Below are 72,089 nucleotides of genomic sequence, written 5' to 3' on the forward strand. Positions count from 1 at the left end.
ATAGTAATGGCATTTCCTTTTTGAGAATCGTTTTCTGTTGTTTCAAACTCAACACTTTAGCTTGGCCTCTTCCTCCGCCTCATGCTAACTGTGAAGCCTCTCGATTGTCGTTTATTTCATATTGTTACTTCGTATTTCCTGAAAATATTTCTTGGATATTAAGTCATTTTTAGGTGTAAATACATTCCTACATTCTACCAAAAAAAAAAAAACTAAAAATTTAGAATGAGAGTTCACCAAAATGCAAAAAATGACTTCTTCCGATGTAATTCATTTTACTTGGCAACTATTTTTAACTTTTAACTTTAGGCATTAATACCAACAAAAGGGTTGTAGTGAAGTGGTAAGTACTCCTTCATCTTTAAGCCCCAGGTATGACCTCGCCTTGTTAGTGAGAGCTTATCCAAGCTCGAATCCTTAGTCGAGCCCCAACGTGAGTATCAAACACAGGGTGAGAAACCAAAAAATAAAATTATGTTATTAACGGTAATATGAGAAATTTAAATTTAAATTATTTTAAATATGAAAATGTTATTTTTCTTGAACAAATTAAGAAGAATATAGTGTTAGGGAATACCAATTTAATACTAAAAAATTCACCAAAAAGACTACTTTTTTTAATCTTTATTACTCATCAATTATCAACATATGTTTTACACTCTTCAACAAAATCAGAAATTCTTTTTCTTTTAAAATTATCATTTTTTAGAATATAAATTAAAGAAAATATTTTTGTCATTATCAAATACGAGGAGTGAAATGATGTTGAATCTTATCTTTTCTAGTGCCTCCAAGTCAGTCTTAATTGTTTCGGCCGCATCAAGGATGTTGGTTCCTTGTACAGATTTTGTGATAGAAGGTACTACCACCTTTAGGAGTACATATGCAGCCCCACGTGGCCAAGCCTTTAGATTATTTAAGTACATTAACCAGGACGACAAAAGTGGAGCAGAGGACAACACAGTTTATTTCATGGATAAGCCATAGTTCCTTTTAGTTTTTGGTTAAGTTTGTCCCTTATATATGGATAAAGCATCTTTAATCCCTTAACTTTGTTAAAATAGAGCACACTTGGTCTCCCTTACATAATTATGTTAAAAATTAAGGGGTCGCTTGCTTGGAAAACAAGTTATCCCAGGATTAATTGTCCCGAAATTGTTATTCCGCTCTCCCGTAAGGATAAAAATAACACTAAAATCCCACTACTAATCTCAGGATTAATTATATCGCGATTTTATCCCAACCAAATGGGGGATAAACTCATCTCAAATTTAAAATTTCAGAATTAATTATCCATTATTCTTCGTATCAAATGTGCCCTAACGGTGCTATCCCTTGAAGCTTCTCAAATGATGATCCCCTCTAGGTTCTGTAAGATAGTGACTAGTGACTACCTTACCTGAAAACCAAGGAATAATTAATGCAGGAAACATCTCTTTTAAAATTAGCTATCATGTGTGAAAATTTCAACTGATAGTACTGTTATTTTTCTTGACTACTGCACATTTCATAGAAAACAGAGTATTCATTTGAATGTGTTATTGTGTTTAGAATCCCTTAACTAAAACTCACAAAACTTATTTGGTTATACTGGTTTTCATTTTTAAAAAGAATTGATTTCAACAGTTGTACTGTTATTCCTTTAATTTCAGTGCATTCACGTAACCTAACTTCGACAGTTCCACAACAAATCCAAGTAGTTCCAGAATAACTATTACTAGAGGAGACAAACATACAAAAGAGAAAATGAAGTTAAAATAGCACGGTATAGCCAGTTTTCGAACTGGTCATTCAAAAATAGCCACCGTTTACGAAGTCAATGAAAAATAGTCACTATTTTGCTGCAACAGAGACCGGTCCCGCATAATATACGGGAGTTCGGTGCATATGTGTACGAACTCCAGCATATTATGCTGGACCGGTATACTTTGCTGATTCCTATATAATACACGGGAGACTGGAGCACCGATGCTCCAAACTCCAGTATATTATACTGGACATTTATACTTGCTGGAACTCCAGTATATTATGCTGGCGTTCTAGTGTACTTATGCTGGAACTCCAACATATTATGCTGGAGTTCCAGCATAGTTATCTTGGAACTCCCGTATAATATACGAGCGTATTTTCCGGGGTTTGAACAGTATTTTCGCTCAGATTTATCTTTACATGAAAAGTGGCTAAATTTCGATTACTTTTGAAACTGGGCTATTTTTGAATGACCAGTTGTAAATCTGGCTATTTTTAAATTTCTCTCGAAAATGAATTACCATCGTATACCTTTAAACTATGGAAACATTATTGATTGAATAATCTAGTCCATACATTAAACTAAAACTTCACAGCACATAAATAGAAAAAAGAAATTAAGAATTACATATGAAGGGATTAATTAAGTCGACCCCTACTAACTTAAAGAGAAAAACTTCATAGGTTCTGTCATCTCCACTTGCTTAATATAGCAAAGGCAAAAGCAAAACCAAAATACAGAACCACTTTAAGAAAGTTAAGGGACTAAAAAGGCTCAGGATTATATTTAAAGGATAAAAATAGACCTATTCCCATAGATTTAGTCAGAAATTCATTCCTTTTAACCTAACCTTTTAAACGTGCTACTGCTTTGTAACAGAGCAGCCCGCAAGTGATATTGTCCGCTCTGGGCCTAGGCCCTCACGGATTTAAAACGCGTTACTATGGTCTAAGGCTTGTTAACTTATATACCCAGCATCCCTCTTGTGTTTTGCCGATGTGAGACTCTGTCTAAAATCTGAGGTATTATATGCTCCAATAACAAGATCCTCATTCCTTAGCTTCTACACTAAGAATGAATACTGCAACGGCACGAATGAAAGAGCAACTTTCCCAAAGAATAAACGGTAATATTTCTTAGAATGAATATGTCAAAGACAGAAGCTGTTCCTATTTTCCCCAGAATGGTACTGTAACATTCAGAATAAAAATGTTTAGGAGAGGATACACAGATACATAAATAAACAAAAATCACCAACAAACGAAATTAAAGACATGATTAAGACATTACAGAATCCATACACATTTGAAAAGGAAAAAAGAGCTCATCATAGTTGGTCTTACAGATGAACAATTAAATATTATTTTATAAATATTACACCAATATCTTTTACTGTTGATTTTGGACATACCGAATTTGCAGTGTTTCAGGTGCATCATAATCCTTCAAATAAATGGGAATGACAAAGTAGAGGTGCCAAGTTAGAAGCACCAGATAACCTTGGCAAATTGTTCCGGTTGAGCCTCTACAAGATACTTGACATATACAACGATAACTAGAGGAAATTCAGGGTCGCTCTCTGCTGTCCACGAATCATGGGGACTGGTGCAAGGTTAGTGAAATTCGAAGCCATACCATTAACTTCTCTGTTTTTCTTGATCACAGCTATCTGTAGGTGCATATGCACATTTATTTTGTCATTTAGAAAACCATGGAAGATATATCTATACAGACAACACCTAATTTGTGCTAGCAAAAGAGAAGATCTATCATATAAGATTTACCCTGTCTTCCAGAAGTTTGTTTTCTTCCTTCAGCAGTTTTTCCTGCAGAGAAGAGTCTAAGGTCATACCTTCTGTCACACAATGTAATGGCAACTTAACATCATATTAATTCTCCCTCAAATAATAATGAATTCTGGTCACAGAGTAGAAATTCCAGGAGAATTCATTTGACTTATTTAGTAGCCCCAGAAGTTTAACAGAACTATGTAGAGCTGTAAACAAGAACAGCGACTTAAAGGAACAAAAACTATTCTATCAGTTATACAAATATAATTTAAACTTTATCTTATGCCGTGGCAGATAAAATATGATCTTAGGCTCAGGTATTCAAGATCACAAGCTGTTCTATCCTCCACCACAATGCTGTGGCTCCAAGGGGCACTTAATTCGGGAAGATGACAAGTCTAGATTTGCTTGAAATCATCTATGCTTAAGAATTTGAATTAAGATGGCATGCAAGTTCTAGGTGGTCGCATGAAACTAATCCATGCAAATATAGCATAATATGAGTCAGTATCCGGGGAGCCAAAGACAAAGGGGTAACATGGCTATGATAGAGCAACTTCACAGGAAATGAAAGTGCAAATGACAGACCAAACTCTTGAGCTCACATGAAGTGCTGAAATGCGGTGGACGAACTGAAGGATTTTTTCGGAGAATAAGTCATTTTCTGGTGTTTTATTAGAAAATATTTTTCACCGAATGCGGGACGATGAGCTTCCTTACTTTCAGCCCAAAGTCCTTTTCTTCACAACTATCACAACTCTTTAACTTCATGCACAACTATCCAACACTTGATTATCAAAACATTGTCATGTTCGCTAATGTCATTATAAAGATTTAGTTAATGTTTTTGGAGATAAATATTTCCATTCTTCCATTTTCCAACCAAACAATGGAATCGTTTTCCACAAAATATTTTTCAGAAAAAAGTGATTTTTCAGAGACATTTTCCAAGAAATGTTTTCCGTCATATACCAACTCACATTTGTGAGAGTAACAGCCGAGACTTACCTTCTCTTGAAGAGACTTGATATATTCAACCATCAAATGTGTCTGCATAAAACAAAACAAGTTAAATTCGCTTCCAAGGAGAAACAGATGTTAAAAACACTTAAAAAGACATGGAAATACTTGTAAAAAGACAAACTGAGGTAAATGGAAGTAAAAGGTGTAGCTGGTGAAATCATGAAAAATTTGAGGCCCCTTGGCATTTAGACTAGAAAGTGAATCAAGACAAACTAACAAATCACTAGCTGGTATAAGATTACAAGAGAGATAAAGAATGAGAACGCTGAACTACACTAACTAGGGGTTGTAGCGCCTAAAAAACATGATGTAGTGATATCAACACTGCCCTGGCTTCAGGTGGTAGCTAGTAAGCTTGAGGCAATAAGAAAGGTAGCTGGAGCTTTTCTGCACAGTTCAACACCAGAGTCCAAATGATGCAACTTTAAATATGGAAGAAAAAAGATACAGAGGAATCCGCTATGACCTTCTGAGATCTGGCTTGCATCAGAGCAGATTGCAGTTGGTTTTCCAAATGGACAAGGTCAGTCACACTGAGACCATCAACATCAGGCTCCTCGAGTTGCCTTCAAATTGAGACAGAGCATCAGTACTATACCTTTCAAGAAATGAAAGAGAAGCATGAAGGTTAGTACCTTTCTACTGTTTGTAACAGTTCTCCCACTGTCATGAAGCTTGCATATTTAGAGTGCTATTTCCACCTCACAAGGATAGGTAACTTTCAGTACTTGGACTGTAATATGATTACCAGAGAAACATTGAATAACACACAATTAACTGATAATAAGTTATTCCATATATGAATGAATAACTTCAGAGGTCCTCTTTTTGGTCCAATAAAATACTTATAGTGTCTAGCATGAGTCGTTTTAGCTGAAGAGCGAGATACTTGATAGACTATGATGACAAGTTACTATCATAATCACTACATAATAGGTTGGACCTTCAAGTCAGGTGGCACACCAACCGGACATATATGTTAGTGTCTATAGACCTACTCAGAATGCAGGAAGTTGTACTCAGATGCTACAGTGCAATTTTTCTTCGGGATGGGGGGGATTTGTGGGTTTTTTTTTTTGGGTTTGGGGGGGGGGGGGGGCGGCTGTGTCTAACGAGTTGCTTGAAGCTGTACATAGAGTTATTACTGTTGACGTATTTCAAGTATCCGGAGAGAATTATAATTTGCCCCATTAGGGACATCCAATAAAAAGAGAGCTAATTAATCAAGACAAACTACACAAATACCTCTGTGTCAGAAACATCTGCAGAGATCTCTTTTTCTGCTTCCACATGGTTGTGATATCGCCGAACGATCTCTACTAGACTGAAACATACAATATTGTGAGATATGATTATTGATGGGGTAAGTACACAAAGTTGTAGCATACGCTTATTGATGGTTACGTACAAGGGCGATAATTTTAGGGATCAGATTTATTTTTTAATTTCTTTTTTTCTTTGGGGTGGGGTGGGTGGGGGTGGGGGGGATGCTTCAGAAGATTCTGAACAAAATTTATGGTTTTCAATCTCAGTGAACATGCACTATAATGCTTGCTTACTAGTCAATCATACACACAAGACGTGAAATAAATTAGTCAGGCAACCACAAAATCTGTAAAACTGCAACAATAGTTAGTCAGTACTCTCGAATTCAGTAACTAGGAGTGCATTTAGCAGTTTTATTGGAAACAAAAGCAGACAAGGTAAGCAAATGGGAAATTACTTGGGATGCCATGATTCCCAAAATCAGGTTTTTGGTCTCTGAATATGTGAACTTTGTCAAATCGGTGCTACGATTTGTTGGTTGTACAGGCATTTGATCTTATTGAAGAGTCCAGCTAGAGCCTAAATAGAACTCACATTTTAGTCAAGGAAGGAACTTTCAGCTCTTCTATTGCTTCATTTTTTTTTTCCTCTGGAGCAAGTTCCATTATATTAACTAAGCCTCTCTTAAAGCCAATGCTGTGTTTTGGTATCTGTCTCAACAATCCCATTAATGCCTTTTTTTTTTTTTGAAGATTTCCTGTCTCATCCACTGGAAAGAAGGAAAACTACGAAAAATTGCAACCCTCACTTGACAACAGCAAAAGGGGATGATACGGACCCCAGCTCTAGCTTTTTATTGATATGAGATACATTACCGAGAGAATCTCCTAGAGCATATCAGTCTATATGAACATTCTGTCTAGTAATTTCAGTCCCTCGCTACTAACTAATGTGCCGGAATGACAAGTAAAATCACAAGCAGCTTGCACAAGTCCAGGCCTAAACTAATTATGTCTCTAATTCTTTCCTATTACTAGTTCTGTTCGGACTGGTTACAAGTACGTGACCTTGCTAAGGATAAAGATGCTGAACAGTGCGAAGATAAAAAGAAAAGGCCATAGGATTACTAGTAGGAATACTCTATATGATGAGATAACTGAACCAGTGAGACACTGGTTTATAAGGAATCTAAAACATACATTGGATTTTGCCGATGGTCTTTACAAGAACTTGCATTAGACCAATCTCTGGGATGACACAACTAAATTGGCTAAGGGAATGGTACCAAGAGGGCTCTAAATGGTTGATTCGGATTGGATCAAATAGTAGAAAGTGAGACCAAATTACCAGTCTGGCCATACAATGATAAGTGTTTCCTCAACTTATAGAATGTGAAAATCAGTGGCGAAGCTACAGTGTGTTAAGGCTGATCACTGGACACCCTTCACCAGAAAGAAAACTATACTGTGTATATGGGTGAAATATTAGTTTATACTGATATATATTAAACCTTGAACACCTTTCACACAACCAAGAAAAGTAGCCCAGCAGTAAAGAGTGTTCAAATAGGCTTCACGGTGGTCATTTTGATTCTCACTTCCGACGTTTTTGCTTCATTGCCCTATTTTAAACGACAAGAAACCTTCTAATCGTATCCATTGCTCTCCGTCAGCCCCATGCCCCGCTCCACACTCGCCTCTCTCGTCTCCAACAATTCTCTTCTCTCTTTCTATTTGATTTTTCTTTCTTTTTTTGGTTGCTTCCAACAAAATTGATTTGTATTAACTTCCGTTTTCATCTACACTCTCAAATGCATGCTTTGACTTTTCCAAGAATACAATATCCATAGAAACTACAAAATATGATTATTAGGAAAGAAGAAAATTCATATTTTTCTTGTTGGTTGGGTTATAATTTTGTGTTGTGTGATTAATCTTGTAACTACAATACTTAAATTTACTTTGAAGTTTCAATAAACTTGGAGAAATATTTTTGTAAAAGTACAAAAACAAGTTCGAAGCCCTAAAATTAACCTAACCGCAAGAAAATGTCGACCATCAGATTTTCCAGCGCATTAAACTGAAAGAACTTCATCTAAAGGCTGATTTAGCTGAAAGAACTTCATCTAAAGGCTGATTCTAGTTTTGATTAATACAATTGTTAGTTCTATTATAAGAGTTTTTATACAACAACAACAACAACTTACCTAGTGAAATTCCACAGGTAAGGTCTGGGGAGGATAGTGTGTACGTAAACTTTAGCCACTGATTCTGATAGATTCTCGGTTCAAGGAAAGCGTAATCTCAGCAGTCATGAAAAATAAATACGACAGTGAAGAAGTGGCGGAAAAAGAAGCAGTAATAACGACAAGAAAAATAAGATAACTGAAGCAAAAAATAGCATGCAGTAATAAAAACTAAGAGTAAGAAAATAGGGGAGTTACTAATACCACTGGTATGAAGAAGAAAAATACCCACTACCTTAATTCTCGACCTCCACATCCTCCTATCAAGGGTCAGGTCCTTAGTAAACTGAAGATGTGTCATGTCCTGCCTAATCACCTCTCCCCAATTTTGGCCTACCTCTGCCTTTCCTTAGATTCATCATTGTCAACCTCTCATACCTCCTCACTGGGGCATCCGTGCATCTCTTCTTCACACTTATGATTTAGCTAAATATTTATGTAGAGATTGAGACTTATAGCCTGTTTGTCCAAGCTTTTAAAATCAGCTTATTTTGATATAAGTGTTTTTCTCAAAAGTACTTTTGGTGATAAAACAATTTGTGTTTGGCCAATTAATTTCAAAAGTACTTCTAAGCAACAATTAGTGTTTGGTCAAACTTTTAAAAAGTACTTCTAAATATATTTTTCTCAAAAGTACTTTTGGGGAGAAACTATTTTTTTTACTTCTCCAAAACTGCTTTTGCTTCTACTCAAAAACACTTCTTTTTCTTCTAAAAGTTTTGCCAAACACTTCAACTTTGAAATTTTTTTAAAAAAAAAATAAGAAGAAGTGCTTTTGGTCTTGGAGAAACTTGGCCAAACAGGCTATTAGGCAAAAAGCTTGACTATTCCCTCAAGCTTGGTTGGGGATTTATTGCTATTACAAAGTGTACATATATGGTAAGTGTATAATACATAATAAAATCCTAATCAAATCATGATGATTCTATGTCAATCACATAATATCTCCTAATCAAATCATCATGGTTTTATGCAAATCACATAATATCTCAACACTCACCCTCAAGCTGGAGCGTATATATCATACTCCAAGCTTGTTACAAATGTATTTAATTCGAGGACGTCTCAATGATTTAGCAAGAACATCTGCTAACTGATCATCCGAGCTAACAAAACTGGTGGTTATACATCGTGACTCAATCTTTTGTCTAATGAAATGACAATCCACTTTTATATGTTTTGTCCTCATGAAAAACAAGATTTAAGGCAATGTGAAGAGCATCTTGATTATCGCATATTAAATTCATCTGGTTGACGTCTACACACATTAATACTTGAAGAAGTTGTTTCAACCATATAAGCTCACAAGTGGCAAGAGTCATAGTACTAGATCTAGTGACAACGTCTTGCTTTTTGCTCTTCCAAGAATTTAAGTTCCTTCCAAGCATGACACATTATTCAAAAGTAGAACGTCTGTCTGATGGAGAACTTGCCCAATATGCATCAGAATATCCAACAAGATCGAGGTGACCCTTAACTTCATATATCAATCCTTGTCCTGGAGCTCTTTTTATGTATCTGGGGATAGGGATGACTACATCCCAACCTTTACACGGGGCTTGGAGAAACTGGCTACCTACATTCGCTGCGAACGAAATATATGGTCGTTTAATCGTGAGATAATTCAATTTCCCAACTAGTCTTCGATATTTGCCCGGGTCATCTAGGAACCCCCCCCCCCCCCGGAACAAGTTTTACATTCGGATCTATAGAAGTATCAACAGGTTTACAATTTGTCATACATGTCTCCTCTAATATATCCAAAGCGTACTTCCTTTGTAAGATTGCAATGCATGTCTTGGATTGTGCTACCTCAATCCCCAAAAAGTACTTTAACTTTCCCAAATTTGTGGTTTGAAAGTTGTTGGATAGATGTTGCTTTAGCTGAAGAATTCCTTCCTGGTCATTACCTGCTATGACGATGTCATCCACATAGGCTAACAGGTAGATACATTCATCTGGACCATCATGCCGATAAAAAACAGAATGATCTGTTGCACTTCCTAACCATGCTCTTGGAGATTGTTTTGAACCAATTCTTGAAAACCCCAATTCCTTACCATCTTTTCACCCACACTCCCACTCCATTCTCCAATTTAAGTTCCTTCCAAGCATGACACATTATTCAAAATTGGAGAATAGAGTGGGAGTGTGGGTGAAAAGATGGTAAGGAATTGAGGTTTTCAAGAATTTAAGTTCCATTCTTCAAATTGGGCAAGTTCTCCAATTTAGATGTAGATCTAGTGACAACGTCTTGCTTTTTGCTCTTCCAAGAATTTAAGTTCCTTCCAAGCATGACACATTATTCAAAAGTAGAACGTCTGTCTGATGGAGAACTTGCCCAATATGCATCAGAATATCCAACAAGATCGAGGTGACCCTTAACTTCATATATCAATCCTTGTCCTGGAGCTCTTTTTATGTATCTGGGGATAGGGATGACTACATCCCAACCTTTACACGGGGCTTGGAGAAACTGGCTACCTACATTCGCTGCGAACGAAATATATGGTCGTTTAATCGTGAGATAATTCAATTTCCCAACTAGTCTTCGATATTTGCCCGGGTCATCTAGCCCCCCCCCCCCCCCCGGAACAAGTTTTACATTCGGATCTATAGAAGTATCAACAGGTTTACAATTTGTCATACATGTCTCCTCTAATATATCCAAAGCGTACTTCCTTTGTAAGATTGCAATGCATGTCTTGGATTGTGCTACCTCAATCCCCAAAAAGTACTTTAACTTTCCCAAATTTGTGGTTTGAAAGTTGTTGGATAGATGTTGCTTTAGCTGAAGAATTCCTTCCTGGTCATTACCTGCTATGACGATGTCATCCACATAGGCTAACAGGTAGATACATTCATCTGGACCATCATGCCGATAAAAAACAGAATGATCTGTTGCACTTCCTAACCATGCTCTTGGAGATTGTTTTGAACCAATTCTTGAAAACCCCAATTCCTTACCATCTTTTCACCCACACTCCCACTCCATTCTCCAATTTCTAACTCAAAACCATCCAACATCAACCCTTATCGCTATCCTTATTATCAAAAACAAAAAAATTGAAAAATAAGTGTTTGAATTACCCCGGAAGGATGCAAGGGACGATTGCAATGGTGCCGAGGTAGGCTGATGGTACAGACTTTTTGGGTTGAACAGAGAGTTGGGGAGTGAAGAAAAATTGTTGCAGAACAGGGCGTTTCTGCGGTCCATTATGCGACCGCAGAACTGATTTGCGGACCGCAGATCCACCGCAGAGTGAAGCAGAGAAATGGGCCAATTTTGGAGGTTGTTTTGCTGTCAATTATGCGACCGCATAATCGTTTCGTGGGCCGCACATCCGTAGCAGAACCAGCATGAGGAATTTCGGAGGGAGGTTCTGCGGTCCATTATGCAACCGCAGAATTGGTCTGCAGACCACAGACCTGTCGCATACCTGCACAGAAGTGCCCAGTTCCATAGGACCATTATGCGGTCCACTTTGCGGACCGCAGAAGTGTTATGTGGTCGCATATGCGACTACAGATCTGCATCGGGCTTCATTTTTCTAATTTTATAACCCGATCCCATTTCGTTTTAATTAGCCATAGAGGTCATTTTTTAGGGGTTAGCTGATATTTTAGAGAGAGGAGAAAGCTATTTTAGAGAGAAAAAGGAGGATTCAAGGATTTCACTACTCAACTTGGATCAAGCCTTGGAATTTCATCAAAAGGAACTTGCTAGGGTTTCTAAAAGGTAAGAATTTCTTCCCCCAGTTCTCCAATTTCGAATTTTGGGTTGGTTATGAGTGATGAGAGTAGACACATCACATGCATGAGCTAATAGGGATTGTAGGGAAGTTGTTGGACAACCTTGGGTGGTTTTGTTGTTGAATTGGTTGAGGAAAGGTTGGGTTGTCATTGTAGCAGCTCTTGCCATACGAATTCCTCTAATCGTGCTTGTTATTCTCCTCTCTTCTATAGATTGGCATCGTTAGGAGTGTCGAGACGTTGTTGTTACACCATGGAAGGCTCTTTCGAGGTATGAATGCTTAACTCTTCTTCTAGTATCGGAATCCAGGAATTCTTACAAAACTCCATCGCGTGTAGTTCGAACTTGAAACACTATTGAGGTGGGATATTCAAGCTAGTAAATTGACTCTCAAATAGCATAACGTGTCAGAAACCTCATGTGTTAATGATTCCCTCTTTGACTTAATTATGTTATACCCATTTGGGGAAGAAAGCTTTGTACGGAATCAATGTGATCAAATTCTTATTTCACATATAATGAAATCTTATGAACGTATACTTGTTAAGGCCAAAGGTGCCAAATGGTTGATTCAAAAAGAAATCTTTTGTACAAACTATTATCGTTTTGGGAATCCGAAGTGTGGCATTGTGAATACACCTCCACCCGCACACATTGGGATGAGGTGGCGGGGCCGCTTTGTGTAGAGATTGTGATTGTGAATACATCCCCACCCGCACACATTGGGGTGAGGCGACGGGGCCGCTTTGTGTAGAGGTTGTGTTTGTGAATACACCCCTACCTGCACACATTGAGGTGAGCCGGCGGGGCCGCTTTGTGTAGAGATTATGATTGTGATTACACCTCCACCCGCACACATTGGGGTGAGGCGGCAGGGCCGCTTTGTGTAGAGATTGTGGCATTGTCGTAGAGGTCATATAGAGTATTCCCAACTTGAAATTTATAAATGTTATTGAGAGTTTTAAATTAAATTGGCTATGGTTTTTAATGGCTATTTAAGATCTTTTATTGCTTCCATGATTCGTCACATTCATGTTGCACTTCCAATCCTTGAAGGGGGTGTTTGGTTTTCATACTAGTACTATTCGACATGTACTAATGTCTCTTTTGCCGGGTGCGCTGCATCTTTAATGGATGCAGGTGGTTCCACAACAGGTGGCTAGATCAGTGATAGCAGCACACCCTCTTCCCAACTGTCTTGGTGAGCCCACTTCATTTTGGGACCGTATATCTTTTGCTCCTTATACATTTAGTTTTGAGGTATAGCCGGAGCCTTGTTGCCGGCACTATCATTGTACTCCTTGGTATATATTAGAGGCTCCGTAGACATAGTATGGGTAGTATGTTGGTGTTGGGAAGGTCAAACTAGTAATGTTATATTTGTACCACATGTACCACTTCGAACTATGAAAGTGTATGTGTTTTGAGACTTAAAATGATGTAACTAATGATAATGAATTGATGTTGTTCACATGATCCTCCTCATTGTCTAACTAATGAAATAGATCTTCTCCTTGATCATGAGGGAGTTCGGGTAGGAGGTATTGTACATGCTTGCTCGGCCGGGTTACCTTGGTGGAGCGCCGGTCACGCTCCCCGAGGTTGGGGCGTGACAAGCTTGGTGCAGAGACTTTATGCCTCAATGAAATAGCTTGGTGCAGAGACTTTATGCCTCAATGAAATAGATCATGAGAGAGTTCGGGTAGGAGGTACTGTACATGCTTGCTCGGCCGGGTTACCTTGGTAGAGCGCCGGTCACACTCCCCGAGGTTGGGACGTGACAAGCTTGGTGCAGAGACTTTATGCCTCAATGAAATAGATCTTCTCCTTGATCATGAGGAAGTTCGGGTAGGAGGTATTGTACATGCTTGCTCGGCCGGGTTACCTTGGTGGAGCGCCGGTCATGCTCCCCGAGGTTGGGGCGTGACAAGCTTGGTGCAGAGACTTTATGCCTCCATGAGTGATACAAAATATGTTCAACATTAAGAAGCGAAATATTCCTCGGACTAAGGAGAACCGCTTTGACATGGATCAACAAGCCACATCGAAGAAGGAATAGATAGTGTGTCCTTAAATAAAGTCGGATAATAGCTAAAAACTCATTCCAAAGAGGCATTTATACTACTATCCTATTTGAGCGATAGCTGCAAATTCATACTAACATCTTGATTCTTGCATGCATGTCCAAATTAGATGTAATATGGTTCAAGATGTTATATCTACCCCTTTCGAGTAACAACAACAAAAAAAAAAATCAGTGAGTTCCCACAAGTGGGATCTAGGGAGGGTAATTTGTATGCCGACTCTACCCCTACCCTAGTTTTCGATAGACCCTGGGCTAGAGAGTAGATGAAAAGAAGCATTGGCCACAAATAGTAACAACAACAAAATATTAAGAGACCAAAGTGAAAGATATCAATAAAACAGTAGGTAAAGATATCAATTTACGAGTAAAAGGAACACCAAACTAACACTAATGCTACCGATCTGAGAAAGAAACCAAAGCGAAAGGTACCTACTAACCTTCTAATCTAATTTTCGACCTCCACACCCTCATATCAAGGGACATGTCCTCGATAAGCTTCAGCAGCGCCATGTCCTATCTAATCACCTCTCCCCAATACTTCTTTGGCCTACCTCTACCCCTCTTACTACCCAATATGGCCAACCTCTCAAACCTCCTAACTAGGCATCAGTGCTTCTCCTCTTTAAATCTGAGTCTCGCCTCCCGTAGCTTATCCTCCACGAGAGCCACCCCACCTTCTCGTGAAAAAAATCATTCCTAATCTTATCAAATAGTATGTCCGCACATCCATCTCAACATTTTCATTTCAACTACTTTTATCTTCTGGACAGGAGAGTTCTTGACTGGCCAACACTCTGCCCCATACAACATAGTCGGTCTAACCACCACTTTATAGAACATATCTTTAAGTAGTGGCACATTCTTATCACACAAGACACTAGAAGCTAGCCTTCATTTCATCCATCCTACTCCGCTACAATGTGTGACATCCTCATCAGTCTCCTGAAACTTCCTCTCTTTGGAATGACTTGTGTTTGAAGCCTCACCTTCATGCCCACTTCTTGGGTAACGTCGTTGAACTTGCGCTCCAAGTATTCCATCTTGGTCCTGCTCAACTTGAAACCTTTAGACTCTAGGGTCTGCCTCCAATCCAGCCTCTCGTTAACACCACCCCGCATCTCATCAATCAGAACTATATCATCAACAAATAACATACACCCAATGTTACACATATCTAAAAGAAATGGCAAGGCCAACTTGGAAGTGAAACCTTGGGGTCTTCATCAACACGTATTTCTCACATAACAAGACAAGAATGACAAAGTGGGATGACTTCATAACGTAGGTATAATGGATGTATTAAGATGAACAGAATGGAAATATGTCTCATCTAGAAGGTATGACTTCCTAGGACAAAAGCTTACTAGCTTTACGTATAGAATAATGTTATTAATAGTAGTTACGTAGTCACTTAAAGCAATGAAGCGATACGAAACAAGAGGTTCACGGGTGAAGCCATTCGCTTCAAGAGAAATGTGTGCTTAATATGTATTTGGTATTTTTCAAATTTAATAACTTGTACGCTTCATCACTTCAAAGAAAAATGCACTCACTTCTCATTTTTCGCTTCAAGCGCATGGAACCTCTTATTTTTTTGCTTTTCACTTTTAAAAACACTGGCATAGAAACATTGTTTCAGCTAGCACTGTGCAATGTTCCACTACACCAGTCTGAGGTAAGGTGCTTGTTCCCAGCGAATCCGCTCCACTCTAGCAGAGGCCAAAGCTTGCCAATCAGGATATTGCACCACAATGGAAGGGTAAATTGACTTAAGAACAAGACTGAATGATCGAGTCATTACACCCTGCTGAATATACATTGATGAACCGGTTCATCGATCTCTTCTCATCCATTTCAGGTCAAGAGTTCCCGATGTTCAAACCGTTTATAATTGACATGCAAAGCATGGCAACACATCTTCCATGCTCCGTAAATACACACTAATTTTCTTCTGCAAATGTTTTTGTATCTCTAATAACTTATTTTTGCACATGCTCGTCATGTAACAATACGTAGGATCACCTGTCATGACTATTTCTCAATACGATTTAGGAGATTGATGAACAAGCTACCTCTCTATAGCAATACATAACTCCACGAATTGTATATGGTCGAGGAACTTTTGGTACAAATATTTTTAGTGAAGATAGAAACTTTATTGATAGACTGATAGAACCATCACATTACTAACTATACCACGACATTTGTCTTCTCCACCAAAAAGTTGTTCTTTCTATGGAGACTCCATGACATTTGTCTTCTCCACATTTTCAACACACCTTTATTCATTAGCTTATTGAATTAAATCTCTTTAGGAGTACCCTATTAGACCACAACACCTTTCCAAGTTGTTTCCTCAGTGTAGTTCAATCTTTTTATGGTTAAAATAACCATCATTCCTCCGTGTCCTTAATCTCATGAAAAAAAATTCTATCAAAAAGCCAAATTCCTTATTAAAAAGACATAATAGGACCTCTTTAAAGAAACAACCGGTATCATCGTTCTTTATGTACTTGAGCTTGTGAAAGAAATGTCTAAAAGCCAAATTCCTTATTAAAAAGGTGCAACAGGACCTCTTTTGGAAGACTATATTAAGAAACAATTGTTATCATCTACTAAAACGTTGCAGAGGAGACAATAGATAGGACTGCAGGCGCAACAACTACGCCCTCATAATAACAACAAATTCACCAAGAACAATTATATACTACCAACTACAACAAAAGCAAGAGCTTGACACCAACTTAAGAGATCAAAGAAAAAGAAAGTTTCCCTTGCACCAACTCAAGAAATCAAAGAAAAAGAAGTTCGATATCTTCTAGAAAACCATGCCCTACGAACACGAGTTATGCGATATGATCAGAGAAGGCCAAGAATACGTTGCCCTTGCACCAACTCAAGAAATCAAAGAAAAAGAAGTTCGATATCTTCTAGAAAACCATGCCCTACGAACACGAGTTATGCGATATGATCAGAGAAGGCCAAGAATACAACCTTTACTTCGTTAGTGATTTCCTAAAGATGAAATCATGACAAAGATCCCCCATGGGGAAATATAATGAAAGTACCAAGGCGTTAAAGCAACTAATGATGTGATTAAGGCTACCCGAAGCATGCACGGACCTTCACATGAGGTAAGTAAGATATAATTTATTTGTGCGGTATGAGTTAGAAGTGGTTTATAATGGGTAAAATAGTCCAAAGAGATCAAAATGAAATTGAAAATCAAGTTCTTACAAGGCAACCTCGAGCGATTGCCTAGGGTGTTCCAACCAAGAACGTGATGCAATAAACCCTTTCCATCGCAAGGTGCATCACAATAGCTCAAACATGGCAAGTCCAACCTTTTCTATTTGTGAGGTTACCGCAAGGTAAGTTGCTCGGACTCGGGTGCGGGTGTCCGATACGGGTGCGAATCTAGAGGTCGGATCCTTCATAATCTAAATTTTAAGATTCAGGAGTATTGATCCAAGTACGGGTACTTGTGTTGGGACTCGACTATAAATAATTCAAATATCTAAAAATAGAGTATAAAAATGTCTAAATTATGAGACATTATGTGAAAAATTTACGAGGCAACAATTTCACTCTAACTTTTGTTTAGATTTCAGAATTCATAGTATCTGTCCTGAATTTTTTCTGTCGATTTTGATCAAAGTACCCAAAATCGGTTGACCAAATCTCCCCCCCCCCCCCCCACACGTCGTGTCGACACGGGTGCGGCACCGAAAGTAAAGAGTTCGAGCAACCTAGGCCGCAAGTAAGGCACGAGGGACCAAAAGTTGGATCATAGCACTTTTTTTGATAAGGTAAATTGTATTAATCAAAAGGGAGAAAATTCCCATATACAAGAAGTATACCAAAAAGTAGAGAATTTACATCAAAACATGATTCTCTACAAATGACACCCAATCTTCTATACAAGTAGGGGCTATATGAGTGCACCAAAAAGCGATCAAAGATAAAAGACTATTCTTAAGATGTGAAAAAGAAGACTCAATCCCCTCAAAAGCTCTGCTATTTCTCTCCCCCCAAACTATCCACATGAGAGCCAACGAGGCGAACTTCCACGCCTTTTGCTTTCTTTTTCTACGGCAACCGGCCCAGCTATATAACATATCCTTTACAGTGCTTGGCATCACCCATCGAATACCAAAAAGATTCAGGATTGCCCTCCACAAACCTGATGACACAAGGCAATGCAACAAAAGACGGTCAACTTCTTCCCCTGAGCTTTTACATATGTAGCACCAACTAACAAGTGCAATTCCTCTCTTTCGCAGATTTTCAGTCAAGATCACTCCCCTTGCCGCTAGCCATGCAAAAAAGCACACCTTCGTGGGCGCCTTAGGAATCCAGATTAAGGAGTATGGAAAAGTGGTCTCCTCTCTCACTAACATACTCTGGTAAAAGGACTTTACGGTGAACAAACCATCGCCACACAACCCCATCTCCAAGAATCACAAGATGGCTGGGCCTGTCTTGCCCATATAGCAGTGCCAACAAATCTTGGAGCTCCGCAATCTCCCAAGCTTGCATGTTCCTTCTAAATGAGAGGTCCCATACTACCTCTTCATGCTCCTTGTGAATCTGTTGAACCATCAATTCCTTTTGGTTTGAAACTCTGAAGACGTGGGGAAAAGAGACCCTCAGAGTATCCTCTCCACACCACCTATGATTCCAAAAACTAATTCTCCTTCCTTCTACCCCACTTTAAGTGATGTTGTCATTGAAGGCTTCCCAATTCTTCATGATGCTCCTCCACATGCCACACCCAAAAGGTGTTGTGATCGCCTTGGTCCTCCAACCCCCTCCTGTGGAATCGTACTTTTCTACTATGACCTCCCTCCATAGAGCAAGCTCTTCTACCCCGAATCTCCATAGCCACTTCCCCAACAAAGCTCTGTTGAATACCCTAAGATCTTTTACTCCAAGTCCACCCCACTTCTTTGGGGAAGTGACTGTCTGCCAATTCACTAGATGAAACTTTCTAGTTCCATCAGCCGCATCCCAAGGAAAATTCCTTTGAAGTCGCTCCAGTTTTTCTTTGGATCATAGCACATTACGAAAAAATAAGTCCAATGAGAGGCTCAACGCGAGAAAGCTGGGGTTTGGGGAAATAAAGGGTCTTGCATCGCGAGGCTATCGCTCTAGGGCTCTCGTAAGCCAAAAAAGGATTGGGAATTTTAGAGAAATCATAGAGAGCTATTAAAGAGGGTGGTTTTGGAGTATATTTTACTAATGCTTGTAATTACATCCTGAAGTCGTGGATGCCACAAATTTTGAAGAAATCTTAAAGAGCACCAAAACTTTGGAAGCTAGGGTTTGAGGCAAAAAAAAAGGTAATTCTGCAATTGATTATGATGTTTAGATAAGTTTGTTGAGTATGTTTGTGGGTAAAATTTCTTTTGAGCATGATATTGAAGTAACCCAAAAATGAGTCTTGTGAAGGAGATGATGAATAATAAAATGGGGTTAAAGATTGAGCGGAATGATCACTCTAATAACTCTAATAGCTTAATATGGTATTGGATTTATGGCATGATTTATAGTATAAATCAAAGGATGAGATTTGGATGGCTCGTCTCCAATGTACGAACCTTAAATGGGTGTTATTAGAATCATATGAACGAAATTTGATAGAGTGTGAATATTTATGTAGATTGATTTGTTGTTGGATATATTGAGCGTGGTTTTTGACAATTTGGAAGACAAGGTCAAGGTAAGTTGAGATTTAGCTTCCCTTGAGGCACTTTCCTCAATATTCATGTCTAAATGCTTTAAAAAAATGTTAGAATATAAATGTGAGTTCGTACAAGCGAGCGAGCATACTCTCCCTACTTTATGAAACTTTACTTTGCGCTATCACATGAATTACATGTATGTGTTTTTTCTTTGTTTTGGAAAGATTTTTGCCTTGAGATTTAAAAATAGAACTATGAATGTATTAGACTTAAATACATATTTGGCACCCTCCCCAAAGTTGTAACGAAATACCTTTTGACATTTCCAGAATATTTCCCCAATCGTGTTTGAAAGACACCACCTTGGAGACGGGGAGTGCGTGAGAAGAAGAAGAATAAAGGAGAAGAAGAGAAACATACGTGATGAAGAAGCTTGAAGAAGAAAGAAGAATCGTTGATCTATTATGGCTGGGTCGACTTGAAGAAGAAAGAAGAAGAAATTGTTGAAAGCCCTAAGAAAGACACCACCTAGGAGACGTGGAGTGCGTGAGAGGAAGAAGAATAAAGGAGAAGAAGAGAAACATACCTGATGAAGAAGAAAGAAGAATCGTTGATCTATTATGGCTGGGTCGACTAGAAGAAGAAATTGCTGAAAGCCCTAATCGCTGGTCTTTTTCTTTTTTTCTTCCAAAAGCGACGCTACAGACGCCTCTCTCGACACAGGCAGAGGCGCTCGCCTTTTTGAAATCGCAACGCAATAGAGATAAATAGCACTAGAGGCTCGCATCGCATCACACTATTAGCTTTAAGGGGAGCGCTATTTACATCCCTGATATATATTAAAGAATAATTCATGAGTCAATGAGTGCAAAATTTCAAAATGGTCATAAGGACCAAAAAACATCACATATTTAAACTTAAATGTTTTGGGAGAACTTCAGTAACTGAGAGGATACTCGTTCCCAAGAGGAATTAACGCTTACCTAGAATCCACATATGCAGGTTAAGGATCATAGTCGTCCACTTTTGAATAAAAATGAGACACCCAAACTAGTCGAGACAAGTGTTTGAACGTCATGATGTACGCATGATAACTCTGATTTTATGTCGGTGAAACTCCTCAATAAAGTAAATTTATGTTATTACACGATAAAAGCCTATTGATGCAGTTTCAAATTATGAAATACTTATCAAAATAGTACATGGTTTTCGTTAATATTTATGTGAATTATTCTTGATGATTTGCTAATTATGCATGCATAGTTTTTCTAAAGTCTTGTCCCATGCATAATTTTTCTAGAGCCTTGACCCATCCTCATCGTATGGAGTCAATAACACTGAGTAAGTATAACAAGTTATAGTCACGTTGTTACAGGGCACTATGTTTCATACAAAGGTGGTGAGAATAGTTATATCGTGACTCTTCTCTAGTTTATTTTTTGTGAGAGCTACCACTATTATCAGCGGGTGCTAGCCGTGTTTGTCTATTCTTTTGCATACGTGAGTCATGTCTTGTGCAAATTGTATTTCATTCGTTCATTCATAGAAGTTCCATGATATACCCGCGGGATGTTTAGCTACATACATGAGTCCTTTATGATATTTTTTATAGTTTCATCATAATTTTCATACCATGTATGAGGCTTATATGTCATATTTATGATTAGGCCATTGAGTCTAATGTATTCTCATTTAAAAACATGCATAGTTATGTTTCATTATAATCAAAGTCCTAGGACCAATCTGAAAACATATTATTTCCTAAAAGCATAACCGGTATGCAAGACCACTAAATATGAACTACAAATAACAAAATTTGGGTTGTAGCAACGTATTATAAGACAGCCTGTCCTATCAGATTAGCCGGTACAAAGAGGAAAAACGCTCGACTACCCCCCTACCCTACAACCCTAATGCTCGACCTTCACACCTTCATATCAAGAGCCATGTCCTCGAAAATCTGAAGTCGCGTCATGTCCTGCCTGATCACCTCGCCCCAATACTTCTTGGGCCTCCCCAAAGAGGAAAAGACGAGAAAGAGAAAATGAAAAGGTAAGCCAGAGCAAGCAAATGATCACTTACAAAGCTCAACAATACACAAACGCAATGAAAAAAATCCCCCCCCCCGGTTTATCGTACGAAGATAGCATAAACTAAAACATGATCCGTTGTCATAGAAGCACTAAGCACTACGGGCTTTTTCAAAACATATCTTGTTCTTTAAATTATGTTTTTCTTTCCTTTCTTTGTTTATAATATCTTATATGATATTGCTCTTTTCTTTTGTTCTTTGTTTTGCTAGATACGAAGCAAAAACAAAGGAACCCTGTCCGGGGAAGCTCCAGCAATCTCACTGGGACGCCCAAACTTCTCAATTGTGGACCAAAGCAAAATTATTTGTTAATAAACAAACGATTGACTTTGTATTTTGTATAAAACCCAAAAATTCTGATTAAATCATGATGTTGGAAATACGTTATAGTACATATAACATGAGGCCCTCCAGAGAGAAAGAATTCTTTTTTCAAGGCTGCCAGTGGGTTGGGACCGAGCTCGTATGATTGTGACTAATCCAAAATATTGCGAAAAGCAATACTGAAATAGTGAATAAAGGCTGGAAAGGCACTGCTTTTGCCAGAAAACATTGTTTCGGTGACCGATGCCTCAAGAAATTTGTATGGGTCCGATCGGAAAAGATAGGCGACCAACACACAAGAAAAATCAAACTTGAAAGATGTCGAAAGAAGATCTCACGCGTGGCCGTTGATGTGTCACTCTCGTCGAAACCGTAACCGCCAACGGCGCATGTTGGGTATTCTACCTAACACCTTGTTGGGGTTTGATTGCAGGTGATACGGGAACCTTGTGGTGATGTTGGATTTTGCGTCACAGAAACTGACTGGTAAATTGCACAATGAGGCTGTTTTATTCTCGGATGTCAGTAGAATAATGCACAACGGCCTTTTTCTCACTACTACTCCGATATCATGTGAGAAATAGCACCAAAAAAATATATCATTGATATGTATTCACTACTATAATACATGAGCCCTAATTATCTATACTCTATACAATGCATATACAACTACTTCAAAGTGGGACACAAAACATAAGCTATCTAACAATACATGCACTAAAGTGAACTTAAAAGATGCATTAGCATCGATATTTTCATTTTAATTGAGTAAAGCCAATACTTTATCGTCTTTTTACCTGATAAAACTTTGACTTGCAGCTCGAGAACCAGTTAACTAACCACCTTAATCCGTGCTATTATGCATGTTCCATACAACTATGAACTCATCTTTGTTGAAAAAGTATCGATGTTAAGACTTGACACCTTAATCCTAACCGCATCATTTTACAAGAGCATTATACTCTATTTGCTTTATTTTTGTGACACTCTTTCCTTTTCAATCTATTCTAAAAAGAAGAATTTTTATATAAAGCAATTCAACTATAAAATTTCATTTTTCCTTTATGACATAATTGTATAGCTACAGAGATATTATGACATGTTTAAGATCACAAGTTTTAAAAGTATTCCTTTCTTTTTTTTGGAGAGCTATCAATAGAGTATTGCCAGATATTGTTAGATCGAAAGACCTTACACCATATTAGAGCTTAGATGTTGTTCAAGATATTTTAACTAGAGGTATTTTAAAATATTTTTTTAAGAAAAACTAGGAAATCTAATATGTTGTTCTACACATTTTACTAAGGCTATACTTGATATGATATCCCAAATTGTATATGTTATGCATTTTTTCATAAATCTTGCCCTTTCTTCTTGAAGGGGGTCGCTTATTCTTACTAAGAACATTGTCATACTCACATTTCTCCGTTGTAAATTTTTCATTACTTACATATGCAAGTGCTATTTGTGACGGCGATGTGAGCTAGACTTCTCTCCACCCCACTTTGCTTTGGTGACCCCCACTACATCATTAGGTAGAAGCATTGATTTAATTGATTCTTTTGCATAACTGGATTGCTTCCGGAGCATTTCTACTCTTTTGCACATCCTTAGAGGCTTTAAAGACAATATGTGAAGTGTATAAATAATATTTGGGCAGTAATATGATGTATATTCCTTGTTAGGCAACATTTTAATTTGCTTAATTTGAGGCGTGTGAGCCACTTTATGGTTTCATGATTTCATTTTTATGTATTTTGTTGTATGATAATATTGGGACGCCCGGTTCCCCATAATTCTTATAAAAGGAATATGTCAACATAATGGGTAGGGTTTCTCTATACGTACTTAGATTCCCCACTTAGAGTTCGGGCGTCGATCACGTGACTCTGCGGGATTGAGGCGTGACAAGCAATTAACATAACAACAACAACAACAACAACTACGCCTCAGTCTCAAACAAGTTGGGGTCTACCATATAAATTCTCATTTTGCATTTAATCTCAACTTATGTAACAATCATTATACCAATTAAAATAAAAATGAAAACTAAGTTAAATATATAAAAATAATGTGTAATAATAATAACAATAACAATAACAATAATAATGTTAGAACTTCTCTAACAAACTAAAACCAATTCTCAACAAGTAGATATTACCAATATAGATCTTTTTCCTTTATTTTTAGTAAAGTTTGAATTAATGTCAAGAATTTGTAAATCTTTCGAGATGACTTTCTCTATGACATTTTAAGTCTATCCCATTCTCTTTTAGCACCTTCTCTCACCATAGGTTCACACATGTACCGGTGCATTCATAGGTCGACGCGGGATATGACCAAACCATCTAAAGTGACCTTCTCTCGTTTTATTCTTAATGTGTGCTACATGCATCTTTTAGCGAATGTAATATTTTTAATCTTATATGTTACTCTTGTATGATCGCACATCCATCACATCATCTAATCTATGCAACACTCATCTTGTAGATATGCTGGACTTTAACGGCCTATCATTTACTACCATACAACATTGTCAGTGTTATAGTTGTTCTATAATTTATCTTTCACTTCGAGTGGCATTCATCGATCACAAAACATCCTAATGGCACTTCTCCATTTCAACTATCCAATTTTAATGCTATGAGTAACATCTTCATCCATCATTCCATTTATTTGTATTCAGTCTTCTATTTATTCTAAACCCCTTACTCTCTAGAGTGTTTCTCCATTGTTCAAGCTTTTGGTTAATACCCTTGGTTGGTTTGGTCGATTAACATAATATTATTCGCAAATAGCATACACCATGAAAGCTCATCTTGTATTGTTTTGGCGAGCTCATACATAACTAGGGTAAACAAGTAGGGGGCTCAATGTCGATCCCTAGTGCAGACCCATTCTTGAAAATTCTTTTGTAGTTTTGTATCTCCTGCTACTATTCTCGTGCTAGTGATGACTCCTTCATACATGTCCTCTATGGCATTTATATATTTAATATGAATTTCTTTCTTCCCGTCACACATCAACAATCTTTCATGGTACTATATTATTTACTTTCTCTAAGTTAATAAACACCATGTATAGATCTTTCTCTCTTTTGAGATAAATTTGCATCAATTATCTTAGTAAGAATATAGCCTCTATAGCAAATCTACGGGGTAGAAATCCAAACATATTCTCTGTCACTCTTGCCGTGTTCCTAAATTTACGCTACATTACTTTTTCCCAGAGTTTTATCGTATGATTTATGAGTTTAATGCCACAATAGTTCATACAACTTTGAATATCTTCTTTATTATTATAAATTAGAATCAGGGTTATCTTCCTCCACTCACAAGCTACCACTTTTTAGTATAGTATTGAATAGCTTGGTGAGTCATTCTGCTTCAACCTCTCCAAAACACTTCCTAACGTCTATAGGGACATTAGCTAGACCTAAAGCTTTTCTGGTCTTCTTAATTTTCATGGCATCATTTACTTGTGTTGGTCAAATTCAACGAGTGTAGCTAAGATTTCTATCATACACAAATATGTAGAGGTCAAAAAGGTTATTCTCTTGGTTCGAGTTGAAAACAACTTGAGCTAATAGTTTATCATCTCTTCTTGACCTCGTTGTCTCTATCAAAACTTGTTGAGAATCGTCTTTAATACACTTCACCTGGTTTAAATCCTAACTCTTCTTCTCTCTTAGGAGTTCTAGTTTAAACATTTCTTCCTCCTTTTCTTGTGTCCCTAGATTTTGATACGTTCCATCTAGAGTTCTCCCTCGAGATTTACTAGTAGCCTTCTTAGCTCTCTTGTACTCTTCAAATGCTTCTCCATCTTTTGCTTTTGGCAACTTTCTATAACACTCTCTTTTAATTTAATAACTCTTTGTATCTTCTCATTCCCCTACCAGGATTTATGCCGTTGAGGTACTTGACCTAACACTTCAATTGCTACTTTTTCAACACAACCTGATATTTCCTTCCGCACTAATTATACTCAATTATTGTTATGCTAAGTAATAGCAGAAGCTCCTTCTTTGTCTGCTATTAATTCTTTAGTCGATACAACAACAACAAAAAAAAAATCAAGAGTAATCACACAAGTGAGGTACGGGAGGGTAGTTTGTACACAACCTTACCCCCACCACCTTATGAAGGTAGAGATATTGTTTCTGATAGACCCGCGGCTCAGGAAAAGCATAGTCACAATATTGTTAAAAAGAAATATAATAATGGATAAACCACGAAAAGAAAACAGTAACACGAAGTGGTACCAACAAAAGCAAGAAACCTAACAATTCAACAACAACGCCATTCATATACTTTCTGGGTATCTTCGCAATGGAATTGACAGGTGCACGCACAAGTTATGGAGCATGAAGTTATTGAAAAAACAAGTTATAAACTTATAATCCCCCCTACACAAGGAAATATGAACATGGGAAGGAACATATAAATGTACTAGTTGTATAATCCACAATTGCTTGAATCTCGAGAAGTCCTTCACCTTTGATCATTTCAAGAGAAAAGATAAGTCTTCATATGTCAGTTATACTTTGTTAGGGGCTGTGTCCATCCATTTCCTTAGAAAAGAATAGAAGAGTTCTTGTGACTCGACTACATATCACATCCATGAAAGCACTTTAAGTGTAAGATATTTAATTATGTCAAATATAGTTTGACTTTGACATTTATCTCTTTCAGTGGCTCTCTCATGATATTCTGGACCAACTCCTTTAACCTCGAGCGAAAATTCTCAATTGCCTCAATCCTTTTGAAATAGATTATATTGGTTTTAAATATCATGAATATCCTCTGCCTTCTAGAAAAGATCCTCATATGATACTCCCCGTTCGAGATCCCAGTTTATGAAAATTGGATCCTTAATCTTATCCTCGGCATCGGCATATTCAAGTTATTAGGTGATATCGACCAGGACAAGATCCAAAGATGCTTTCTTGAGGGTAAAAAGTATTAAGAAAAAATAACGACTTAAAGAAACTATTCATTTCCTAAAGAATACAAATGTTCGCAAATTAAGTAGGAGAGAAGCAAACTAAAGAATTATGATTGCTTGTGCAACTAAAATTAATGTTGTCAAAGCGACTTTTGGAGTTTAGAAATCAATACATTGCCAAACTTTTGGAGTTAAATTAGAGCATCAACTTGTTGCTTCACTGTAAAATTGAAAATATCTAAACTATTTGAAAAATTAAGAGGTGAACAACAGTGTTGTCAAAGACGCACTTAAAGCGCGCTTAAGCCTTGAAGCAAGACGCAAAACGTGTTGAACGCTTTGCCTCGCTTAGCGGGTGGTTCAACGTCATCAACAAGGCTCTAGGACATACTTTTCCTTGCTATGAGTGTCATCCTGAGGAGGCGATACTAAACAATTGAAATTTTACTTTATTGCAATTTTTCAATTTCTTTGTCCATATGTTGTTTATTCATGCTTACTAGTAATAGGGTACGCGCATTGCGCGTGTAGTCATGTCAATGAATATAAAATTCTTAAAAATTACATAAATATTATATTAATGTGCCTTGAATTATAAAATAAAATTAAATGAAAGCCTTTAATATATATAGATAGATAGATAGATAGATAGATATTACAACATAAGCAAAATCTTATTCAATTTTAAATTTCTAATATTAGGAGTCCTACATAATTCAAATAGAAAAATTTAATAAAAAATTTAGGTACTTAAAGAAATAAATAATTATTTTAATTTACTGTACATTATTAGATCTTTTTGGAATAAAACTTGGTCAACAAACAGCTTTGTGAAATTACATAATTATAATCTTTATAATTTGTTTGTTTTATCTGTCATTCACCTAATTATACATTATGCTTCTAGAAAATAATATAGAATATCAAATACATTATTTATATATTCTATACATATTTATTAATACGTTATTACTATTATTACTTTTAGTAAAAGAAAACATAACGTTTACTCCTGTATCATATATACAAATACTATTTTAGGAGCTATTTCAATCCTAGTTTTATTATTATTAATATTTATGATTTTGAAGCCAATAAATTTCAAAATATTAGGAAAATAAATGAATAAATACTCCTACATATTAGGAAAATAATTAAATGACTATTTCTAAATATTAGTAAAATCTAATGACTATTTTGTCCATTATGAACTATATTTTAAAAGGGTAAAAAAGGCGAACGACATTTCGCTAAGGGCCTTCGTGCTTTTAATATAGTATAGATAATTATTAATCTTGGACTACACATACATAATCATATTTTTTCTCCTTTTGCGTCTTGCTTCATAAAAGCCCACGCTTTATTTGCGCTTTTTACTTAAAACCCCAATGGACCTTAGAGGTTTTATCCGCTTTTCGCCTTTGATAACACTAGTGAAAAACTAATACTGCAGAAAGATAACTTTAAAACTTTTAGTGGATACACAATGACATGAATTTTAGGTAAGTGAGAGTCAACTCCTTAGACCGAGCCGGAACCCGTCCCTTCTATTATGAAAGAAGAAGACATTGTAGAGTTGAAAGTTAGGTGGGGGGTCCCTGGTTACGTTGACATGCGACCGACGATAGGGAACGACATAGTTCATTTCGACCGTCCTGGGTACTGCGTGTTTTACGCCTACCCCTTTCTTATTGGATACACATTTCCTCTCCCTTTCCTGGTGGTAGATTTCTGCCGTTTTTACGAGGTATGCCCCGCCCAACTTTCGCCATACCTGTACAAGTTGTTCCTTATGTTGCTCAAGTTTGCGGAACCTCCCCGGTCGTGAGATCACTTTGGATCACATGCTCAATATCTTCGCCCCTCAGCTTATCCGCGGCACGATGCTTCACATGCATCCTCGGGGGTCGAAGAGTCTGGTGGTGAAAATGGACGATAGGGCTAACCGTCGTTTCTACGAGAATTATTTCTATGTGCGGACTGAGCACATTGTGGCAGATCCAACGGGGTTCCCTGAGAAGTGGAACTTTGCACGTAAGTTTCTTATGTTTTTAGTCGGAGATATATCCGACCATTTTCTGTTACAGTACTAAACCCTGTTATGTCTCTGCAGCCGAGAAATTGCCTCCTCCATCTGTCGAAGGTATCCGCGAGTGGGTGAGCGCCATCCTTCCCCATACGGCGAGGGTTCGCACCTGGTCGGCCTTTTATGAAAAATTTGGACGCAGGCCCCTTACAGGTGAGATGTCGTTTCTGTTTGCTATTTTTTTTTTTCTCTTTTCACTTAGTTTCTTATATGATGTTTGTCGATGCCAGGGAGAGCGCGGAGAGCAAGGGCTCCTCCATTGGCTTTTCGTCAGCTGGCATTGTCAGCTCGCCCTATTGCAGCACCGGCCGCTCGGCCTTCGTCGAGGGTTGCTTCAGTCGAGTTGACAGCTGTGGTTATTCCTGCGGAGGCCACTTCTCAAACTGAGGTTTCGACTCGTGTTGCTCGTCCGACGGGTGAGTCTCCCCGTGCTGAGGAAGAAGAAGGGTCATCCAAAAGGCGGCGAGTGGAATTCGAGGCAGCCCCTCTGACTGTGATTCACCTGGACGACTCACCCTCGATAGGATCTGCGGCGGGGGTTGGCATTGCCTCGCCCGTAGAGATGGAGACAGCCGTCGTATCTGCCCCATCAACGGAGATTCCCAGTACTGTCGTTGATCAGCAACCTGCCACGACGGGGGGCCAGATTTTCGAGGCTGCCGTTGTGGTTTCGGATGTACCCTTCGTCCTTCGTACCTGGTCGTGCCTCCTCATCAGCTGCTGAAAGAGGAAATGGCGTTGTTGTCGATGACTATGAATCCGAGTCAGACCTCAATCCTAACGATGTTAGGATGTTTGAGGAGGGTATTACCCACTCGGTGGTTCGTGCGGGAGGACCGGCCCGTATTCTTGAGATTTCTTCGGATGGTAATCTCCTGGGGGACACGGAGGATCTGGTGCCACAGTTCGACATTTTGTGTTCTGTTGTCGAGAACGAGGCTCTCCGGAACGTTCCAAATATCGATTTGATGAATGAGGTGGCCGCTATGGGCTTGAGAGTATGTTGCACTTTTCTTTTATACTTCTCTCATTTTTTCTTGTTGATATGGCTTTAACTCGTCTTCTCGTCTTTCAGACGTACATGGTGGAAGTGGAGAGTATGCGCAGGACCGACATTCGGGCCAAGATTTTCATGAAGACGTTGGAAAAGTATCGACGCTATCGCAACAAGTGCAGTGAGATGCACGAGCGACTGAGGGAGAATCCTAGTGCTCAATCCCTTGGCGAGGAATTGGAGAAAAGAGATCAGCAGTTGATGGAGGCCAGTGTTCATGGTTCAGTTTGGATCGGTTTTTCCCTAAAAAGAAACCAAACCAAGTAAGTCGGTTTTTCAAATATTAGAACCAAACCAATTAAGTCAGTTTTCTCAATTCGGTTTATGTCGATTTTTCAGTTTTTTCGGTTATTTGTCGGTTTTTTCTTAAATATAAGACATACACTACCAAACACATGTTCTGGCGACCACATTTCAATGTAACACTATCAAATCAATTGCCCTTTGAGAAATCTATTATTTAACAAGATATATTGATGATAATTGAATCAAATAGTGATGGATAATTTAAGGACTCAATTAAAAATATATTATTTTTAACACAAAATAGATTGTTACACTAAACAAAAGAAAACTACAAATCAAACTAGAATGTAAAGGTAAAGAACTATATTAAAAGTGCAAACTATTAATATTTACCATAAATTTTTTGAAACTTTGTATAAAAATATGCATATATGTAGGTGTAATAATAAATTTGAAATAGCTACTCCTATAGTCGGTTCGGTTCAATTTTTTTTTATTAAAACCAAAACCAAACCAAATTTGGACGGTTTTTAAAATTCAAAACCAAAACCAAACCAAACCAAAAAGTATCGATTTTTTTGGTCGGTTTGGTTCGGTTTTTCGGGTTTTAATGAACACCCCTACGCAGGAACAGTGTGCTCGAAGAGCAACTTCGCGCGAAGGATGAAGAGCTCGAGGTGGGAAAAGGGAGTGTGACTATCTGCAGGGGAGACTGAGGTCAATGCTGGCCAAGATGGATCAGAATCTCATCAAGGTCGAGGCGATGAGTGCAGAGTGGATGGGAAAGATGGCAGAGTTGGAGAGAAAGGTCGCCGGGTTGGAGAGAATCGAGAGTGCCTGGTCTGCGACTTCAGCAAGGGCGGCGGCCTTAGAGAACACTATATGCGTCCTCCAGTCCGAGCAGGAGTCGGAGAGAGCGACGGCAACGCTAATGGAGGCGAGGCTTGAGGAGCGCATTGATGAGATCGACCGGGAAGCTTCGACCTTAGGTGATCGGGTCACGACTCTTGAGGCTGAAAAGGAACGACTGTTGGCTCAGATTGAGTCTTCCTCTGCCACTGTTCCCCGCCGCTTACACGAGCTTTGGGTTCATGCTGAAGCTCAGCGAGATATATACAAGAGTTTGGGGGAGGCGGGCAATGTTACTGAGGCCGCATATGAAGAAGCACGAGCAAAGGTGCGAGAGGCTCGTGTCAACTGTGGTTATGACTCTGCGATTCCGGAGGCCGAGGAGGGCGCGGATGATGAGGGTGGGCTTCCTGGATATGATGGCGATGATGGTGGCGGTGATGACGCCGAGTGAAATAATGCTGTCTTAGTTTGTTTTCTGTTTGCTTTTTTTTTATTCATCATAGGTTGTCGTTGTTCCTTTCTTTTTTTTTTTTTCTTTTTTTAAATTGTTGGCTTGGGTTGTATGTAATCTGCGACCGTTAGCGCGGTGACTTTGTATAAAGAAGAAATTTTTCGTTGCTATCTACCTTGTACTTTATCTTTGCTTTCGCTTTTCGTGATTTTGGTACGGGATAGATTCCTGTATGGCGAGTCCCGGTCTTTCCTTCCCTTTTTGTTTTCTGACGGCGCTTGGCCTTAGATGTATTTCGAACTTTTCTATTTGGCGATGGCTCGCGGCCCTAAAGAGTGTTATTTCGAACTTATCGAAATAGTAACCTGTCGTCGTTCGATCAAGGTCGAACTCTCTCTTCTTCTTTTTTTGGCGAAGGCCCTTGGCCTTAAAGGGTGTTATTTCGAACTTATCGAAATAGTAGCCCGTCGTCGTTACATCGAGGTCGAACTCTTTTCTTTTTGGCGAAGGCCCTTGGCCTTAAAGGGTGTTATTTCGAACTTATCGAAATAGTAGCCCGTCGTCGTTTGATCGAGGTCGAACTCTTCTTTTTGGCGAAGGCCCTTGGCCTTAAAGAGTGTTATTTCGAACTTATCGAAATAGTAACCCGTCGTCGTTCGATCGAGGTCGAACTCTTCTTCTTTTTGGCGAAGGCCCTTGGCCTTAAAGGGTGTTATTTCGAACTTATCGAAATAGTAACCCGTCGTCGTTCGATCGAGGTCGAACTCTTCTTTTTGGCGAAGGCCTTTGGCCTTAAAGGGTGTTATTTCGAACTTATCGAAATAGTAACCCGTCGTCGTTCGATCGAGGTCGAACTCTTCTTTTTGGCGAAGGCCCTTGGCCTTAAAGGGTGTTATTTCGAACTTATCGAAATAGTAACCCGTCGTCAGTCCTAGTTTTTGGAGAATCAGACATCCTCCGAGGGAGTCCCGGTTTGCTTGATATTGTTTGTATCAGAGGGATTAATGTCGGCGAGTATGAAACGTTGTTGTTTCGCTTTTATTTTGTGCCCATACAGGAGTTCCTTTGCCTGATTCCGGCCTGAAGATGTTATCGGCGGGCGATATTTCGGTTGTCTTGTAGTAGTTTCTCATTCTTTGATTGAGATGTTTCTTTGCTCGTTCGCCCGCGCGGCATTTGTGTTCCTGCTTGAGCAAAGAGAAGAAGGTGAGTTAAAATGATATTTTCCTTACCCCCATCCGATGGAACGATGAATGAGAGCAGGTTTGTAACGTTGCTCGTTTTGTTTGGTATTTCGACGGTTGATGGGGCGAGGATTTCTAAATTCGGTGACTCTATTCAACTCTCTTTCCCCTTCCATGCTGCGACTTTGTCCTGCGTGGGTTGGGTTTTGCCTTAGCGCTCTTTCTGGCGGGTAATCGTGTTTCTTGTCTTTGATCTGGAAGAGACTAGGAAACTTCACTAAGAAATCCCCACAGACGGCGCCAAATTGTTTGACTCAAAAGATATTGTGACCTTCTTGAACAAATCAATTAGAGAAAATGAAGGGATAAATCTTAGTTAGACATAATAAATTCCAGATCAATGAGCTAATTGGAAAAATAGTATATAAAATAAAATAGAGATAATCGATCTTATTGAAACCCTTCATTGTGGCTCCCATTAATTAATAGGAGAGGCAATTTTACACGTTTTCCTAGAGATTAATTCTTTCTTACGAAGATTACAAGGAGAGAATTTAGGAGAGAGGATGGAAAGGAGCCCCCCTCATCGAAGGTTTTCCCCTGCTATATATAGGGGTGTTCATAGTTCAGTTTGGATCGGTTTTTCTCTAAAAAGAAACCAAACCAAGTAAGTCAGTTTTTCAAATATTAGAACCAAATTAAACCAATTAAGTCGGTTTTTTCTCGATTCGGTTTATGTTGGTTTTTCGGTTTTTTCGGTTATTTGTCAGTTTTTTCTTAAATATAAGACATACACTACCAAACACACATTTCGGCGACCACATTTTCAACGTAACACTATCAAATCAATTGCCCTTTGAGAAATCTATTATTTACCAAGATATATTGATGATAATTGAATCAAATAGTGATGAATAATTTAAGGACTCAATTAAAAATATATTATTTTTAACATGAAATAGATTCTTACACTTAACAAAAGAAAACTACCAATTAAACTAGAATGTAAAGGTAAAGAACTGTACTAAAAGTGCAAACGATTAATATTTAATATAAAATTTATAAAACTTTGTATAAAAGTATACATATATATAGGTTTAATAATAAATTTAAAATAGTTACTCCTATATTCGGTTTGGTTCGGTTTTTTTTAATTAAAACCAAAACCAAACCAAATTTGATCGGTTTTTAAATTTCAAAACCAAAACCAAACCAAACCAAAAAGTATCGGTTTTTTGGTCGGTTTGGTCTGGTTTTCGGTTTGGTTCGGGTTTTCGGATTTTTATACACCCCTAGTCAAGGCACCCTTGCAATTTACTTGGTATGACGCTCTCTCACACCAAGTATGCCTTGGTCGTCCTCTGGACATTGTTCCTTTTGACTCGACGGGTATCGAGAGTGTCGGATGTAGAGTAGGCCATGTCGTCTTTTGATGCCTTGTCGTTTGGGCGGGACGTTGGTCAGCTTGGCCGTGACGGTCGGATTTTTACCAATACATAATTCTTATGATTCTTTATACAGAAGAATAATACTATCAGAATATCCTCAACATGAGAAATATTAAAGATAGCTAAGATCCTCAAATATTCGGCAGGCTTATGAATGTTCAAGAAGGCGGTTACTGATATTCATGTCATAATTATAATTATTTGAACTAGCAAAAAGAAAGGCCTCGTGATAGGCGCAAACTGCTTACCGCCGCTATAATCACAAGCAAAAAAAACACTCAGATACTAACAGCCAAAGACTGACCGTAAGTCCGTAACCCTGAGTAAATTAATGCAAAGCGTGTCTGTGTCAGCATTTATCGCTAGGTGTCATCCTAGAGATTTAGCACGTATCACGGTAATGCTTCTCGAATTTCTAGGGTTGCAGAGTTAATATATGATCTAATAATCGAGTGCAGCTTCAGGATAAGTACAAACAAACAGAAAATACAGAAAGAGTAGCGAAAATAGGAACGACTGTTAATTAAGAAGGAAGATCTAATGATATGAAGAGTTTTAAGGAAGAACCTGTTAGTGCTGGAGAAGTCGTAGAGTCTGCGACGGTTGGAGAAGACGACAACAGCAACATCGACGTCGCAAAGAATGGAGAGATGTTTGGCTTTCTTTAGAAGCCCTTTCCTCCGTTTTGAAAACGTCACTTGTCTGCTGTTCTTGTCTTTGATTGGCTTTATTTCCACCTTCTTCCGCCCCATTCTTATTTAATTCCCCTCAAAATCTGAACTACTCTACCAACCAAGCCAAGCCCCAAATTGGAAATTTTTTTTGTGGAGATTTCCGTTTCTATGTATTGCTTCGTATCACTATCATCATATCTTGGGGTTTTATAACGTTGACAACTTCTTTTTCCTCTTAATCTTTCACTATTCACAGAAAAAAGATGTTTCACTGTTCTCCCCCGCCCAACCACTCTCTCCAGTATTCACTTCCACCATCTTTTTCTGCTTACGTTTTAACCTGCTAGAGCAGTAAATGGCAAATTTATTAAACTGTCGAGATGTATTCACACTTTCGACTTAATAGGAAGGCACCAAAAACCCGCCCAATTATGCGAATTTCGTGGCTGCAGGACTGACTGACACTGCTGCGTTGGCCGCGTAGTCCCGTATTTTCAGCTGATTGGCTGGAAATGGAAAATTGGAAGAAGTAGAAATACTTCCCTATTTTACAATTGAACTTTGGAATCATTAAATTACCGGGTGATAGCTCCTTTGACTCGCTTCTTTTACTTTCTATTGAAAATCGTTTAAGTATACAACTCAACTTTGCTTTAAAATTTTTAAAAAATTAGACCCCCTACAATTTTGTACAATAGATATTTCCCTATTTTTTAAAATATTTTATTTATCCTGTATATTATCAGTTTTTTATTTTTATTTTTTAATATTATGATTTTTTAAATCTATATTAGGAACCTATCTATAGAATAAATAAATACCTACTTTTGGAATAAAAAAGAGCAAAAAATAAAAATGAAATATATAAGTTAAGATATTTAATAATGAAATAAATGTAAAAATAATTTATTCATATCAATAATTAATTTATTAATAGCAATTAAAATTCAAAAATCTATTTGCCCAACTTAGAATAAAAAAGAGAGAAATTTTGTAAGTGTATATTCAATGCTCTTAATACAAAAAAATAATTGCCACTTTAAATAAATTTTAAATTTTAATTCACAAAACATTTCATTAGTGATAAGTTATTAGGTAAGGATCTATCTTTTTAAATATGTGTTAGATATACACTAAATTATAAACGTCTAAAACATCTTCCCCATCGCTCCTGGTATCATATATGTTTTGATATGAAATTTTAATTTGTTGGAATATAGGTATCCACCGTATATATGATCGTTAAAAATTGCGATAAATCCAACAGGCAGCAGAAGTATTATCATTCCGTAGTTTTTTATTTGCATCATTTTTACTCTACTTGTAGAGAATGAAACTATTTTATCCGTTTTAGTCTGTATCTAGGGGTGGGCATTCGGTCGGTTCGATTCGGTTTGAAGAAATTCGGTTCGATTTTCGGTTTTGTAAAGGTAGTAACCGAAACCGAACTAAAATAACTTCGGTTCAGTTCGATTTTTCTAATTTCGGTTCGATTTCCTATTTGAACATTATCATATTGGACTCCTTCTATATAATAATACGACCGGTGAATTAGTTGATTTTTCCCAAAACTTCGAAATTGTTGGAAATATTGTGTTTATAGAAGAAAAAAAATAGACTAAACTTTGCATACTATTATGGATCATAAAATTCAAACATAGTATAAATTACAACTCTGTGTAAAATTCTCCCGGTATCTATCATATATGCTATGGAAGTTTTAATAAACTGAAAGTCTTTAAGATTGGAAAGTTGATGGACTTACTCAATTGGGTTGAGTCTTTGATAGATTGGACCTAATAGTATTAATTTAGAGAAATTTTCATAAAGCACTATCTTTTAGTAGTAATTAGTCATCTATAGATACCATTTGCTATATTACGGATTATAGATACCTTTTATGTGGTTATAAGATGTATTTAAGCTATTGTATTCATGAATACAGTAGCAAAAATAGGCGTGAATCAGGGAAGTCCAGCTAATCAGTTGTTGTATTCGACTGTATTCATGGAGTGAAACATGTGATTATAGCTGGACAAATTATTGTATTCGACTGTATTCACGGCGTGAAATAGGGGATTACACTGTTTTTAAAACGGAAAATGAATCAATTAACACAATAGACTCCTAATATAACTCAACAAACTCAATTATAACACACAAATTTTGTATTTTCAGTTATAAAAAAGATTTACAACCGAAAAATACCCCAGAAACATAGCAATCTTCAGAGAAATTATATAATACATCTGAATACATAAATTATATTAATTAAAAAAAACTTATGAATACATTCATGGCATATAGAGAGACAGTGAATACAATGAAATACATAGAATACGTCGGGATACATTGAAATACAATGAGAAAAAAAGACAGTGAATAAAATAAAATACATGGAATACAATGAGATACATTGAATTACAATGAAAAAAAAGACAATGAAATACATGAAAATACATTGAAATATATTAACAGAAAATCAAGTTGCTCAGCCCCAAACTCTATCGTCTTTGTTCAAGAACAAACCCTAATTTCCGGCGAATCTGCCGTTCACCGGAAGCCGGTAGTGAAAACGCGCCGCCTTCGTGGAAATTTCACTCTGAGTTGTTTGGCAATAAAAACTATATTCACATCTTTCCAGTCACAAAAACAATCTTCGGTAGCATTGCATCTAGCACTCTTGTTTCGTCAAGTAAGCAAGGGAGGTCCATTCTCAGCAGCAGTTCGAGTATGTTCGTGACTATGGCTTCTTGACATTTGTAAATCTCGATTGAAACTGGTCCTTGACTTCGCATAAGGAGCGTCTCTCCCTGGATAAATTGGAAAAGCCATTTTAATGCAGAAACACATCCGGTGGAAGGAGGAGGAGATCGAAAATTTTAATGAGATGGGGGAAGAGAATGAGATATATCAAAGTAGAGAGAGAAAGAAAATAGTGTAACTGATTAGCGTATTTAGTGGCTTAGGGCTAGGAGGTAACCAAAATTAAATATTTTGCTATAAACCTTAAAAAGTATCTATAGAATATAACTTTTTTAAATGGTATTTATTTAAAATAAATAAGGTGTTAACCTTTGCTATAGGAGGTAAAAATTCCATTAATTTATTACATATGGGCTTAGCCTATATATAACTTAAAGAACATATATGCTAATAATTTGGTTTCGGTTAACTGAACTAAAAAAACTTAATAACCGAAAAACCGAAATTTTAAAATTTTAAACCAAAACCGACCGAACAAACCGAATAACCGAAACCGAAATTAAAAAAAATCGGTTCGGTCGGTTTATTCGGTTCCGACCGAAATATGCCCACCCCTATTCAAAGGAGTTAACTATGATACATAACAATTAGGCGGGTAAACTATATATATGTCTCAACAAACAGACACGGATTATTAGTTACAACCTTAAACTATTTGTGGTCTTAATTACCCCTTCCCCCCCCCCCCAACTACGCCTTTTGAGAGATATTACCCCATTGGACGCTGATATGGCAAATTGTTTGGGTGCACTCGCCTGCCACTTTGATTTTTCTATATATGTGGAATTTTTTTGAAAAAATAAAATATGTTTTTACCTTTTTAAGTATGTTATCTTTTTATATAATTTTTTTCGAATACAATTTATAATAAAACTTGGATAGAACTATATTATTTAGGCTAAAAAAATTTATTTGGCTAAAAATAATAAAATTTTAGTTAATCTTTTTTTGAATTTGACCTGAAAATAAAGATTTATACAATTAAAATAAATAGTCAAGGCATTTAAATAGTTGTAAAAATACATAGTTTGAAATTAATTATTTTGGCTATAATTTTTTATATAGCTCCAAATTATGGTGCTCTAAAAATATACTTTTTACATATTTTAACTGAAAAAGTAAAAATACACAGTTGAAATAAATAGTCATTGCATCAAAAGAAGAAATAAAGAGAGTGAACAATTGCAAGAAATAACTTATTATTTCTAACATACTTATTGCTCTAAAAAAACTGATTGCAGAAATGCAGGGTAAGGCTGCGTACGATAGACCCTTGTGGTCCGGCCCTTCTCCGGACCCCGCGCATAGCAGGAGTTTAGTGCACCGAGCTGCCCCTTTTTATTGCTCTAAAGATGTATCCATAGAGTAAATTATTTTTTTTGCAATTGTACACTGTTTGTTTCTTCTTTTGATACAATGACTATTTATTTTAACTGTGTATTTTTACTTTTTCAGGTAAAATCTATAAAAAAAAAAAATTAGAGCACCATAATTTAGAGCTATATAAAAAATTATAACCAAAATAATTAATTTCAAACTATGTATTTTTATAAATTTTTAAATGAATTGACTATTTATTTCAATTGTATAAATCTTTATTTTCAGGTCAAATTCAAAAAAAGATTAACTAAAACTTTATTATTTTTAGCCAAATAAAAAAAATCAGCCTAAATAATGTAGTTTTATCCATGTTTTATTATAAATTGTATTCGAAAAAAAATATCTAAAAAAGTAACATACTTAAAAAGGTAAAAATATATTTTATTTTTCAAAAAATGCCACATATACAGAAAAATCCATGTGGCAGGCGAGTGCACCCACACAATTTCCCACATCAGCGTCCAGGGGGGGTAATGGCTCTCAAAAGGCCTAGTTGAGGGGGGTAATTAAGACCACGAATAATTTAAGGCTGTAACTAATAATCCATGACAACTGAACATAAAACTTTGTCTCTGATTCGAAATGTGTATCCAGTGTATGAAGCTGTGGTTTCAACTGAACACATAGCTTTCGCTTATACTTTGTATTTTGGCCAAAAAAATTATTAAATATGTACAAATAATAAAATTTGAACTTATTAAATTAGATGAGATGGAATAGAATTGCGAATTTGAACCCATAAAATTCTGGATCCGCCTCTGTCTGAGACTCTGTATTGCTCCATGTCAATTAAGAAACTAGATTGCTCGTATGGTGAAAATGTGCTTAGATCCTCGCAACATCAAGCTTTGGTATACTAAGTTGCCATGTATATAGTTTGGTAGAAGGTAGTTAAGGACACATGATATAGTGGATGTGCACAAAAGCTGAACAACATTGTTATTAAAAAAAATTGCGACATCAAATTGTAGAGATATAAATTGTAGTTGAGGCATCTTGTACATGGTGTGTATTTAATGTGTATACTTCTAGATATATCTATTAGTTAGTTATCTAGTTAGCATAATAATGACTTTGTATATATTAGTTACACATTGTATTTTGGAAACATAATTGAAGAAATACAGATTACACTTTTCTCTCTTTACGATTTATCATTTTCCACTATGTGTTCTCTCTCTTTCTCTCACTAGACCTTGCCTCCATTTCCATGGCAGATCTAGGTTAGTTTTGACATGGTATCAGAGCAGGTCCACTTCGATGGGAATCTGAAGCTTCTAGCTACTCTCGATTTCTCTAAATTCAGTCTCTTTCTTCGATTTTCATCATTTCCCTAAATTTCTGACCAATGACGAATTCAACTAGGATGACGAGTGATTCTCCCCAAAATTGGAGTTGGAACGTCACATGCAAGCACTCAATTGCTTGATTGCGATGAGCCGTTGTTTGTTCATCCTTCAGACATGCCGAGAGTTGCATTGGTTCCTCAATTGTTGATCAGAACAGTAGAGTCACTCTATGAAAATGTCACTTTTGGTGAAGAACAAAATAGGTTTCATCGATGAAACTTTTACTAGAGAGAGATATGGAGCAGATGCATTCAGATTATGTAAGCACGTAATTTTTGACCAGCGCAACTTTTAAAAGTAATATTTTTAAAATGTTTACTTATTTTTTTTTATTTTTGATAGGATTTAGCCTATTTTTCACTTTTAATCTAATAGTAGAACAGAGAATTCGAAAACACAAAATATAGTTTCACTTTATTTTTTTACCTCATTACATATCTTTTTCGAAGGATATTAGTATTTTTGGTAGTAATATTATTTTAATTACTGCGATGATTTAATCTAATCCTATTTTTATTTTTAGTATGATATTTGAAAAATACCAAAAATAGTTTTGTTTTAAGGTTAGTTTTATTTTAATATTTATATCTACTTAAGTAGGGCTAATTAATATTTTGATAGTATTTTATCTTTATTTTTTATTTAATAATCAAGAGTTGATGTAGAGTGGATAAATTTTTGGTTAATTAAGCCCATTTTAAGCACAAATATGGCCATAAAGGCCCAAAGTGGACGACCCATTTCCTTAGCCTATAACTCCATCAGACCTAATTAAACCCTAAAAAGGAACCCCTAATTCCTCAACCTCTTTAACCCTAGGAACCGTAAGACAAGAGAGGGGTTCCCTAACCCTAAAAAACCCTTGCTCTTCACCCCTAACCAAGCAGCAGCCGCCGCCACCAGCCTAAAACCAGCCGGAAAATCGCCGGCCACCACCTCCCTTCACCAAAAATCAGCCATCCAACCCTAACCCTAAAAGAAGAAAGAGCAGCCACCTCAAATCTTCTGCCGCCACCCCCCCAACTGATCTCTTCTTGAAACCAAATGCCGCCACCACCCTTATCCACGATCAACCATCAAAAGTCGTCACCCACTACCTCCCTTGCCGGAATTGATCACCGACGAGTGACACTGCCGCCAGCAGTAGATCCAAAGGACCAACGACCCCTTCTAGTTCCCTCATCTCTCTCATTAACAGACACACACATACAAGAACAAAAAAATGAACAGACAAAAAATAGAGTGTGGAGATAAATTCCGGACAAATTTGGATAGAAGAGAAAAGGGGTTCTTCAATTACTGATTCGGTTTTTGCTTCTTAAAATACCAAAAAATCCAACAAAAAATAGGCTTCAATCGTCTTCTTTCTGATTTCAATTTCCATTTTGTTATGGAACTTGTTTGAGTTTCGTTGGTCCGAGTTCACTGAGGTGAGGTTGTTCGAAGTCAGTTCATTGTTCTTGTTCGAGCTTTCCGGGGCCGATTCAGGTTTCCGTCCGCGGTCCATTGCATTTTCGAGTTCAAAATAGTGCAACAATCAATTTTCAGCTATATAAAGGTCCATTTCTTATGCCTATTTTATTTCATCTCATTATACTAGTTGATGAATTGTGTTAATTGTTTATGGTTTTTCCACCCTTTGTTTAGTTGATTTAGTTGCTGGATCAGTTCATTACTTTGAGTTCATGATAAAATTGGATGAATATTTTAAGTCATTAGGTAGATAATTGAAATGAAAAAAATGGATATTGTTCACTGTTGAAAGATTCAGTGGGTCGCTGGGGTGAAAATTTTGAATTAAATGAAATGAATCAAATTAACTGAAAGACAAGAACAATTGATGGCCTCGTTGTTGTTGTTTCACTGCCATTAAATTTATTTTATTTAATTAAGAATCGCTAGTAGCATGTTTAAGCCGACCACACTTGGGTAGGTAGTCTTAGAATTTCTCCTATTTGTTTGCTTTTGGTTTCGAGGTGAGAGGTCGCCCCTTTAGTTAACTTATTCAGGGGAATGCCCCGTAGACTTTGTGTATATTTTTATCCGAGGAATGCCCCGCAGTACATGTAAATGAAGGCCAGAGATTGGATGATGTTAAGAAGCGTAGAACAGAACTTTAATATTTTATTTTTATTTTTATCTCTTTTTTAGGTGGGGACGACCTCGAGCCTCTTTTGTGTTCATTTTCCTTTTCTGTGATTTTTCCTTAATTTGAATATTTCTAAAAGCTAATTTGATCAAGTGTGCAACCGTACTAGTTACGGGACTCGGGGAATGCCTAACACTTTCTCCCCGAGTCAAATGAACCCCCTTATCTAGAATCTCTGGTGCAATCAGTTTTAGAGTCAAATGTTTTTGAAGGAAAATTCTTATTTTTGGCGACTCCGCTGGGGAGTTATAGGTTCAAGCTTAGACTTGATTTTGTTGGCTTTTAGGATATTTAGTTGAGGTGTTTGTTTTCTTTATTTGCTTTGTTTATTTGATTTGTTTGTCTTATTTCTTGTTTTGTTGGTTATTTGTTTATCGTTTTTCTTTATGTGTTTACCGCTTTATAACTGTCATCATTTGCGTAACCATGGGTCTTCTTTCTGTGACAAGTCTTTCGGAGTACGTTTGAGCGTACACGACCTTTTTGTGAGTCACCCGTGTCTTTAGGGGGTGGCGTGGGAGCGTGGAGTGGGCGGACAGCTAGAGCAGCCGCCATCGACCACGTGCCGCCCCAAATTGCCTTGTCTAGTGAACCCCTAACTTAGGTCAGCCTTTAGGTCATGCTTATCTGCATCATATCATTTAAACCTAGCAGGGCTCGGTCCTAGGCACTGTGTCCCTTTGTAGGAGGCCTATCCAAATTACGTCAAAGTGGGCTCGTGGCCAAAAAAGACATTTAATTATCCCTATGTGTTACATGTTGCATTCTTTAAGGGTAAATGAGTCATTTGACGAACCAATGTTAGTTGGGTACGAATGAGAAGAAAAGAGGGTGAAGTACAAAAATGAAGCAAGTAGGGCCCACTCACATTTTTCTTTCATAGTTTTTCCCAAAAAAATTTAAAAAAGAGAAAAAGAAAATCCAAAAAGAATTTACATTTTTCATCACTTTTCAAAAAGACAAAAATATAATTTTTCCAAATTAGTTGCATTTTTTTCAAAGCTTTCTCCATGTCCAATCCTCCCGAACTACGCATACCTGATTCTCGTCTTTTGGGGCGGGATACGTAGGCAGCCCATATAGGGTCCGGTCTTCATCCTCTTCCTAGTGAATTTTAAGTTCTTGGCTTTGGGGGTCGTAGCCAAATCTTGCGTGCCTAGCCACTTTTGGTCACATCGACAGTTTTGCAAAATAGGGCTATTTTCACAAACTGGCTTGTTTAATTGTGTCTGGAGTGTCTTGAATCCACAATTAGGTGTCTCTTTACTTTAAGGCCCGTCCTGGTCGAATTTGCATGTCTAGCCGCTTTTGGTCACATCGGTCGTTCTTGCAAAATGGGATCATTTTCGCAAAAGTAGTTCAGTGACCCATGTATTAGAGTCCTAAGTCCACAACAAGGCGTCCTCTCTGTTTAAGGTCCATTTTGTTGAGTTTGCACTTCTAGCCATTTTTTGGCCGCATAGGCCATTTCTACAAAATAGGTCATTTCTGCAAAGTAATTTTTTCATGTCTTAGGTCACCTTTGTTGAGTTTGCACTTCTAGCCACCTTTTGGGAATGTAGGTCATTTTGTAAAAATATCCTTAATAATGTCTTGCATGTGTCCAATAGGAAGTGTTATTGTCTCACATAGTGTTCTAAGTTTTTAACTCTATTTGGTCTTATTTTTCTCATACAGGTATGGATCCATTTGCCAGAGCTTGAGCATGACAGACGCCCCAGGACCATCTAGTCAGGACCATTGCATTCATGAGTTGCTTGAGGATACTTTTATGTTTTGAGTCTGTCATTCATGTTGTCTTTTATTTTCTAGTCTTGTACAGTAGTATCGAGTCTTTTAGATGGTGCCAGAGTCTGTCATAGTCTAGTTGAGTTCGTCGAGTCTTTCGTTATCGTATTTCCTATTTTGTATGTGAAAACCAAAAAAAAAAATGAAAAATCCAAAAAGATTTTTGTTTTAGTTTTTTTTTCCATAACTCTTCCGGAACTACGCTTGGTCTGATCATGTGGAACATGATACGTAGGCAACCTACATAGGGTTCAACCAAATCATTTTTAAAATTAAAAGAAAAAATAAAGATGATGAAGTTGTGGGATGTGAAAAATGAGAGAAAACTGCGGGACGAAAGAAAATAGTGATTATTAGAAAGAAAAGAGAGGAAGAAAAATGAGCAAGCCAAGAAGTGCTAGAAAAGAAAAAAGAAGAAGAAGTTTGAAATGAACAAAATTGAGATGATGCCAAATGACCTTGTGACCCTCGAAGTCATTCTAGAACCGTTAATTGTTGCTAGGTGCGGTGCACTTAATGTGGTATTTCCATCTGATAAATGCCCTAACGCTAACATGTTGGCTTTGTGTTGCTCCTCTTTGATACTTTCATTGTTATCATAACAGAAGGTGGTTAGTTTGTGGCATTCTGGTGAGTCATCCGTACAACATAAGGTCAAAGACCAAGGTAGTCATGGCTAGCAAAGACTTGGACACAGGTGTTGTTGATCCGTCTAAGGAGATTGTTGAATCAGAATCTGAGTTGAAAGAAGAGGTCCTAAGGTTGAAAAGACATATGGCCGAAATATACCAAGCCTGGATTAGTGGGTGTCCTCCGCCATTATTTTCACTTACTACTCTGAAAGCCTCGTTATCATTCCACCACTGTCACAAATCCAGATTCTCACTGCTGCTGATATCTCCCCACAACCTTTTCACACTTCACCCCCAAAACCACCTCATATCCCGCTCCTTTGACCACTCATATTTTTGTAGCTCCTTCACCAGCTACTCTTCCTCGTTCCTCTAGCGAGACTGTGTTCAAAGTCCCCGATGCCCAACACTATGCTCCAGAATCAATTTTCAAGGTCTCGGATCCATACTTTTACGCTCCTCATTTTGAGCCTCCCGGTGAAACTGCAAAGCCTGCTAAGAAAGAAAAGTGATATGAGATATCAAGAAAGCTGAAAGGTATAGAACAATCCTTAAAGAACATGCAAGGGATGGGAAATAACATGTCTCACAACGACTTGTGTATGTTTCAGGATATTCATCTGCCTACCGGGTTTAAAATGCCAAAGTTTAACTTATATGATGGGCGTGGAGATCCAGTAGCCCATCTGAGGGGTTATTGCAGTGAAATGAGAAGAGTTTGCGGGAAAGATGAATTGTTGATGACGTATTTTAGTGAGAGATTGAGTGGGAAAGTGATAAGTAGGGATTTTAACGAGTTTCATGCTCCTTCTTGCCTATGCTTTGATTATAAATTGTTACAAAATAACCTAAAAGGCTCATAAGTTGTGCTTGATTGCAGGTTTGATCGACAAAGTGACGAAATGTCAAAGATCGGCTCAAAGGAGTGAAACATGCTCAAATATCAAAGACAAAGTAAACTGAGGGCAAACAAGTCTAGTGCGAACCGCACAAAGTCGAATGCGACCGCACTAGGTGATTCAGAGAGATGGAAAAACCAGGCTTCAGGCAACGCGGCTGCAGTTCACATTGCGTAGATCGCGGTGAAGGTTCCGCGACAGCACTATCTTTTTGTGCGGTCCGCGGAAGAGGGATTTAGAGAGATGGAAAATGCCAAAGTTCAAGCCATGCGGTCCGCGGTTATGATTGTGCGGACCGCACCAGCTGCCTCTGCGGCCGCAGTCCATTCTACGCAGTCCGCGAAGCCCAAGTTCAGAGAGCCCAGAATTGAAGTCCAAGAGCCTAACGCGGCTGCAGTCCATTTTATGCGGCCTGCACTGATCCCGCAGGGGTATTTTTGTCCAGTTTTTCCAACCTAGTATAAATAGAACATTTTGCCATTTTTAGGTCATCTGTTATATCCAGAACTTAGCTGCGCTCGTGGGAACCTCATTAGTAGCCATTTTTGGCATCTTAGCTTCAAAGTAACGATAGATTCTTGTATTTTAATTTAGCATTTAATTAATATGCCTTGTTCTTCATCTATTTCTTTATTTTCTTCTTCTTCAAGCATGAGTAGCTAAACCCATTAGCTAGGGTTGTGGCTCAACCCTAGTGTGGGTAATTGATGGGTGTTGCCATCTAGGGTTAGATTGTGTTTGCTATTTGGGTTAATTTTATGTTTTAATCTACGAATTGGTGGTTGCAAACACTGATTTGAGCTTTGTGGACTTGACTCTTCTTGAAAAAAAAAGCCTAAGTCTTCAAAATTGACCTAACAAGGAATTGGGATGGACTCATGAGAAATGTAAATCCCAATTAACGGGTTAAACCTCGAGAGAGTAATCACCCTACTTGAACCCTAGTTGCTTGATCTAATTTGCCTACCCATTTAGTCTCGAGAGAGTCAATCGGGCAAAATCACTCTCTACCGAGAGGTGTGAGAGTGGATAAAATTGTGCAACGGTTATAGCATAAGCCCCAATTATGTCAATCGAACCTTAGTAACATCTACCCGTCAATTAGCCACCTAGGTAATGTCACGACCCTAATGCCCTTCTTCCCATTAGATACAACTTAGCAATTATCTCGTAGCATAATCTAGTTTCAATTAATAGTAGTTTATAATCGAAAGCCCAAAAATGTATGGAAGTGACATTTGGAGTAAATACACGATGCTAAGCTAGATAGATACATCGACTCCACTACTAGCTCCCTGAGGAATTCAATCCCGACCCTCATATCGGGTAAAAGCTATTGTGACATGCTCTTCCTAATTTGAGGTAGCGTTGAGTTGGCAGCGATTACCTTTTGGCGCCGTTGCCGGGGAACTTACGGTGTTGACTATCTGTTTAGTTAGTTTTGTGTTTTGCTTCTCTTTCCTTCTTGTTTACTAATTTTGTTTGTGTCAATCATGTCAGGTACAAATGGCTCTCAATGCTAATGACCCTCTTGGAAATGTGATTGCGGAGGAGGTAGATGATGTTGAACAAGATGAGGTACCTCTTGTACCTCAATGACACCGTAGAGGCCGCAATGCCAATGTTAATCCAAATGACAATATTCTAGACCCTCCTCCGCCACCTCCAAGAGTGGCTCCTAGAGTATTACTGAACCAAGGCTATGCAAGTGCTATTGTCCCATCCCGAATCCGGGCCGGCAATTTTCATATAACTAATGTGATGTTGACCTTACTTGAACAACGTGGGTACTTCACTAGCGCTGCAAATCAAAATGCCTACAAACATCTCAAGGGGTTCGTAGATACATGTTAGGGGAGCAAGCAGACGAATGTGTCTGAGGATGCGCTGAGATTGAGACTTTTCCCGTTCTTACTTCGGGGGAAGGCATTAGACTAGCTCGAGAGACTCCCCAACCATTCCATAACAACTTGGGATGAGTTGGCGGATAAGTTTATTGCCAAATTCTTCTCTCATAGTCATATAGCGGCACTTCGAATAAAATATTAGCCTTCAAGAAAGAACCCATGGAACCTTTGCATGAGATTTGGGAGCGTTATAGAACAATAGTGCAAGAATGCCCCAACAATGATATGACCGAGGCTATGATCCAACAAACTTTCTATCGGGGCATTAACACCACAAACCAATGCATAGTGAACCAAATTGCCGGGGGCAATTTTATGAAGCTGTCATATAATGAGGCATGTGATGTACTTGATGAGATGACAGACACTTCTTCGGCATGGCAAAGTAGAGCGAATGTGCCCGAAGGTGACCCCACGGTCATCCATTTGCACAAGGAAATGCATGATCACGGTCAAGATATTGCCGAGCTTACTACTACTATGAACCAATTGGCGAAGGCGCAATTGCAACAAGTCCAAAATCCTCGCCAAATCAATGCCATGGAAGGTGTTAATATGCTTAAGAGAAGGCAAAGAGGGCAACAATCTCAAGGGAATTTTGAACAATATGACGACAATGATGGTGGTTGTTCAAATGAGTGTTATGATGACCAAAGTGAAGAGGTACAATATATTAACAACTATCAAGGGAATAGAGGCAACTTTTCAAATCAACAATGACGACCCCAAGGAAATTGGGGCAATCAACAACAAGGCGGAGGTAATTGGAACAACAACAACCAACAACAAGGTGATGGCAATTGGAACAACAACAATCAAAACAACAATTGGGGTAATCAAGGTAACAACCAAGGAAATTGGAATGGGAACAACAATAATTGGAGAAACAACAACAATCAATGCGGGTGGAACAACAATCAAGGCGGGAACCAAGGCAACCGGGGGCAAGGCTTTCAAAGGCCCCCCATGTACCAACAACCGAACAATCCACCCCCTTTTCCTTCTCAAGGTCCGAGTTCTTCCGGGAGTGATATGGGGATAATTGAAAGTATGTTCGAACAAATGATGAAAAAGAACCAAGATTCCGATGCGCAATTGGCTTCTCATAATACATCTATCCGGAACTTGGAGGTGCAACTAGGTCAAATTTCTCAAGCTTTGAATACTCGCCCCAAGGGTTCTCTACCAAGTGATATGGTAGTGAACCCGAAGGGTGGGAATAACAACCATGTGATGGCGGTTACAACTAGAAGCGGGAGAGGCGGTGATATTAATGCATCGAGAGAAAAGCAAGTTGTGGAGGATGATGTTGAGTTGCGTGATGATGATGTACCTTTGATTGTTGAATATGTGGTTGAAAAGAATGTGAACAATGATGTGCGGATTGATATTGATGAGGCTGAGGTAGAGACTCAAGATGCTGTGAACCCGTCTAGGGAACACGTGATTGACATGCCCGAGCCGGTTGTGCCAAAAGCAAAGGCCCTCTTGCCTAGGCCACCTCCTCCCTATCCTCAAAGGCTATCAAAGCAACGGAATGATAATCAATTCAAGAAGTTTATTGATATGATGAAGAGTTTGTCTATAAATGTGCCTTTGGTGGAGGCTCTTGAACAAATGCCGGGATATGCCAAGTTCATGAAGGATCTAGTTACAAAGAAGAGGTCAATGGATTGTGAGACGATAAAGATGACTCATCAAGTGAGTGCTATAGTGCATTCGATGGCACCAAAGCTTGAAGACCCCGGAGCCTTTACTATACCTTGTACGATTAGAAGTGCGGATTTTGCCAAAGCTTTATGTGACTTGGGAGCTAGTATCAATTTAATGTTGTACTCGGTTTTCAAGACTTTAGGGATTGGGAAACCTAGACCAACTTCAATGAGACTTCAAATGGCGGACCAATCAATGAAGCGACCCTTGGGAATTATTGATGATGTACTTGTCCGGGTGGACAAATTCAAATTGCCGGCCGACTTTGTCATTTTGGATTGTGAGGTAGACTATGAGGTTCCGATTATATTGGGTAGACCTTTCCTTGCTACAGGGAAGGCATTGGTTGATGTTGAAGCGGGTGAGCTCACTTTTCGAGTGGGTGATGAGAAAGTCGTCTTCCATGTTTGAAAATCCATGAAGCAACCCAATAGCACCGAGGTGTGTTCATTTGTGGACCTTGTCACAGCTGTGATTAAAGATGATACAAGTGCTATGATCAACGTGGAGGACCCTCTTGAGGCCGTGCATTTGAACATGGATGTCAATGATGATGCTAGTAGGGTGGAATGTGTCAATGCCCTACATGGGATGGGTTCTTATTCTTATGAGCCGAGGAAGCTATCTTTGGATCTTGAAAGCCGGAAAACTCCACCAACAAAGCCATCAATTGAGGAGCCACCGGTATTGGAGTTGGTGCCACTTCCTCCACACCTCAGGTATGAATTCTTGGGTTCAAATTCTACTTTACCAGTTATTCTTTCTTCTTGCCTTACTAACATGCAGGTTGATGCCACTTTGGCGGTGCTTCAAAAGCGAAAAAGGGCAATTGGATGGACTCTAGCTGACATTCTGGGAATAAGCCCCGCATCTTGCATGCACAAAATCATCCTGGAGGAGGATGCAAAGCCTTCATTGGAGCATCAAAGAAGATTAAATGAGGCGATGCAAGAAGTGGTGAAGAAAGAGGTTATCAAGTGGTTAGACGCCGGTGTGGTTTATCCTATTTTTGACAGTTCTTGAACTTCTCCGGTGCAATGTGTGCCGAAGAAAGGTGGTATGACTGTGGTGACCAATGATAACAATGAACTCATTCCTACTCACACGGTCACCGGGTGGAGAGTATGTATGGATTACCGGAAGCTAAACAAGGTGACCCGAAAAGATTATTTCCCATTGCCATTCCTTGACCAAATGCTAGATCGTTTTGCGGGGCGTGCTTTCTATTGCTTTTTGGATGGTTACTCGGGGTACAATCAAATTTTAATTGCCCCGGAGGACCAAGAGAAGACAACTTTTGCATGTCCTTATGGCACATTCGCTTTCTCTCGAATGCCGTTCGAATTGTGTAATGCTCCGGCGACCTTCCAACGTTGCATGATGGCTATTTTCACCGAAATGGTGGAATATATCTTGGAGGTTTTCATGGATAATTTTAGCGTGGTTGGGGATTCTTTTGATGAGTGTCTGAAAAATTTGGATAGAGTATTGGCGTGGTGTGAAGACACAAACCTTGTTCTCAATTGGGAAAAATACCATTTCATGGTAGAAGAGGGTATAGTGTTGGGTCACAAATCTCGAAGCGAGGAATTGAGGTGGATAAAGCCAAGATAGAGGTGATTTTGAGGCTTCCTCCCCTACTTCTGTCAAAGGGGTGAGGAGTTTCTTTGGGCACGCAGGTTTTTACCGGAGGTTCATAAAGGATTTTTCTAAAGTGGTACACCCTTTGTGCAAGTTGTTAGAGAAAGATGCGAAGTTCTTGTTCGATGAGAGTTGTATGCAAGCATTCGAGCTTCTTAAGCTCAAGTTGACTTCTGCCCGCATCGTTACCGCACCAAATTGGAGCTTGCCTTTCGAGCTCATGTGCGATGCTAGTGACGTTGCGATTTGGGCTGTTTGGGCCAAAGGATCAACAAGATGTTTCATCCGGTGTACTACGCAAGCAAGACCATGAATGAGGCTCAAAGTAACTACACAGTCATCGAGAAAGAGTTGTTGGCTATTGTATTTGCTATGGAAAAATTCCGACCTTACCTTATGGGGGCCAAAGTTATAGTGCACACCGATCATGCCGCCCTTAGGTATTTGATGACCAAGAAAGACTCCAAGGCGAGATTGATGAGATGGGTGTTACTTCTTTAAGAGTTTGATCTAGAAATTGTTGACCGGAAAGGTAGTGAGAATCAAGTGGCAGACCACTTGTTCCATTTGGAGAAGGAGGGGAGGCCTTGTGACGACCTTGAGATAAATGATTCATTTCCCGACGAGCAACTCCTTGCGGTGTCAATGAATGGAATGCCATGGTTTGTCGATGTTGCCAATTTTCTCATTACCCAAATAATCCCGTGTGAGCTCTCTTCTAACCAAAGGAAGAAGCTCAAGCGGGATAGCTTGGATTTTTATTGGTACGAGCCATATTTGTTCAAGATTTGCATAGATGGTGTGATTCGTCGATGTGTCCCGGAGGAGGAACAATTGAGTATTTTGGAGGCTTGCCATTCCTCTCCATATGGTGTCCATCATGGCGGGGCGAGGACGACTTCTAAAGTGCTTAGTTGTGGATTCTATTGGCCGACCTTGTTCAAAAGATGCATGCGATTTTGTCAAGAGATGTGACGAATGCCAAAGAGCGGGCGGAATTTCAAAAAGGGATGAGATGCCTCTCAATACGATTCTAGAAGTGGATATCTTTGATGTTTGAGGCATTGATTTCATGGGTCCATTTGTTAGCTCTTGTGGGAACACTTACATTCTCATGGCGGTTGATTATGTCTCGAAATGGGTTGAAGTCGTGGCTTTGCCTAATAATGAAGCCCGGAGTGTTGTGGCATTTCTTAAAAAGAGCATCTTCACAAGGTTTGGCACTCATCGTGTGATTATCAGTGATGGGGGGTCTCACTTTTGCAACAATGCTTTCGACACGTTGCTTTCCAAGTACGATGTCAATCATAAGGTCTCTACCCCAATCATCCTCAAGTTAGTGGTCAAGTGGAAGTCTCCAACAGAGAAATTAAGAGCATCTTGTCAAAAACTGTCAATGCTAATAGGACAGATTGGTCGAAAAAGTTGGATGACGCTCTATGGGCTTATCGAACGGCTTACAAAACTCCAATTGGTATGTCTCCGTATCGGTTGGTGTTTGGGAAAGCTTTCCATCTTCTGGTTGAGTTAGAGCACAAGGCCATATGGGCTTTGAGGAAGTTGAATTTGGAATGGGATGTCGCGGCAAATCTTCGAGTTGAACAACTTAATGAGCTCGATGAGTTTAGATTCCATGCCTACTCCAGTTCTTCCTTGTACAAGGACAAAATGAAGTACCTTCATGACAAATATACTCGGGGTAAGGAATTCAAAGTTGGAGATTTGGTTCTCTTGTTCAATTCCCGGTTATGTCTATTTCCGGGTAAGCTCAAGCCAAAGTGGAATGGGCCATTTGAAGTTGTGTTCGGGACCCCATTTGGTGCTCTTGATCTAAGGAACAAAAACAATGAAGTTTTCAGAGTTAATGGGCACCGGGTCAAGCATTATCTTGGGAAATTTGATAACAGTCACGTGGTAGCACTTCTTCATCTAAAGTAATGTGATGGTAACATGCATCGTGCCGCGACGTTAAATCAGACGCTTCTTGGGAGGCAACCCATGTCTTTTTTTTTTCTTGTCTTCTTTGATTTTCTTTGTAGTGAAGGATTGATTTTTGAGCTAATTGGTTGTGAGATGTTGTAGGGATTGTGTTGATACAGTGCAAAACATTTTGGAAAAATTGAACAGTCTCTGAAGTTTCCAGTGCGGCTGCATTGCACTTTGTGCGGTCCGCACTGGTGAAGGCTAAATGGGATACTCTCTGAAGTTTGCCACCGTGGCCGCATAACATTTTGTGAGGACCGCGGTGGACCTCCACGGCTGCGGTCTGTTTTGTGCGGACCGCGGAGGTTGCCTTCTCAGACTTATTCTGAACAAACCCAGCGTGGTCCGCTGTCCGTTTTGTGCGACCGCACTGGTAGGTGAGGCTGGGTCCCACGTGTTTGTCTATAAATAGACCTCAGGAGTCACCGGTTACATTGACTCTCAGAGACTTAAAATCAACTGTTCATCATCTCTTTTCACGTAAATCCTTGCTTAGATTGATTACCTGCATTCCATTGTCACATCTGGTAACATTTCATCCATTTTTCTTTGTTTAATTTTATAATTTCATGTTATTTTCATGTTCATTAGCATGTAGATTCTTCTTCTTCCCGTATTTCTTCAGTTTTTAGGTGAGTTAGTTTAACTGTTAATTTCTGTGTGCTTTGTGAGTGTAATGAAATGGGTAATTGAGTAGGGACATTAATTAGATAAAAACTTGAACTAATTGCAAGATTTGAGAACCCTAACTCAGTGCTTTGACTTGGCACCCTCCGCGGACCGCGATTATCTTTGTGCAGTCCGCGGTGCTGTGATGCAGACCGCAGTCATCTTTGTGCGGTCTGCGGTGCTGTAATGCGGTCTGCAGTAACACTTTGTGCGGACTATGGTGAGGATCTTTCAGGAAATTGACCTCTTTCTTAGCGCGACCGCGGTTCATTTATGCAGTCCGCGTTGGCCCACCGCGGCCGCAACACCACTTTATGTGGTCCGCGGTGGTCAGATTCAGAGGGTGGGTATTCTGAACCCCACCCCTGTGCGGACCGCAGTTGCTTTTGTGTGGTCCACGGTGGCCCTAGTGCGGCCGCACTACTTTTTGTTTGGTCCGCACTGGACTACACTGTAACTGTGTCTGCAACTATCTACTTCTGTTCTGCAATTCATTTTCCACATCTGTTTCACTATCTGTGTTGTTACTAACAAAGCTAGATTTTGTGCTTGCAGACAATGGTCAAACAAAGAGGCAAAGGCTCGAAACAACCTGGCTGAGGTGTTTCCTTCCAGGGAGGGAAGCAAAGGATGGTAAAACTCACTCCCCAGGCTAGAAAAAACATCAAGGACAAGAGGAAGGCCATAAAAGCGGCTGACAGAGCCATTGACAACTCGGGGAGTGAGTACGAGCCCTCCTGGGAAATCTCTTCAGACTCAGTCCCACTATACATCCCGTATCCGGAGAGGGCCATACATAAAGACACTCCTCCCTCTTCCCCCGATGCCCAAGCTCCAAAGCATATACCTTCTGAGTCGTCTGAGGGCTCAGCAGCCGGCAGTGGCGAGTACTCCACCTCCCCCACAGCTTCAGTATCCGGGGAGAGTACAGGCGGAGGTGATGAGGGAGATGAGGAGGTACCTGGGGGTGGTGTGCCTTAGGTTGGGGGTGTTGACCGAACTAGAAATCCCGCTATTTGGGAAGATAGATTCGTCAGCCAGGTGGCGTTCCACAAGTTTAGAGAATGTTGGCCGTCACAAAAGTTGATTCTTGTTAGGAGTTTTACTAACAGAGACCTGCTACCCCTAAACCCCAATGTTCATAGACAGTTTCGAGATCGAATGGGTTGGGAGCATTTTCGGGATGATTGTGTGAAGGATAATGAGCACATGGTCAAGGAGTTCTATAGCAATGTGGCCCACATCTTGAAGGGCACTAAAGTGACCAAAGTGCGAAACAAAAATGTGTATTAACCGGGAAGGCACTAAATGAATACCTGGGGTTCAATGAAGAATATGAGTCCCTTTACAATGAAACGTTGGCAATGGGCGAGGAGGTTCGTCCGTGGTTAGCTTCATACCTGGCAATACCGAGTACTGTTCCAGAGTGGGTGCAAGCAGGGGCCAAAATACTTCGGATAGGGGGTGATTGACTTTTGTGTGCAGTCGGCTTGACCCCACTACCCATGATCAGACTATTCCACTTGCCCGGGCTGTTCTTGTTGCATCTATTATGGTGGGATACCCTATCAACATGGGCAATGTGATGTCCCGCATCATTTCTGCAGTGGAGGTTGATCATGACCGGAACTACCCTTTTCCAAACACCCTCACTATGTATTTTCGGGACCTGGCGGTGGAGAAGAGACCTTTTGACATCAAGGTCAAACCTGTGGCTCAGTTTTTGTGGTACAGTTTAAAGGGCCAGACAAACCCAAGGACAAGAATTACAAGCCGCCTGCCTCTGCCCCAACTGGCCAGTCTGAAGAGCCGGTTGCGGTAGAGCCCTCCACTGAGCCTATCTCTACTGAGCCTGCCTCCATAGTTGCTGACATGCCTCCCGGACCTTCCACTACTGCTGGTCCCTCTACTTCAGCTAGCCCAGGGATTCCATCTTCCCGGGCCCATCCTATCACTGCCTACCAGCTGAGCCAGGCACTTCATAGCTTGAACAACTGGATGTCAATTGCGTCATCCAAGTTGTCCACCTTGACTTCTACCATTGCGGCTCAGTCGACACCGCAACCAGCAGAGATTCCACAGTCCATTGAGGATACATTGAAGAAGATCATGGAGAACCAGGAAAAGATAATCAGTACTCAGGGTGCCTTGGCTAAGGCAGTGGATTCACATGGCAAGGGCCTGAAGGAGCTTGCTAGGGAGCACAAGAAGATGCGCAAAACACGAGCGTCCAAGGAGTCTGTGAAGGAGCTTAGAGAGGATGTGGACAAACTGAAGGCAGATCCGACTGCCTTTAGATTTGCTATTTGAGGATCTAGCACCAGCAATAGAGCCACATCAGGAGCAGACACAGAGGCTTGCAAAGAAGAAGAGGAAGCTCCCTAGTGCAGATGAGGCGATCATCCAGTTGGCGGACACACCAGAGGCTTTCTCCAGTCAGTCACAGGATGTCCCTGATATTCAGCTTGTCCAGGTCCAGGCCCTAGTCCCAGCAGCTGAGCAGCAGGAGACCGGGAACCAGTCTGAGGTTCCCGCGCATATAGAGGACCCGGGGACCACTGATGATCCCATGCAGACGGACACGACTTAGGGAGTTCCCATATCCTTTCCTTATACTTTTTGGTGCTTATTTGTTTAGTTGGCCCGCTTTTATTTGAGGGGGTGCGTCCTACATTTTATTTTTGGATGATTATATATATATACTGATTTAGTTTATGCTTTTTTATTTTCTATTGGTCTGAATATAACTTTACATTTAGCTACTTTTATCGCATTTTTTATCTTTCCTTTGGTCTGTATATAAAGTTACATTATTGTATATATTCATCCTCCGTTGTATATTCAAATCCCCTATTGTACATATTCATTCTATTTTCTATTTTCGTAAAAAATTTTCATTTTTAGCTTCTTAGATAGGCTCGTAGCTTTTTGTTTCGTTGTTGGCGCGTTCAATAAGCCTTTGGTTTTCTTAATGCCACGGATCTTTTCAAAGGTGGAGTATTGTGTGAACCGGGTGGCTCTTCCCGATGATGGATGATGTGACAACCTTCTTAAGGGTTTGAGTCCGTTTTTGTTTTTATTTTTGGTAGCTTGTAGTTAAGGGTACCTCAAGCAAATCTTCACTTGGGCCTAACACATTTGCCTTTGATCCCATGGTCAAAGACAAGTTGTTGTGTTTAGGATGGTGAAAGTCGTGACCTTGAGACTCTTGTGTTGACCAAACAATCATCATGTGGTCTTTCGGGACTATTGTGTGCTCAATCGTGTCTAAGGTTGTTGTGGGCCCCCGACTCTATGTCTTTAGCAATCCTTGAGCTTATGTGGTGAGAAATCGAATTGTGAGTCCAAGTCCCGAGCCAATGGTCTAGAACTTGCCCAGAATGTCTGTTGAGGCGAAATCTTGAGTGAAATTTGGCTTGAGAAGTGATTATAGGCTCTCCTTAATCCAAATGATAGTTGAACAATTCCATAGCCCACCAATGATATAATCCCTAGTGTGAGCACGTGATTTTTGCTTCACGCGACAATCGGTCCAAAAGAAATAAAAAATAATAACAATTGATCCTGTTGTACAATTTTTGGATTTTTACATGGCACTTTGTTAATTGTTTATGATTTTTTGCCCATTTTATTTTTGTTAAAACAAGATACAAAAAATGTATGTGCCATGCATAATTTGAACCGTAATCCGGTTGTTAAACAGAAAATCATAAATAGGCATCTTTGTCCGTGATCTTGTTTTGTTTGATTTTACCTGTTTTAAAATATTTTAATGTGTGTGCAAATAATTGTATTAAGTGTTTATTTAATTTTAATTTGATTTACTTAGGTTTTGTTTTTAAAATAAAGAAGAAAATAAAATAATAATTAAAAAAAAATCTTTTTCGGACTTGGGCCAATTTTAAACAAATTGGCCCAAACAAACTCAGCCCAAAAACCAGGCTTGCCCGGTCCGTGACCTGCCTACCCCTAGCTATCCAAACGACACCGTTTAATCCAGTATGATCTGGGCCGTTGATCTCAGATTGATCAACGGCCAAGATCTCACACCCCATAACCCACTAATGAACCCGACCCGTTCCACCCGAACCAACCTTGACCCCTACTAAGCCAAACGACACCGTTCCACTTAAGCCCTCAGATCCAGACCGTAGATCTAGATTGATCTAACAGTTGAGATCAAGCCATCCACCCCGTATATAAACCCTTCCCCCTTCACCCCGCGCCCTAATCCAAACCCCCTGCCTTAGTTCGTCTTCACCAGACCCCAACCCTCCAAACCCTAGCCGCCCCTGCATACCTTCGCCATGAAAGCCGGCGGCATGGACGCCGGTGACCCTACCCTTAACACCATAGATGCTCCTCACCGTCCTGAACCCAAATCCACCAACCACACACCTCGAATCCCATCCCACCTTCTCGAATCTTCATTTGAAGATTCGATTCAAAACTCGATCTACCCCGATCTACCCTAAATTCATACCAGGCAGTCCCCGGACCCCCCTCGTGACCAAACCATGCTTGGTTTGGTCCGAATCTGACCAGGGAAGCACGAATCCCGGATCTAATTTTTGGAACTTTAAAGGTCCTCGTCGATGGTCCGTGTCTTGTTCAAACCAAAAGATTAAGGTCTAATGGACCTTAATCGAAGTGTTTCTCATCTGAGAAACACTTCGATTAAAGCCCGTTCAACCTTAAGAATGGTCTGTCCGAATCCGAGTTAAGGCTTTTGATTTTTCGAGATTTGAGGTGAGTTTTGCTTTTCTTTGCTTATTTCTGTTAGTCCATGTTCGTTTAAAAGGTCTGTTCAGGTTTTGTTTTAATCTGTGTTTTGAGTTTTATCAACTGTTCCTGTCCACCTCGCCCGAACCTCTGTTGTTTGATTGAGTCCTTCTTCTAATTGTTCTGATAATTTGTATGTATGTATTTGTTGTGCAATTAATTGAATTTCAAATGTGAACTGACCAACTGATTCCTCCCATGTAATTTTGCTTAGTCAGTACAATTCGAATCATGTGTTCGATACTGTTAAATGTCTGATTTTGGTCTCGATTGTATGAGTTATAACTAGTATAGTCGAGTCGACATATGTCGTCAATTAGTTTCAGATGTTTGAACAATATACAAATTGATCTGCTTCTGTTAAGCATTGTATGAATCAGTTAGGAATTGAATTTAGCTACTTATAGTTGTTAATCTGAATCAGAAGTATAAAAGGATTGGTTTTGTTTAGTTGCAGTCAGAATTGGAGGGCATGTGCACTTGTGCACAACATGTGCATAAAGTCATTTGTTACATTTAAAATAGTTTGACAGCATATGATGTCAGATATATTCTACTGCCCATTACCATGCTTTAGTTTAAGAAGTATTAAACCTTTTTTTTTTAAAAAAAAGAGTAAGTCTGCCAGGGAATGTTGATAGGGGGTTAATACTTAAATGGCTAAGTGGAACTGAAAAAAGGAGCACATGGGAGGTATCTGATTGTCTAACAGTCTGTAAAAGGGTGGAATTTAAGCTATAAAGGGAGGAAGAATACACACAGGACAGACACAAGAGGGAGACAAAGAAAAATTGTTAAGAAAAAAGATAGAGGAGATCAGGAGATAGGTCCGAGAAGAGAAAGCAAAATACATACACATACATACATAGACAGGCACACAGACCTTAAGGGGATTTTTGGATAGACACACACAGAGACAGACATTGATAAGAACAGAGTGAATTGAGAGGGAACACTTTTAGAAGAGTGAAGTTCTGAAAACAGAAAACTGGAAAAGAACTTTGTTTGATAACTCAGACAGACAAAACTAGAAATTGCATTCTTCCCTGCTGTCTTGATTTCACTAGTCTTGACCTGTTTGTCCAATACTGATTTCTTCTAAATCCAATTGAGTTTGCTGGTTGTCTGTTGGTTTACTCTGGAACTTGGTCTAGTTGGTTTCTTAATTCTACTTGCCTCGCTTGTTGCTGCTGCTGCTATTCTGCTTTCTGCTGCTGCTGACCCTTTGCTTCCACTTCTTCTTTGCATTTCAGTATTCAGTATTCAGGTACACATTTCGAGTCCCATGTTGGTGTTAACTGTAACAGTTCGAAAGCATGAAATGAAAGGAGTTTGAAGAAGTTTAAATGTCTGTTTGTAATGCTCATGGTCTATTGATTTCTTTTGTATAAATTGATTAGTGTGTAATAAAAAAATTAGTTAGTTAATACTTAACTGAGTTTTAGCCTCTTGCATCTTAGCTTATAGTTGTTTGTTGATATGAGTTGAGTAATGGTACAGTACGTAGAATGTACGGATATTTGACATAGCGACTGACCGGATTCCTGTTTAGCTATAATGATATGCATTGGATAGAATACTTCCACCTTACACAATGATGTTCTGTTTTATTTTAGTTTCTTTCATCAGGACCCGCTAGGCAGTATATAGGAGCACGTTTGAACCCCCATTGGTAATAATGCCTAGTGGGTTAATTCCCTTAATCTAGCCTAAATGAGTCTAGTTTAAATTCAATTCAAGAGATGTTTTGGATATAAGCATAGCATTTTGTCATGTAATTTCTTTGTCAAATTAGAACATTTCTCATAAAGTATGGCGTTTTTTTACTTTACAAATAATTGATTAGAAATTGATAAGAGTTAGGCCCAAAGCATATGCTTACATGTATCTTTCTTCTTCTATTTTAGACTGAACATAATAAAGATGTAGTCACTGTAGGTTTATCCTTTTAAATAAAAATGAGACGAACCTCGACAAAATGCACAAGCTGCGGGGCCCTCTAAATGTATATATTAAAATACTTAGAATTCGGGACAGGCCGTGTAGCGAATTTTACGGCCTTCCCAAAATAATAATACGCTAGTTGCTTCAGGCGTACCTTTAATAATTCAACCTTCTTAAACACGGGTGCACATTGATGTGACCCAAATCCAAATCTCAACAGAGTCAAAATGTGTCGACGACCACGAGTGAATTGATTGTGACGTGGTTCGAGATGCATTTTCACGACGTTGCAATTCTATAAAAATAAATGATAATAATAAAAGCGGTTTAAAACTTAATAAAAGCACATAAGTCACAACATGTATTTAAATCAGATATTTAGCCATTATAACAATTTAAGCGACCGTGCTAGAACCACGGGATTCGAGGGTGCCTAACACCTTCCCTCGGGTCAACAGAATTCCTTACTTAGAATTTCTGGTTCGCAGACTTCATTTGGAAAAGTCAAAAATTTCCTCGATTTGGGATTCAAGATAAACTGGTGACTTGGGACACCAAAAACCAAACCTTTCCCAAGTGGCGACTCTGAATTAAATAAATAATCCCATTTCGAATATTGTCACTTAAATTGGAAAAACTCCCTCGCACATTCTACCCTTCGGGGCCGGGGCGCGCAAAAAGGAGGCGTGACAGCTCTAGCGACTCTGCTGGGGATTATTAATACCCAGAACCTCCCGTTCAGGGTTCAAGAATTCGAGCTTAGAATAATTGTTATATTTGGCTTTATTATCTGATATTTATTACATGTTTTGACATAACGTGCTGCAATGTTTGCTTTTTACTGCTTTGATATTATCTGAACTGTATATAAACTATGTCGAACCTTTCTCTCTTCACCTCCGGGGAGAAGCTCGCTGGTCGAGGCTCCCTATTCTGTTAGTGTCGATACTTGAAATAAGAAAGAGGATGGATAAGTTACGAAGCCAGACGGCCTTTTGGTTCCCGGTAAGTTGCCCCTCCTCGACTCGAGTTGTCCGCTCGGGTACACGGTCTAGAACATCTACCCAGGTTATAAACCTAGTATAACGAAACCTCATGCCGGATCCCTAGTAGGAACGCTTATCTGCATCATGTTGCATTTGACATAGGGGACTCAACACAGGGGTTGGGTCCGTCTAGGACAAGCAACCTGGAATGAAAAGACCATCCTGCTGCATCCCGTTTGTTGTGCGCATCTAATTTGCTTCAGATCTGCATGTTGACTGGTTTCCGAAAAATTTTCAAAAAAAAAAAAAAAAGAGAATAGCCGGATAGGGAGATAATTACTTATTCTTTTGAAAAAAAAACCCATGTCCGAGTGATGTCAAACCTAACCGGAATTTTCTAAGATAAAAAAAAAAAAGCTCGCCTTTCGGTTTGACTATTCCTTTTAATCACTTTCAAAATCCAAAAAATATATAAATAAAAAAAAAATCAAAAATTTTATTGTTTCATTTGTAACACCGATTTAAAAGATTTTCAAAATTTCATTAAAAAAAAGGAAGTTTAAAATGTGTAAATATTTCCCTGGTCTCTTTTCAAAAATAAATAATAAAATGAAAAACAAAACATATAACAAAATTTCAAAAAAAGGGTTATTCTTCTTTTCTTTAAAGGATTTTTATTTTTGTTTCCCTTATTTTGATCTGACCGAACTACGCCGGTTTGATTCTCGCACGGGGTGAGATACGTAGGCAACCCTCGGCGGGTCCAACCTCCCGTTTTGCAAAAAAATTTTAAAAAAAAAAAAATCTAGATAATTTTAATTTTTGAGTCTAATAAAGTTTATCACCCTAAATAAATGTGCAGGATGAGCACAATATAAAATGAATCATTTTCAATAATGACCAAGATCCCTTTTGAGTTGCGATTATGGTGGAACGACTTAGGCAAAGAGGGGCAAGGCAAAGTGAGGAAATATCTGAAAAATCTCCCGGATTTACTAGACATTCAGCCTCGGGGTGATATTATCAGATCATTGGTCACTTACTGGGATTCGGCGCACAATGTATTCCATTTTTCAGACTTCGAACTCACCCCGACGTTGGAGGAAATAGCGGGATACATTGGGGGTGATGAAGCTCCGTTAAGGTTCAAGTACTTGATTGCACCTAGGGCCGTCACGGTACACCGATTTTTGGATTTTTTGAAAATACCCCGAACATTTCACCATCCAGATCTTGCCAAAGGTTTCTGCAGTCTCCATCTCATGTATGCTAGATACGGTCATGAAGGCGGGTTCAATAAGCCGGATTTCAAACTATGTAGTAAAGGCAACCGACAAAAGTGGGACGAACACAGGCAGTTGGCTTTCATGACGGCCTTCTTAGGTCTTATAGTGTTCCCGAGGAAGGACGACAACATCGATCTAAAAATAACTGGGTTTGTCAGTACTTTGCTCACCCAAGATAAGAGTACTCTAGCGCCTATGATTATGGCTGACATTTTCCGGGCTCTCACTGCTTGTCGAGCCAGGGGCAACTTTTTCGAAGGATGTAACCTACTGTTGCAAATATGGATGACCGATCACTTATGCCGCCGCTCTCCGCTCTTGGGTTACGGTTCGCCTGAGAAGACTTGCATTGAAGAATTCTACACTAGAGTCAAAGGTTTCAATCTACCTGAGGGCGTCACATCATGGACCTCATTTTTCCGAACTCTCACTGCTAGCCAAATCCAATGGACGTTCGGATGGTCGTCTGTTGAGGAAATCATATACATGCCAGCAACCAGGCCCCACTTTCTGTTGATGGGACTTAAAAGCATCCAACCCTACGCCCCATATCGGGTTCTGAGGCAACTGGGGAGGTATCAAGTGGTGCCGAAAGATGAAGATCTGAGTACCCAAGTGATTGAGATCAGTCCAGATGGTCGTTTCCCCGAAGAAGAAGTTCGCCAAATCTGGAGTGAGTGCCAACATCTGACGGCAAGAACTTGTGTGATGGATATAGCAAAAGGGGAAGTTGCCCCAGGGTATCACGCTTGGTTCAGAGGCGACCTGTCTTGCGAAAGACCAGCTAAGAGACCGCATCTCAAAGACTTTGTAGAATCATCCCAAGAGCAATGGAATTGGTTAGCAAAAGAAAAAGAGTATCGGGCAGAGATCAGTGATTTGAAGCTACAAATTGACAGTCTGAAGTTCAATAACAGTATACAAATCGCGGCAGATCAAAGTGAAAAGAATAACTTGGTCCAAAAGAATGAAGAACTCAAGGCCCAAATCCAAAAATTGAAATTGTCTCTTGATGAACAACCCAGAAGTCGATCAGACCAGCAGTTGATTAAGGGTTTAAAAAGAGAAATCGCGAAGTGGCGAGATGGTTTAGAAGAATTGGGAGAGATTATGGCAAAGCTCAAGGCACAGTGGGGGATAAGAATAGAGAAGCATCACCGGTATTTGAACCAATCGAAACGCGACCACGAGAAAACTGTTGCCAAAATGAAGAAAGAGATGGCTATACTTGAGATCAAAGCAGCTGATCAGGCCAAGAATTTCCAAATTGAGAGCAGATACTGGTATGACTCATTAGCCCAGATGAAGTTAGAAGTACGGCGACTGAAGAATCAGCATATGCAGGATGCTCAGGTATTCAAGATATGTAGTGATCAGATAAAACGCCTACTCATCGAGAAGAAGCAAACCAGGGATAGGATCAAGGCCATTGCCCATGCCATCACCAGACGATGTTTACGATGTGAGAACATGTCCAGCGTTACCATCCTCTCGGCAGTGATGGGTTATGTCAAGGAGACTATGCACGAGCTGGAGCAACTTGAGAGGGATCTCACGCCTAGGACCGCGGCGAGGCCGAACGATGCCCCGCAGACACCAATTTTCAAAACCATAATGCACTCATAAGTCAAGCCTGCATCTTAGCATCTTCTGCCTGTTTTTCCCATCACGGTGGTTTTTAGTCTATTTTGAGTCTAGGTTTATTTTCAAAGTTTGCTCTTTCTTTTGCAAAATGTAGTTTGTAATAGACCATTTCAACAATAAAGAGGTTGCTTCTTTACGCTCATTTGTGTTTTTCGAACTAAGTAATGATCTGATTCACGTAGGCATCGTGATACGTAGGCAGTCCTCATCGGATCCAGTCGCATTTCTTTTACTGCAAAATAAAAAAAATAATAATAAAAGAAAAACAAAAACAAAAAAAAGGGAAAAAATAATAAGAGGAAAAATGCCGGAATGACGCATGCTCTCGTAGCAAACATGTAGTAATCCACTCAACTGTATAGGTGCATCATGCCCAACGTGAGATTGACTATCTGTTATTTGCTACAAATTAACCGTGCGTTTGTCGTTGAGTACCTCCAGGGTTTTTGGAAAGACGGTTGGTTTGGTGAAAGTCTGGCCTCGCACTCATACTTCACGAGGTCAAAGAGAAGTGTTCAACTACCTGTTGTTAGGACCAGAAGCAGTACTCACACTTACTTCACCAGGTCAAAAGGAAGTGTGGAAATGTCTTCAGAAATTCCATTGCAAACAATCCCTGTTTCTGAGGAGAGCTCAATCTCAGCCGTCCTCACACCTGAATCCGCAACCGCGGAGGAAAATAGAATCCTACGGCTCCGCATGTTGGAAATGTTGGACGACTGGAATAATGGGAAAGAACCGCCAAGTGTCGTCCCCGGATTCCCTGAATTATTCTCCAGGTCGAGTGGGACTTCTAATGTCCCCATAAATTATCCTGCTACCCCATTCGGGTACCCAGCCACCTCAGCCTTCTCTGTTGGATCGCCTTCTGAGCCTCATCCCCGAATGTCATCCACTGATGCAAGCATGAACATCTTTACTGCATCGCCTTGCCCGATTACGGCACAGCCTACCACGTACAAGCCAAGCTTTGACTCATCCTCTTTTACATTCCAAGCACCCTCGTTCTCAATGGAACCAACTAGGTTCGCTACCAGCACTAATCTTCTACCGCCTCAGTGTGAGCTTGCACCCGGGCAAGATCAGAACCCCAGAATTGCAGAACAAAATGAGATTGCAAAGAGAATGAGAAGCCTTGAACAAAGTTTGAAGAATATGCAAGGATTGAGCGGACAGAAGAGCGTCTCTTACGCCGACCTATGCATGTTCCCTCACGTGCATCTTCCAACGGGTTTCAAGACCCCAAAGTTCGAGAAATACGATGGGCACAGTGACCCCATTGCACATCTTAAGAAATACTGCAACCAATTGCGGGGAGACGGCGGAAAAGAAGAACTGCTAATGGCATATTTTGGGGAAAGTCTAGTAGGGATAGCCTCGGAATGGTACATGGACCAGGAAATGTCCCGATGGCATATATGGGATGATCTCGCCAGAGATTTTGTGAAACAATTCCAGTATAACATCGACATTGCGCCTGACCGAAATTCTCTGTCGAATTTGAAGAAGAAACCTTTAGAAAGCTTCAGAGAATATGCTATTAAGTGGCGTGAGCAGGCGTCAAGGGTGAAGCCTCCCATGGATGAAGTGGAAATGGTCACTACCTTTCTCCAGGCTCAAGAGTCTGACTATTTCCAAAACATGATGTCAGCCATGGGAAAGCCATTCGCGGAAGCGATTAAGATTGGAGAGATGGTGGAAAATGGTCTGAAAACAGGTAGGATTCTGAGTCAAGCAGCCATAAGGGCGACCTCCCAAGCCGTCCAAAGCGGGTCCGGAGGAATGACAAGAGGGAAGAAGAAGGAAGAAACGACCATGGCAGCCTCGGAAGCAAGGGAGTATCGTCATCCCAGGCCCCGTTTTCCGGAAAGAGCCCCACAACACTACTACCCCCACTCAAATTTGGCATATGCTCATCAACCTTATATGGTCATGAATGCCCAGCCTTATGCCCATCCACCACAACAAGCCAACCGTGGCCCAGCTCCACCTCCCAGAAATCAGCCTCCTTACCGCAACCACTATAACCCACAACCCCCGCAGAATAACTTCCGCCCTCAAGAGCCACCTCGACGGCGAACTTTCACGCCCATCGGTGAACAATACTCTACTTTGTTCCCGAAGCTAGTCCAATTGGGTTTCTTGCAACCAATCCCTCAAACAAGGCAAAACCCGACGTCACCTTCTTACAAAACTGGAGTCAGATGCGCCTATCATTCAGGGGCCGAGGGACATGATACAAATGACTGCTGGTCGTTGAAAAGAGTGGTCGAGAATTTGATAGAGCAAGGGAAAATAGTGCTAAGGGACGAAGAGATCCCAAATGTGACTAACAATCCATTGCCTGCTCACAATAATGGGCCGCTAATCGGAATGATTTGTGAAGACAAAGAGTTTGACCCCGCTCTGAAAGCCATAATTGCCATTGTCGACACGGGGAAGAGGCCCGAAGTAGACCAGAAACTAGAAAAGGGGGAGGAGGCCAAGGCTATAAAGAAAGAACTTGAAAAGAAGGTGGAGAAGAAAGTGGTACCGGTAAAGGGTGGAGTTCTTTACATACCACGAGGTCGAGCTGAGAAGACGCAGAACTTTGGAATCAAAAAGACAAAACCTATGTACGTGCCGAAAGGGGACTATGTGGTCCGGGGGACGATTCAACCACCTCGGCTGAATGAGCCAGTGGTTATCGGACGCGTGCCACAAAAGCCAATGACCAACCCGTCCACAGTGCCGTGGAATTATCAAAAGACTTTGTTAATGTACAAAGGTAAAGAGGTCATGGGAGAACTTCCTGAAAATACTTTCATTGGAAGGTATTCAAATACCCAAGAGCTGAACAACGCCACACAAAGGCGCTTCCCACCAAAGAAGCCTGTAAGCGTTGAAGAAGCGGAAGTGTTCTTCCAACAAATGAAAATGCCGGATTACGAAGTGATAGATCAACTGCGCAAGTACCCCGAGCAAGTGTCTATGCTATCATTGTTGATGAGGTCGGCCGAGCATCAAAAGATCTTACTGAAGACCCTGAATGAAGCACATGTGCCAGTTGAAACCTCGGTTGAACAACTAGAGCGGATGACGGAAAGATTCTTCGCCGTCAACCAAATCTCTTTCAGCAAAAACGATTTACCCCCAGAAGGAGCGGCACACAACAAGGCCTTGCATCTAACAGTTAAATGCGAGGACTACTATGTCAAGCGGGTAATGTTGGATGGGGGATCAGGTGTTGACATTTGCCCGCTCTCCACGCTACAAAGAATGGAAATTGGGACCGGAAGAATCCGACCCAACAATGTCTGCGTAAGGGCTTTCGACGGCATCAAGAGAGATACCATGGGGGAAATAGACCTGTTGTTGGTCATAGGACCAGTCGAGTTTGAAGTAACCTTTCAGGTGCTCGACATGGATACATCCTACAATTTCCTCCTCGGCAGACCTTGGATCCATGCGGCAGGAGCTGTGCCTTCCACTCTTCACCAGATGGTGAAGTTCGAGTACGAAGACCGAGAGATCGTGGTCCATGGAGAAGATGAGCATGCTATCTATCGGGACCCATCCATCCCATATCTTGAACCGAGAGAAGGGAGCGAACATACAGTCTATCAAGCTTTCGAGATTGTACTGACAGAGCAGCACGAAGAGGGAATACCCTGCCCCCAGCCTTTCTTGTCTAACGCCTCGGTTATGGTGGCGAAAGAGATGATCCGGCACAGATTTAAGTCAGGGAAGGGGCTTGGATGAACCCTTCAGGGAATAACAAAACCCATTACCTTGCCAGTCACCAAGAAACCTTTTGGACTAGGTTTCAAACCTACTCCAGCAGACGAAGAGTGGGCAAAGAAAAGGAAAAATGAGGGTTGGAAGTTACCTCGACCACTGCCGGATTTATATGCAACTTTCATCAGGCCAAGGTACGCTGAAGAAGAAGATGATGAGGTCTTCACAGCTGAGGAAATCGAGGAGATATGTGGGGCGATGAGAAAGATGCTCTACGAGGTCCACATGGTTCAACCAGGTGAAGGCACAAGCATTGCTGAGATGATGTACATGGGACCGAACGCTAAACTTCAAAACTGGGAGGCTACGCCATTCCCGACTAGACGGAAGTCCGGGTAGACCTGTCCTGCCACCTTTACTGTGTCACAAGTTATCTCCAGGACATAACTTGAACGTTTTTTTTCTTTTCAATTGTTGTTTTAAGTTGTATTGTTGTCTTCCAAATTTCCAAAGAAAAAAAAAATCATCATTGCTTTCCCATTCTTTCTTTTGTTCTGATTTTTGTTATTTTTCCTTTTATTTTTCTTTTCAGTCATAATAATGCGGCTTTAAATATGACATGCTTGCGGACTTCACGCCCAGATCACAATGAGTCATTTAACTGCGAATTAATGAACCCAGAACCAGAATATGATGCGGAAGGGGCTTTTAGGGAGATAAACCGAGAGTTGGAATATTTTGAGAATAAACCTAAGCCAAATCTGAATGACACCGAACCGGTTAATTTAGGAACTCTTGAAGAAATCCGGGAGACCAAGATAAGCATTCACACGGACAAGAAAACGCGAGAGGCGATAATTCAACTTCTTTTTGAATTTAAAGATGTGTTCGCTTGGTCATATGATGACATGCCGGGACTAGGTGTTGATCTAGTGGTTCATAAATTGCCGATTCATCCTGATTGTCCTCCAGTTCAACAAAAGCAACGAAAGTTCAAAACTGAGGTCAGTGACAAGATTAAAGAGGAAATCACCAAACAACTGAAAACGGGAGTGATTCGGGTAGTCCAATATACAACATGGTTGGCGAATGTGGTTCCAGTACCAAAAAAGGACGGGAAAACTCGGGTATGTGTAGATTACCGAGATCTGAACAGAGCAAGTCCTAAAGATAATTTCCCGCTGCCCAACATCCACATCCTCGTTGATAATTGTGCCAAACACGAGATACAGTCTTTTGTAGATTGTTACGCTGGGTATCATCAGGTATTGATGGATGAAGAGGACGCCGAGAAAACTGCCTTCACCACGCCTTGGGGCACCTACTGTTACCGGGTCATGCCATTTGGTTTGAAGAATGCTGGGGCTACTTACATGAGGGCCATGACTGCCATTTTCCATGACATGATGCATCAGGAAATAGAGGTGTACGTGGACGACGTGATAGTCAAGTCCAGGACGCAGGATAATCACATCCAAGACTTGAGGAAATTCTTCGAGAGATTAAGGAAGTATGACTTGAAGCTGAACCCAGCCAAATGCGCTTTCGGAGTTCCGTCGGGCAAACTTTTGGGCTTCATCGTAAGCAGGAGAGGTATCGAGCTAGATCCAACTAAGATAAAATCCATCAGAGATCTACCTCCCCCAAGAACAAAGAAAGACGTGATGAGTCTGTTGGGCAGGTTGAACTACATCAGTCGGTTTATTGCCCAGCTGACAAGCACGTGTGAGCCCATATTCAAGCTGTTAAGGAAAGATGCGGCGATTGAATGGACAACCGAGTGTCAAGAAGCCTTTGATAAAGTCAAAGAATACCTTTCGAATCCCCCGGTCTTGGTCCCTCCAGAACCAGGGAGGCCACTCTTCTTGTATCTGACAGTCTTGGAGAACTCTTTCGGTTGCGTCCTCGGGCAACACGACGTAACCGGAAAGAAGGAGCAAGCAATCTACTACTTGAGCAAGAAATTCACCGACTACGAGGCCAAATACACTCTGCTGGAAAGGACATGCTGCGCTCTCACGTGGGTTGCTCAAAAGCTGAGACATTATCTCCAAGCCCACACTACGTTCCTCATAAGCAGGTTGGATCCTTTGAAGTATATATTTCAGAAACCAATGCCTACTGGGAGACTGGCTAAATGGCAAATCTTGCTTACGGAATTCGACATAGTCTATGTCACTCGCACAACAATGAAAGCCCAGGCACTAGCAGATCATTTGGCCGAGAATCCGGTTGATGAGGAATACCAGCCATTGGATACCTACTTCCCAGATGAAGAGGTAAATACTGTAGAAGTAGTCTCAGAGGACGCTCATGTTTGGAAGATGTTCTTTGATGGAGCCGTAAACGCCAATGGTGTAGGGATTGGGGCAATTTTAATCTCGCCTTCTGGTCAGCATTATCCCGCCACAGCTAGACTTCGTTTATTTTGCATGAATAATACAGCTGAGTATGAAGCCTGCATCATGGGCATGCATATGGCAATCGATCAGGATGTCAAAGACTTACTGATTATGGGAGATTCTGACCTGATTATCCGGCAAACCCAAGGCGAATGGGAAACTCGGGATGTCAAACTTATCCCGTACCGATAGCATGTAGAGGACCTCAGCAAGCGCTTTACATCAATAGAGTTCAGGTATATCCCGAGGTGTCACAATGAACTGGCAGATGCACTTGCTACTTTGGCTTCAATGCTGCCCTACCCGGGCAACGCCCACGTCAATCCTTTGGAAATCCAAATCAAGGAAAGACACGGTTACTGCAATGTAATCGAGGCGGGATCAAATACGCAGCCTTGGTACCATGACATCAAGAGGTTCCTAAAGACACAAGAATACCCCGAGCACGCTACTGGAGATCAAAAGAGGACCATTAGGCGACATGCAAGTGGTTTCTTTCTGAGCGGTGAATTGTTATATAAGAGGACCCCGGACCTCAATCTCCTAAGATGTGTCGATATCGAGGAAGCGAGAAAGATCATGCACGAAGTACACGCAGGTGTGTGCGGACCTCACATGAACGGGTATGTTTTAGCGAAGAAAATCCTTCGAGCAGGTTATTACTGGATGACCATGGAAAAGGATTGCTTTAGCTTCGTTCGGAAGTGTCATCAGTGTCAGGTGCACGGTGACTTGATTCATGCACCTCCCACGGAGCTGCATCCCATGTCTGTACCTTGGCCATTTGTCGCCTGGGGCATGGACGTCATTGGACCAATCGAACCAAAGGCTTCGAATGGACACAGGTTTATACTGGTTGCCATCGATTACTTCACAAAATGGGTAGAAGCTGTCACTCTCAAGTCGGTCACTAAAAAAGCTGTAGTTGATTTTGTACACTCAAATCTTATCTGTCGTTTCGGTATTCCTGCGACTATCATTACAGATAACGCAGCAAACTTGAACAGTCACTTAATGGGAGATGTATGCGAGCAATTCAAGATAACGCATAGGAATTCTACTCCTTATCGGCCGAAAGCCAATGGTGCTGTGGAAGCGGCGAACAAAAACATCAAGAAGATTTTGAGGAAAACTATCCAAAGTTCCCGACAGTGGCATGAGCAGTTACCATTTGCATTGTTGGGGTATCGCACTACGGTACACACATCAGTAGGAGCGACTCCTTATCTTTTGGTTTATGGGACCGAGGCTGTAATACCAGCAGAGGTAGAAATTCCTTCGCTTCAAACCATTGTCGAAGCGGAAATCGAAGACAGCGAGTGGGTCAAGACTCGGTTAGAGCAATTGACTTTGATTGATGAAAAGCGAATGGCCGCAGTTTGTCACGGACAGTTATACCAACGAAGGATGGCCCGTGCTTACAACAAGAAAGTCCGACCCAGGAATTTCGAAGTAGGTCAGCTGGTACTGAGGCGTATTCTGCCACATCATGAGGAAGC

General features: G+C 39.8%; 1 protein-coding gene across 1 annotated transcript; it reads right to left on the minus strand.

Moving 5' to 3' along the window:
* Window positions 1-2,929: 2,929 nt before the first annotated feature.
* LOC107802986 (agamous-like MADS-box protein AGL27) lies at window positions 2,930-35,615 on the minus strand. The gene is made up of 7 exons (XM_016626571.2): window positions 34,847-35,615; window positions 5,809-5,887; window positions 5,199-5,254; window positions 5,030-5,129; window positions 4,549-4,590; window positions 3,535-3,576; window positions 2,930-3,419 (listed from the first exon to the last, which is right to left on the minus strand). The coding sequence occupies exons 1-7, from the start codon at window positions 35,029-35,031 to the stop codon at window positions 3,306-3,308; spliced, it is 618 nt and encodes a 205-aa protein (XP_016482057.1). The 5' UTR covers window positions 35,032-35,615; the 3' UTR covers window positions 2,930-3,305.
* Between the last annotated feature and the right edge of the window lie 36,474 nt (window positions 35,616-72,089).

Source organism: Nicotiana tabacum, chromosome 1 (assembly GCF_000715075.1).
Source record: "Nicotiana tabacum cultivar K326 chromosome 1, ASM71507v2, whole genome shotgun sequence".
NCBI classification, from domain to species: domain Eukaryota; kingdom Viridiplantae; phylum Streptophyta; class Magnoliopsida; order Solanales; family Solanaceae; genus Nicotiana; species Nicotiana tabacum.

Bases quoted from the DNA above. Each gene is read 5' to 3' on its own strand.
- LOC107802986 (XM_016626571.2), bottom strand. From the start codon at position 35,031: ATGGGGCGGAAGAAGGTGGAAATAAAGCCAATCAAAGACAAGAACAGC. The intron at 5,888-34,846 runs GTTCTTCCTTAA...TGTATGTTTCAG, and splicing joins GACTTCTCCAGCACTAACAG to TCTAGTAGAGATCGTTCGGC. The intron at 5,255-5,808 runs GTATTTGTGTAG...AGGTGGAAATAG, and splicing joins CAGATGTTTCTGACACAGAG to CACTCTAAATATGCAAGCTT.